The sequence below is a fragment of the Anser anser genome, assembly GCF_964211835.1.
Source record: "Anser anser genome assembly, chromosome: 10".
NCBI lineage: Eukaryota > Metazoa > Chordata > Aves > Anseriformes > Anatidae > Anser > Anser anser.
In genome coordinates, this window is record NC_139730.1 from 10,967,717 (window position 1) to 11,038,600 (window position 70,884).

The window sequence follows — 70,884 nt, forward strand, 5'->3', positions numbered from 1 at the left end:
AAAAGTCCAGACAAGTGAGGACTACAAAGGGAGAATCCCCAAATCCAACAAATTTGAAAAAGGGGAAGGAAAAAAGTAGGTGGGAGAATTCTGAAGATCAAGTACAGAAAATGACCAAAAAGATTATCCAGTTTATTCTGAATTCACAGAAATTAGGCACAACTTCATTAAACAAACTTTGCTCTTTCAGGTACAGGGTAAGCGAGCCAGCGATGGGCTGAAGAGTGGGAGAAAACATGTAACAGTGTAATTTAAACACTGTGGCTCAGCTTTGCTGCCAATAAACATCTAAGGAACCAAAGAAGCAATACCCTTTCCCAGTTCCTGTAGATCTTTGAGTCCCATCACTTCATCAAGGTGCTCTTCAGTTAACACCATCTGAAAGCTTTCTTAAACAGTTAATATTGTTGAACTCTTGTCTTGCTAAGTTTCATTAATTGTTACAACAATTTTTTGTTATATTTGATTCATATCAGAAATTGTCTTCAACCTACTGCTAAGCAGGAATACTTAGATGTCCTACTCCTCTGTCCACTGCATTGAAGTACCCAAGGTGCTTAGATAGTTTTGAAAGCTTAAAACTGAGCTTTATACTTACTATGCTTTAAAGGACCATCTCTATTCGTATTACATTACTGTCTACAAAAGTAATGCCATATTGCTTAGGGATCCCAGGCAGAGAGGAAGCGTTATATGGTTTTAATTTTTAGATGCTTTTATTAGTGCTAATTTTCTAGTGTAGGTGAACATATTTCCACTGGACCTAAAGGAACTCATGTTAGACAGATATATAGTAGGATTTTCCTTTGCTCCTCCGGAAACTTTCTTCTCTTTGTCAGGTATATGGAGCCAATATTTTAGGTTTCTTAATAAAGATCAAAATAAAATTTTATTATGCTGAAGTGTTGTATGGTTTTCACAGTGTCCTTACTTCTGAAAATTTGGTGGAAATTGATAAAATTCAACTGTCCTATCCAGTGACCACTGAGAACTAGGAAATCACCTACCACAAGATATATTTCCCTTAGATTAAAATTGTTTTTCTTGGGTTTTCCACAGGGTAAGAGAAATATTGCCTGGCACATTTAAAAGACTTCAGGAAGGCTAAGAAATTTGGCTTTGCTTTTAAATGAATTTTAATTATTCATGCCCTTTTAAATTAGTCAGGCTCAAAATTTTTGATTGTAACAAAAAGAAAAATAGTCAATATGAGAATAAGGAATGAAGGTACAGATCTCAGAAGGTGAGAAAACAGGATACTGACTTTCCACTTACCAGTACTGGGAAGGGGCCAACAGGAAATACTGTGGGTTGGTTTGACAGATAACCTAGAAGTTTGGTTAGCAGTCAAAAAAAACAAAAACAACAAAAAAAAAACCACTACACACACATGTCCCAGTTAACTTTTTTTCTCATAAGCTTCAAGCTGCTGCCTGCTTGAAGCAGGATCCTGTGGTTAAAATGAATGACTAAATCACACTATGGAAGAAAAATTGCCCCTTGTTTTGAAAAGCACATTAACCACTTCCTGAGGGGAAAGGGTACGCAACTGAGGTACTGCTGGCTCCAAAGCAGCAATGCAAAATCTGTTCAATCAATCGTGTTAGGTTCAGTCATTCACATATGCAGTCCTGTCCAGAAGATGTGACCTTTCTATGATGTCTCTAAGTCCTGCATATCTGTGGTTGGGTCCCGGAAGCACACACACAAGTGTGGAGAACAATATCAGTTATGTTTTTGTTTCCTAGGCATCCCAAGTAACAGAAGCACAAGTGAAGCCACATAGACTATAAACGTCCCTTGAAGCAGTCCCCCTTTTTTCCTAGTCAAGCAAGACACACTACACTTGTGCAGTATTCAGTGACTCAGCCACCCAACCAGATCAGGCTAGATTGTTTTCACAGCACCCAGTTTCTATTGTATTGCCTCCTTTCCTCTCTGGCTCCTGAGCAAGAGCTAATTTCCCTGTAGGTAGTGCCAAGCATTTGCACCCCCTTCCCTCCCCAAGCATGATGCTGTCCTCAGCAGCTCTTTAACATTCTCCAGCTAGTGAAGTAGCTCCAGGACCAGACTGGGCCATGTGGCACAGACCCTGCTAAAACAGAGAGCTACACTTCAGCATCCCTGAGCTGAAGAGCAGAGCTGAGCTGTAGAGCCTCCAGCAACTCTGTTCTGATAGCAGTAGGATCTTTGCATGGTGCAGATGTTATGTACCTCATCCCATAGACAGCTTCACCTCATGACTCTTTCTTACAAGGGTGAGCAGTGATCCTTCTTACTTCTGTGGGACAGCTGCACACTGACAGGGTTTAGGACTGACAGATGAAGCATCTGCCCAGAGATGTTGTCTTTAAGAGTGGCAGACAGGACTGCCAAAGGGACAATTCCTTACAAGCTTCCCTATGTTGGCATGGATTTGGCAAAAAAAGAAAATTCTTCTCTGGCAACGTAATGATGGACATGAGGATGCAACACAACAGATATACCCCTCCTCCTCCTGCCCGTCAGGAAAACAGATTGTAGGTAAAATGTTATGTGAGATGAGGAAATACTATCAGTGAGCAGGAAATTTCTGTTGAACCTATGAAGTGTAAGACTTTGTCTGTTTGTCCCAGCCTGCAAAGGTGCCTACACAGGGGATTCAGCTCAACCTTTGCACTGGCTTCTTTGCAAGAGCTTCAGAAATTGGTGCATACCATAGATACCAAACGTTAGAGCTCAGTGACAAATACCAATTTGCTTGCTTTCCTCTGTTTTTTCCCCAGCCTACACAAGCCAGAAATTCTGTAAGAAAAAGGAGGAACTGCAGGACAGTTTTGGGGATGGTCCTGGGAAAAGGGGTATGTCCTGTCCCTGTGAGGTGATCACTGTATTGGTTATACCCTGCTGAGCAGCTAAACTCCACCACAACTGCTCTCTCACTCCCCCTCCTTAGAAGCAGAGAGGGAGAAGAAAGTAGAAAGTATGCTGGAAAGAAAAAAAGGCTCAGAGGTTGAGATAAGGATAATTTAGGAAGAGAGAAAAAAACAAGCAAAGGCCATGTGGAAGCAGAGAGAGAGAGAGGAAAAAAGTTATTCCCTACTTCCCATCAAAAAGCGATGTTTGGCTATATCCTGGGGAGCGGGGCCTAAATATGCGTAGTGGTTGGTTGGGAGGACAGATTTCTTCATAATGAGAGCCACTCCCCTCCTTCTCCCTTCCCACCTTTTATTGCTGAGTGTGACACCATACAGTATGGAATATCCCTTTGATCAGTTTAGGTCAGCTGCCCTGGTGATGTCCCCTCCCCACTTCTTGCCCACTGCCTACCTACTGGCTCTGGGGGGCTTTGGAGACAGTTTTGATGCTGTGCCAGCACTGCTCAGCAATAGACAAAACACTGGTGTGATACCAGTGTTCTAGCTACAAGTGCAGAGCATAGCACTGTATGGGCCGCTGAAGGGAAAGATAACTCCATCCCAGCCAGACCCCGTACAATCACAGAATCAAAGAATATCCCAATTTGGAAGTGACCTACAAGGATCATAGAATCACAGAATCATAGAATCGGAGAATCATAGAATGGCTTTGAGACCACCTGGTGAAATTAAACAAATACAAGTCTATGGGTCCTGATAACATACACCCCAGGGTCCTGAGGGAACTGGCTGATGTGGTTGCCAAGTCTCTCTCCATCATATTTGAAAAGTCACAGCAGTCTGGTGAAGTCCCCAGTGACTGGAAAAAAGGAAACACGACTCCCATTTTAAAAAAGGGTAGAAAAGGAGGACCTGGGGAACTACAGACCAGTGAGCCTCACCTCTGTGCCTGGAAAGATCATGGAAAAGATCCTCCTGGAAGCAATGTCAAGACACATGCAAGACAAAGAGGTGATCTGAGACAGCCAGAATGGCTTCACCAAGGGTAAATCTTGTCTGACCAATCTGGTGGCTTTCTACGATGGAGTGACTGCATCAGTTGACAAAGGAAGACTGACCGATGTCATCTACCTGTACTTCTGCAAGGCCTTTGACACGGTCCCACATGACATCATGGGCTCCAAATTGGAGAGATATGGATTTGATGGGTGAACTATTCAGTGGATAAGGAGTTGACGTGAAGGTCGCACCCAGAGAGTGGTGGTCAATGGCTCAATGTCCAGGTGGAGGCTGGTGATGAGGGGTATCCCTCAGGGGTCTCTCTTGGGACCAGTACTGTTTAATAACTTTATCAACAACATAGACAGCGGGATTGAGTGCACCCTCAGCAAGTTTGCAACAGAAGGAAGGGATGCCATCTAAAGGGACCTGGACAAGCTTGAGAAGTGGCCCCACATGAACCTAATGAGGTTCAACAAGTCCAAGTGCAAAGTGCTTCATCTGGGCCAGGGAAATACTGGACATGAGGACAGACTGGGAGAAGAACTCAGTGAGAGCAGTGCAGCAGGGAAGGACTTGGGGGTTCTAGTGGATGAAAAGCTTAACAGGAGACAGCACCTGGCCGCTGCGATGGGTGCTCACTATGGTGAATTCTAAGTTATAAAAGGTAGAGTTCCCAGAGGAGAGGAGAGGAAGAGAAAGGCAGGTGTTAAAGGGAGGAGAGGATCCTCCCTGCGCTCCTCCCTGCCCCGCCGGAACTGCCCCACACAAACTGCCTGCCAGGAGCATTCACAGCTATATTCTTCTACTTCAAGAAGCTATCTTAGAATGAGAAGGATCTCTTTGGAGTTTTCCATAACCTTACATTGTTCACCAAATCTGGGATGAGTAAAATGAACTAAGTGACTGGGGATAAACACTGGTCAAAAGATCTTGCAGAAGTCTCATACAACAAGCTGTACATGACCCAGAAGTACTCCCTGACAGTAAAGACCAAAAGTACCTGGACTGTGTTAAAAGTAGCATAGCCAGTAGATTGAGGGAAGAGATTATCCCTCTCTATTTTTTCAGCACTTGTTAGGTCTCATATAGAAATGGCCTCCAGTTTTGAGCCTCACAGTAAAGGCAAGTTAATTATCCACAAAGTGGAGAAAATTCAGTGGAAGGCCACAGGATGTCCAAGTGGCTAGGGTACTTGCCCTGTGAGTGGAGGCTGAGGGAACTGAGTTTTATCAGTCTGTAGAAGAGAAGGTTTGGACAGGACCTCATTGCAGCCTTCCAATGAATCTCTTTTGTACTGTTAACTCTACTTGGAGGTGAAGAACTCAAGAGAAAAGTCTCTTTAAAGTTTCCCTCATCAGTAAGCTTGCCATTTCCAAAAAAATAAAAAAATGTTTGAAGAAATAAGAAAGTATGTTTTGATGCTTTACTCTTTCTAGATACCTTCTGACTGAAGAAAAAAAAAAAACATAAATAGGAAATAAGTTAGCAAAAAGTCTTTTTTGTTCCTTTTTTATTTATTTATTTTTCTTTTTAGTTTTCCCCTTTAACATTTTGAAGGCAATCAGAAATTATGAAGATGAGCCTTGAAAGCCCATAAGTGGTGAACAAGCAGCAAAACATATGTTTTGCCTAGAGAGCTTTCCCAAAGTGTCACTCAGAAGATGCAGTAGAAAGACACAACCTGGATGAAATGTGTTGTGAAAATGTCCCAGAGCAAAATCTTCAATTATTTTTATGTACTTCAAAATTATTTTCTTTTTCACAATAGAATTTCATTTTACAGTTATTTGAGCTGCTACATTTGAGCTTTTTTCAGAAAGCATGGTTTGGTTAGCTGAAACGTCTATAATGTTTCTGGTGAATTCTGGATGCACTTTTTACAAAGGGAGTTTTCCTCCTACTGACAGGCTGTAGATGTGTCATCAGCCTTGCAGTAGTAGCTAGGGTGCTCTACGGAGTGTCTCCACCCATGGCATTACTCCCTAGAGATGCTTAGTAAAGACTGAAATCAATGCTTGGTACAGTTCCACCTTTGTCTGTGTCTGCCTGTCTTCATAAAAGTCAAGACTGACCAAAAGGTAGTTGAATCTAGAAGGGTTTCTATCTAACGTGATGTTGTAGTCAATGTAGGAGATTGGTAATAAAACTCTAACTACAGAGTAAAGGACGACTAAATTCATCAGGTAATCGATTTTCCAGTACTGTCATTAAGTGTGCCTCAACCTGAAACATGTTAGTTACTGACGAATCCAATCTGAGAGAAGGACCTGAACACAAACTGAAACCTCATCAGTACCTAATGTGTTCGTAGTTTGGAAAAGGTCTGAGTAGAAACCGGGCACATATTCAATATTACGTGTAGTGGTTCATACGTAAGTGAGTAGATAAGTACTATATGAATCTGCTTTATTATGGGTATGGAAAATTGAGATTATTCTTATGAATTGCATTGTGTCTAATCAACTTGTAATAATAGTTTATTCACTATGGTTTCCATTCCTGAGGCAGGAATTTTATCTTTATGCACAGTATTTAACAAGAAATTATATTACCGCTGTTGAATCTGTGTGGAAGTTTGTATCCTGCCATAGCAAAGCATTCTGAAAGTGTTATGTGTTACCTTGATGTATTTGAACAGGACCATGTATATGAGTATTTTAAAATCATTATTTTTAAAAAAAAAATCACAAATGTAATAATTACTGTTGATTGTGTATATGAATTCTTTCAGTGAACAGTAGATCTTTGCTGTCTGAGTTCATATGTGTAAGTTTATGTACTGTTTTTTAGCATGCATTAGTATGAATGATATCTATTATATCTACTTATGCAATTTTTTATACATATCCTTATGAAAAGATACATATCTTTATGTGAAAGTGTGAAGAGTGGCTGTCTACATGACCATTTGCAATTCATTCTGTATCTGTCTGTGTGAAGTTCACGAAATACATGTTAAAAAATCTGTCTTGGGATGGATAGAGAACAGGATGTAAGGAAAGAAGGCAGAATGGAAGGTCAGATCAGTAGTGACTTTGATACTGCTCCAAAATGTTTATTTGAGAAACATAATCATTATAAAGAACAACTTCAGTACTTAAAATTATCACATTCTGATACTGATTACTTCCTTAACAGACAAACCCTGTATTTTTCCAAAAGATGGTAAATGACACAGCAGTACTGGAATTCAGGCTACTGGGTTTCAGCGGCAACCCACAGTACCAGATCCTGCTATTCATAGTGTTTTTGGTTATTTATATTCTCACCATTTTAGGAAACTTCATTATTATTTCAGTGGTGACACTGGAGCCACGACTTCATTTACCCATGTACAAATTTCTCAAGAACCTCTCTTTCCTAGAGGTCTGTTACATCAGCACAATTGTACCCAAGATGCTGGCCAATCTACTGGCAGAGAGGAAGAGCATCTCTTTCTCAGGGTGCATGGCACAGCTTTTCTACTTCGTTACCCTGGGAGCCACTGAGTGCTACCTCTTGGCAGCAATGGCATATGACCGATACCTTGCAGTCTGTGAACCCCTGCACTATATTGTGGCTATGACTGCTGAGTCTTATACTCGTCTGGCTGTGGGCTCCTGGATCACTGGTATCTTCACTGGTTTTCTCCCCTGTCTGATGGTCTCCAGATTGCATTTCTGCAGTTGCAACCTCATTGATCATTTCTTCTGTGATATCTCTCCACTGTTGAAGCTGTCATGCTCAGACACCACTGTAACAGAAGCTGTCATCTTCATCCTCTCTCTCCTGGTTCTTTCCAGCTGCTTTCTGTTGATTCTTGTCTCATACCTACTTATAATCCTCAGTATCCTAAAGATCCCCTCTACTTCTGGAAAAAGAATGACTTTCTCCACCTGTAGCTCACACCTCATGGTTGTGACTATATACTATGGTACAATGATTTCCATGTATGTCCGTCCCACCTACCGCCTATCCTCAGAGCTCAGCAAGGCTGTATCTGTGCTCTACACAGTGGTGACACCCCTTCTGAATCCAGTCATCTATGGCTTGAGAAACAAAGGATTCAAAGAGGCATTGCAAAAAATAGTCATCAGACACCATCGTCTTCATGCTTTGTAAGCTGGGGAGACTTCAACTCTGACTCTTGTTATCCAGGTTCTTTGTTATATTCTGATTGCAGTGCAGGTTATCTTAATAACATACTACAGTAACAGTTGTTTCTGTTTTTATAAAAAATAATTCAAGCCAGTTATTACTGTTAACCAGAATAATTCCTGGCATATTTCTCATGCTTCACTTTCCTCTTTTTCTTTTTCCTTTTTCCCTCTCTATTTACCCAGCATTTCATTTACTTTTTATTAATTTTATAATTACTATCTGAATTGCATTTTATATTCTTGTTACTGCACAGGCACAAATACATAAGTTTCATATGTGCTAATAAAGGTTAAAATTTCTGTATTATTTATGTGTTTCATTGCCTGTAGATGCTAGCTCATTTTTCTCTTGACCATTTTTGGTGTGTCTATTGATTCAGAATAAATGCCACTGCAGTTTTTCTGTGTTTCATGTGTGGTATGTGAAACAAATATATTGACATAAATAGAAACAGTGTAATTGCCTGTCATGAGGAAAAGGTATCTGAAAAGTACATTTTCTTTTGTTCTTTTACAATAATTTAATGCTATGAGTAGTTAATATGGTTTAACTGAAGGATACTATTCCTTTCTTTTCTCCTTAAAGGAACATTTCAGGTGTTGAGACATCAAATTATACTCTTATATTAGTAGGTGCGGACTACTTAAGGCATCTGCAGGAGATTATGAGTCATGTCACGGAAGCCATAGGAGAAGCCATCTTCCTACAGTAGCTGCTTTATTCCATTGAATCACCTATGGACCCTAAAATTCTTGGACCCATATGTTTATGCATCTGATTTGTCCCCTGAAACTCTACTTACAGAAATGAAAGCTTAGGTATCTACCCTGCATGTGGACGCCTGTGTGAGGACTCACAAGTTTAGAAGTCATAGAATCATAGAAGTCCTTAGTACATAGAGATAGGGACTGCAAAGAGTCAGAACAGCCTAAGAGATACAGCTGCCATGGTTCTGCTAAAGAAAGACACTACAGCAAGCACTCCATTGAGTTCTTGCTATTGTCTGCATCTGAAGCAATCAAATTGTCTGTACCCTGGCCTTCTCCACTTGCCCTGGCTGGAGCCCTATGTGCTTAGGTGCCAAGGACAGAATTGCACAAAAGTCTTGATAGCAAGACTACCACCATAGCCACAAGATATTCAATGCAAACAGCAGTGAGAGTAACCTTGCCTGACTTCAGCTACCTGAAGTTATGAGCATTACCTTAATCAAGTCAGGATAAATCACAGTTAATTGGGGATAGCAAATCAGGTGCATAAAAAGAAACCATTAGTAATATCTTTGTGACTTATTAGATGCTTCAGAATAAATCTTTTGGTTAGCAGACTCAACACTGGATCAGTCAGAGACTACCCCTTTTTAGAGTTACAGGTGGAGGCCATTCAGGGCACTGCAGGGCATTCACAATGACAATAAATGCCTGTTTTTAGGCAGCTAATTTTCTTCCCAGCTATACACTTCAGATAAGATGAATGGCACTCTATAAAGACTGATGATACTGACTAGGATTTCAATTTAGTTCCTGTCTAAGATGCCTTAAGATGATCAAGATATCCATCTGGGGCTGGTAGACAGAGAACAGGATAAAAAAGGAGCCTGCATTTATCTGAAGGTTGCTTTAATGGAGGTTTTCACAAAAAGCTCTCAAGGGTATGCATGCAAGTAGATGCCTTCGTTCTCTAATTCAAAACTATGGAATTAATTTTCTTTGCATTCCTTTCTGTTTGTCAGCCACCTATATGCAACACCTGAATGATTAACTACTCTGGTCTGACACAGAAATTAACAAATCATAGGTTCATAGGATAATTCAGATAGGCAGAGACCTTGGGCAGTCTCTAGTCCAACCTTTTGTCCAAAGTAGTCAGCTATGAAGTCAGAACAGGTTGTTCTAGGCTGGTTCTTATCAAGTGTTGACATGCTCAAGGGCAGAGAGTGCACAGTCTGTTCCAGTGCATGTTCAAGAGATCCCTTCCCAACTACATCATTCTGTGATTTTCCATACAATTTTCTTTTGCACAGTGACTCAGAATCATAGTACAACTACAAAAAAATGCAAATAAAGTAGATATTAGAGCAGTCATTTCATTATTTTCAGGCAGATTTGTCTAGAGTTCAGGAAGAAAAAGAGGGTTTAGGATCTTTGGAAGAAGGAGTGGGCCACTCAGGCAGACTACAAAGATGTCGTGAGGCTGTGCAGGGACAAAATTAGAAGGGACAAAGCCAAACTGGAGTTCAATCTGGTTATTGCTGTTAAAGACAATAAAAAATATGTTTATAAAGACATAACAAAGAAAAGGAGGACTAAGGAGAATTTCTATCCTTTATTGGATGTGGGGGAAAACACAGTGACAAGAGATGAGGCTGATGTACTTGATGACTTCTTTGTCTCAGTATCACACTAAGATATTCATAATGTTTTAATCAAGTAATAAGTATACTTCTGTCAAATTTTCCTTTTATAAAGTAATATATGCATTTGTTTGTTTGTCTACTTACCAATATTTTTTCCAACCACAATATATGTAAATATTTGTTTATTTTAATTCTTGAACAAACATTGACAAAGACTGTTGTCATTAACTCCCATCTCTAATCATCTTTCTGCTCATCTTAATGTACCCACATCTATCTGTCTGTGCACTTTGTCATCATTTGTCAATCTGTAGCTATGTGACCAGTGTTTGCTGTGTTGGTACATTTTCCAGTCACGTGAAAATAATTGAAAAGTCATCTTCAAAACACTATAAAATCCTTATAAATAAAATCATTTTCTAAATTATAGAAGTTCTGGCAACTACAAAGATCAATCATCCTGATTGCATGTCCAGTCAATTTCACAAGAAAAGCAGCAGAGGACACTGAAGCTCACACAGGAGTTGCAATGCAGTTTTACTTCTGCTGTGGGAAGGGTTGGTGAGAAGGAAGACGTTACAAGAGCCACTAACGAAAAAAAGTAACCAGAGACTGTCCACAAGATATTTGACCACAAAGACTGAAAGATGATGAGTTTTTGAAGTTAATTAATTTAACTTTGTTAGTCTTAAATATGAGAAACAAGAGAAGCCTAGTTACATTATTTGTTCATTGAAAATTGCAAAGTCTAGCAAAACACTTCCTCAAAGATGATTTCTCCTATTAGATACCTTCTGATTACTTAAAGAATCAGAAGTAAGAGTAAGCTTATACTGTCCTTACTCTACCAAGACCTTGTGAGAAAAATACTGTGTGAAGGTCAAACACAGGAGTAAAGTTTCGTGAAGTTTTAATGGGGCCTTCTGAGGCTGTTAGAGATAGAGCTGTTACAGGAGATCCAAATGGCCCTCCAGGGAGGAGCTGATTAGAGCAGAAAAACAGAGCATGGTTACAGGTGAAGAAAGGAAGGAAAAAATGCTTTCATGAAGCAGCCCCTGTGAGGTGTCCTGTCAAAGAAAGGAGCAAGGATGCTCAACCTTTGCAGCCCTTGCCTGCCTGAGGTTTCTTTCTGATCAGCATGGAGCATGAAGAGGAGATTGCACTCCCAGGATCCTCAGAGGGTGCAGAGGCAGCACAGTAAAGGTGTCTGAGCAAAGATCTCTTCCTGCTTGCCCTGCTGCTGCAGGAAAAAAGCAGCCAAGGGTCTGTGAAAGGGACAGACCTCCCTGTCACAGTATGGCCCAATGATGCTCCTCTTCAACTACAATCACTGTGACTCCTGTCCCATATCTCCTACACCCACACGGTATCCGTCTGGCCTACACATCACTGCTATCCCAGCTGTGGGACTACCCTCCTCCCCTGTGTTCCCCCGCCTCAAGCACTGCTGCTCAGTCGTAAAACAGAGCCCTCAGACTCAGTTTTCCCGATACACCTCTAGCCTAACCTGCAGGCCCCCAGCAGTCCAGCCTCACAGAGATGGTAGCCAGATTCTCCACACAGAGCTTTGCCTGCCCCAGGCCAATTTCCCACCCCATCAGACCCCATTATTTCAGTGGTGCTTTGTAGACTGCCCCTGCAACCCCTAAACTTCCACTTGCCACAGACCATTCCCTTAGCTTTCCAGAAATGGATGCGTGTTCTTCAGCCATGAAAACATAATCGGTGCCTCCATACATGGAACAGTCCCTCAGAATCTGAGCAGGATGGACAGAGATGGGTGCTGATCCACTACAAGGAAGACATTGATTTGCTGGAACGCATTCAGAGAAGGGCAATGAAGCTGATGAAGAAAACAAGAATTCTGTGGAACAGCTGAGGGCACTGGAGTTCTTTATGTAAGGGTATGTAGAACAAGAGTGTCTGCTTCTTTAAGGGTATTTGGTCAAGGGCCCTTTTTCCAAGGCAACAAGGGAAAAGAAAAAGGGAGGCAATGATGGGAATCAAGTCTGGTCAGTCACCCTGATTTATGAGAGCACATGACAATGTAGGAATGTTTGTTCCAGAATGGTTATCTGATAGAGAACTTCTAAGGTGGAAGACAATCATAAGAAAAAGACCCCTCAGTCACTAGTTGGTGAGCTAAGAAGCTACAGGTGCCATTTCCAGGAAGGATGAACCTTGCAATTGATAAGATCGTGAACCAAGGATACCCAAACTGAGAGAGTGCTGAAACTGCAGTGGTCTACAAACCTGGGGGGGAGGGGGGGGGGGGGGGGGTAGGGGAGGAGGAGTTCAGGGAAAAGGGGGATCAGGAGAACAAAAGGTGGGATAGGTAAAAAACAAATGGATATAAAATCTGGTTGTATGTAAAATGGGGTCTGTCAGTATGCTTTTCTGGCCAAGCACTGCACCTGATCACCACAGTCTATCTTCTTATATCTTCCTCTCATTAAATCTTTTCTTAATTATCTCTCTGTATATTTGCACTTTTTCTCCAAAATGTCCATGAGCTGTAAGGATTAAGCACCAGCTACTGCCAAGACCGGGATATGGGTGAGTGAACCTCAATGTCAGATATTGCAGTCAGGTTGGGGAAGGGCACCCCAGCCTGTGGTGCTGGGTATTGGAATGAATGCACGGGTCTCAGAAACAGTTACTGGTGGGACCTATGTGTGTGAAAGTGGAATTGGTGCCAGGTACTGGAGCGAGCGGGTGTCCTATTCAGGAATTGGAGGGGTCAGAGCTCTCTGGATCTGAAAGGGTCCTACAGACTTTGAGCCCAGAGTGCCAGCTGCTGGGGGTATTGGTGTGAGGGAACTGGCTGCCAGCAACTGGAGTCATCCCAGTGGCCTGTGGTGCTGGCACCCTTGGCCTGTGGTGCCAGCTGCTGGAGCAAGTGGGGGTCTCAGTGCCAGCTACTGGAGCAAGTGGAGTTCCCTACTCCAAGCCACTGGGGTGGGAGAAGTGTATGTTCCCAAACCAGGTACTGGGACTGGAATTGGTGTGACTGTAGGCATATATGTGTGTGTGTGTCTGATTTGAAAGGATAAGTGTCAGCTACTGAACGGGACAGTGTGAGTGAATTTAGTGCTTGCTATTCAAGTCAGTAAGCCAGTGATTGAGAACTTTAGTGTCAGCTTCTGGAATGAGTGAGGGTCCTAGTGTCAGTACTTGAAGGGTCCTCTACAGATCTATGGAGGGTCCCACAGACTCTGTCATCTACAAAGATACAAAGTATATTAAGATAAAAATAGTCTAGAATCTTTAAACTTGATCATATACAACTATCATTTTAAGGGTATTCATCCAGTTCAATGTACACTAGTCACCAATTTTTCTTCATAACTCCTGGAGATATATACAACATCACAAAAGCTAAAGCCTAATGCATCTCGTTTACAACAAGAATATTTATTTGGTAAGGAAAACTGGATATCTGAACTGTCCATTTTTGGCAACTGAACCTCAGTTGACTTGCTCAAATAGTGTTATATGATACAATATTAGGATGAAGCTAATCTAACATGTTCTTTTCTCAGTTACTTTTCTTTACACTGTACTTGAGATCTGCTCCAAGCAGCAATGCTTCGAGTGCATACTCAAATTCATAGCTTGTAATGTATCACCCCATGCTTATTGTTTAGATAGAAAAATAAGTGGAATAAAGGTATAGGGCTTTGATATATAATTTTGGAAGACTAAACCAAGATGGGAAAGACAGGGTGTGGTCCTACCCTTGTTAATCAAAATATCTCTGGAATTATGACACCAGTAAAATACATTTGAGTTTTATTCAGGAACATGCCAGAAGGGATCCATGAAGAGATTTAGCATTCATGCACTGATAAAATAAGGGGTGCAAGTAGCAGTAAAACAAGAAACAACAGAAAACATACATATATTGACTCTACTACTAGCTATTAGGAGTAAGACTATAATCAACAATAGGTATCTGAGACAGATGAAATGAGCTGTGCCTCAGATTTACCCCCCTTTTCTCCACTTGCAGTAATTTGAAAGATACCTCATGCATAAGAAAATTAACTCCATATCAGTCGAAGACCTGCTTATTAACTCAGCAGCCCAGTGAAGGTATGCGCAGTAAGAGAAGGAGATGCACTCATGTCAGCTGAAAATGTGTACTTCATCTTCATTCAGCCTTTGATACAGTCCCTCACTACATCCTTGTATCTGAATTAGAGACACAAGGATTAGATGGATGTGGATAAGGAATAGTCTGGATGGCCATTTCCAAGGAGTTGCAGTCAACAGTTCGATGTTCCCAGGCCCATTGTTCAATTGCGAATCTCCAACAACTGTCCTGTACTTTGGCCAGATGAACGAGATATGCTTGTTAATCAATTCACATTCCTGCATGTTAATTAAATCACATTCCTGCATGTTAATTAAACCACATTTCTGCTCAAACACAGTCTCAGCAATCCTCTGCTGATTTACAGTCACTGGGTATTTCAACGCCAACAAGCCTGGCAATATTCTACAACAAGAACAATCAAGTTCTTACCACAGAGCCTGGCTGTGCTGTCTCCACTCCACTCCACACTCCATACTGTTCCTCTTAGAGTCACACAAGTTCCCCCAGTGTGATCAATATCTGAGGTTGGAGGCCTAGAGAACTTCTGTGTAGAGCAGCTACACTTCACTCTGGAAGCTTCTTCAATGTTGTACTTTTTCTTTAAAATGTGAATATAAGTTTAATTTCTAAGTCACCTCAGGCAATTATTCCACAGGGGGAGAAGGGAGAGGAAGACATTTTCTGCTTCAGGCATTAGCCACCACATTCACAAAGGTATAGCAATAGCACTGCCTAGCTCCTTGGCTTTCCATATCCTCTGAGTCCATCTTTAGCTGCAGTGTCCTGTTTCCAGAGTCTGTAGTCTACCCAGAAGCCTTCAAAAGCAAGTATTTCAGTAGTTTCCCAAGTGTGCATGGCTCCTTCCAGCTGAGGGCATGATAGACTGTTTTGTGCCTGAGAAGAGACTGCAGAAACATAGACTTTGCTAGTAGGCCTAGGAAGGCAGGAGTACATCATTTTCCAGGGCAGATGTGAAGGCCACATTGTTTGGTATTGCCTCTCATTACCTTTTCCAGGTAATTCCTAGAATAAAAAATCCAGTGATTGATAGCCCTTCATCCTCTAATCTTAAATCTGTTTTCGGAGAGCCAGTTTTTCAAGCTATCCTACTGGATAGTATTTGGTGCATGCATGGTATTTGGTGTTGCAGTTCTTTCATCAAGTCTGCAAATGTGTTGCATGGCCAAGAATCAGCTAAGCTTTCTCCTGAACAAGGACTTGAATGCTCATATTTAGGGGCTGATACTTTCCCAGCTGATCAGCCCAGGCATTATAATACAGAAGACAGAGGTAAAGACCGTAGCTTTCCAAGCCTTTGAGGGAAAACATATAGCTGGAGGTTTATATAAAGGAAACTGACCTGGAGACAGACACTTCTGTTTATAGCCCAGAAAGGCAACCTACACAGTGATGGGGTTCATCAGTGCTGGTCATTTTTAATTCAGAGCACAGAAGCAGGCAATTCCAAAATACAGGGACAGAAGTCTGGCTTGGCTTGAGACAGGGAACAAAACAAAGGATGTTGATTCCATAGATCTTAGATAGCACAAAAGTGTTGTTTTTTAAATTTTTTTTTTTTTTTTTTTATTACTTAAGTGACTTTTTTAGGTGTGCTAAGTTATCCAAGAAGATCTTCATAGGTTAACAAACATGCCTTTATGTGTGTGTACATCTAAGTGTCAGACTATGGGAGGCAATGACTGCTGGAGACCCAGCTGCCAAAGAGACTGTAGAGTTTGGGGGTTTCTAGGGGTAGGAACTTTGTGTGTGCCTACACGACTGAAGTAGACTCAGGGGGAGACAGTGTTGTATAAGAGAGATTTTAAACACATTAAAGGAAAAAAATCATCTGCCATTTCCTTTTTACGTCTATCCACCTACATACATGAATATTCATCTACCCATCTACCTAGAAGTTATTCAGAATTCAATGAATTAATATTTAAGAATTTGATTTCAGATTTAGGAATAAAAAAATTTTCTGTTTAGTTAAGAAGTTTTAATTACAATACATTCTTTTAAACTATAGATTAATGAAAGCTTTGTGAAACAAGTTAAAATTGACAATAAAGAGAAAAGATATCTGGAGAATCTTCTTGATTTATTTGTCGTGTAGTAGTAGTATCACAGATTCTCCACAAAACCAGGAAATTTTGGAGGAAAGCATGGCTGAATAGGTGCTCATTGACATATCTTTTTTTTTTTCTATCCAGGGTTTCAATAATGCAAACTTTTATTCTGATACATGTGATGTTATAATCCATCCTTGCATCATGCTTAATAGGAAACAGAGACTACTGAAAAACACCACTTGTCCTGAAAGTCATTCCACCACAAACATGTTATCTCAGTTGCATAAATTGTGGTAAACCCATGGATGACTGTCTGACCACAGTTGCAAAGGTGCTAAAAGGGGATAAAAATCAATAACTGTTTTCTAGGGCACTCTAAGCAAAATATACACAATTACAGAAAGTCAAGCACAGGCTAAAAGTCTTTTTATAAAAAGCAGAAAGAGGATTTTTAGGGGAAAAAAAAGAAAAAAGAAAGGAAGCTATGTCACCTCTTTTTTACTGCTGAGGTATAGTATTTCTTTCAGATGGGATGCATCTGTTCCTACTTAGATATCCAGATTATGGGCACCAATACCTAAGCAACTTCTCTAGTTCTTCCAAATATGAAGTAAAAATGAATTACCGGGACATGATTCATTTCACTCTCAGCTAAACACCTGACATAAAGGTGAGCAATCACTGTGTATGATTACACATTCCTATATGAACTGTACATGGACATTAAGATACTGGAGCATTGAGTAGCTGTCTCATCTGTTTGTGTTGTAGGCACCAAAGATTATGAGAGTCCACCATTTATACAAGAGATCATCAATAAAAAGATCCACAATGTGAAGTTAGTTTCAGATTATTTGGGAGGGATGCTTGTAATCCTAATTATCACTGCTTTTAATTGACTTCTTTTTTTCAGCCAAAACATCCAACATATGATGATTTCTCTTGGTCTCAAAATTACTTACCAGGCAGTTTGTGTTTCCAGTATCACTAAATTAATTTTTCTGGTATCATACAGATACCACAGCAGTCTTCAAAACAGAATGTCTAATGAAAGGAATTATAATATGCAACACTGGGAATATAAAAAACTAACTAATAGCCTATTATTATTTTTCCTGTCTTGAAAAAAACTCATTAGCTCCTGGCCTGAAATATTAACAGTTTCATACACAAGAGATAATCTTCCCAGAGGAAGTCAGGAAATATTTAAGCTTCCCAAAGTAAGGCTAAGAATTCAGAGTCGAGCATATGAAAAAAGAGGAGCTATAAAAGAAGTGTATAACAGACTCTTCTACAGTACATAACCAGGAGCCAGGAGAAGCATTTATTTTCCTGTGGTAAACTGTATTGCATGTTTTTAAGTACAATGTTAGACTTAAAGACACAGAGATTGGGAGGGAGGATGAAGACTAGATAAGTAGATCAGAGACAAGAGAGAGAACTTCAAGATTTTTTATATTGTCTTTTTAGAAACATTATCTTATAATTTCTAACAGTTCTATTAATACAAGAAGTAGTAAAGAGGAAGGAACTGTATCAATTTAATGTATACTCTTTAGTTCAATCTCCACAGTTATGTGTGTCTCTGTCAATTTGTCTACTCATTTTTAATTTGTTCATGATTTCAATATTAGGGGTAGGTCAGTTCACTGTTATTTTTCTCTTTTCTATGGATTTAGGAATATACATGTATGGACATAATTTTATTATTATTCCATTATGGTATTTTGTACTAACCTACTCATTCTATACATTTTAGTATACTTTCCAGGGAGAGGATACAAGAATTTGAAACAGGTAAAGAAATCCTAAGAAAATAAGTTATTCCTTTGGTGTGTACATAAATCCCAAAAGAAATAATTCAGTAAAGGTGCAATTTTTTTTCCCAGTACCATGAGACAGTGGCAGGACAAAACAGCACATAATCATGTCCCTGCATGTGTATGTAAAAAAAAATAAAAAATAAAAAAATCTAGTGTAAGCCTGCTATGGCTCTGTACACTTAGCAAAGCTCTTTTCAGTTTAACTCTGCAGAAGTTTTGAATGACGATGCACACCATGCTTGTGATTCAAAGCAGCTCAGCATTCCACTACTGCTATTGCCATCAGTGAAAAATGAGTAAAAAACCAGCAGTTTATATTCATTCTTAAGAGGTTTTTATTTGTTTATGGATAGTTTCTTTAGATTTTTAGTTTCTTTACATTTAATGGACTGGTTTTGTTTGCCTTTTGTATGAAATAACAAAGTCAATCTATTAAAAATATAGTTAAAGAAAAAAAAATCCGAAACTTTTGCTAAAATTTAAAGGTAGATATGGAATCAATTTCATCTGACTTCAATTTTCCATTTGTCATCTGTTCATGTTCAGTATTTAGACTCTTTGTATAGCCAAAGAAATCAGCCTGCCCATTCCAGGAGTGACTCAGAATGTATGTCTGAGACAGGTAGAATGAATTTGCTATTAAAGGTGCTAGTGTCCACTGTCTTACCTACTTTCTGCTACAACTAATCTGCAGGATTTTTTAAAATTCACAAAGAAAAAGATAAATTGTCATGGTACTACGATTTTTGTTAAAGTCTTATATAGATGTGGGGGATAATATAAATGTAAAAGTAACGCTATTACATCCAATATAACCCAAATGAATAACACTACAAAATTTCTCCTAATGGGTTTCAAATGACAGTCTGCATGTGTTGACTAGTATTATCAATGTTGCAGAAGACTGAAAGGGTATAGACCTTTGATATCAAATTGCAAAATCAATTTTACTCTGCTGACCTAACTCTCTCACCGTACCATTCTGTTCGTTTTTTCATGATAGCTTTCAAAATAGGAATGGTTGAGCAAAATATAGTTTAATTTGACATTTTCTGGAATGCCTGACAGGTTTTTTAAACAAAAACAAACAAACAAAAAACATTGCTGTGTTGTAGAACATACATTATATACTGTGAAGCTCTTTGAGGTTTACATATTGTCATGATAGCCCTGGGATAAAGCTCACACTTTGATCTGATATCCCTGAGTGCCAAAAGTACGGCTTGATTCTGCCTGAACTCAGGAGTAATCCGTCTCTTTAGAGACAAACTAAAGCAAAGGACCGAGGTGGAAGAAGTGGGAACTCAGTCATAGTGTAGTTCTGCTTCTTCAGACGTTGAAGATGCAAAATGGATGAGGATACTTGGTTCTAAGAACTTGAGTCTGAACTCTACAAGTTACCAAAGAAAGGTATAAATACGGTCCATCTCAATCATTGGCAAAGATAGCTTTCTAGACTACCTCCTAAGCTGAAACCACCTCTAAAATGTAGTTGCATCATATATGAGTTCAGTTTGTAACATCTCTCTTCAGTTATGTGAACCATAACTGAAACAACCATCTCAGATGAGGAAAGATTGCATTTTGGATTACTGCTTTTCCTGCTTAATCTTCTCTCATGTATTAGATAGTGTAATAGCAAATTTTGTTTAGAAAAGTGTATTAGTATAGGAAATATTTGTTGGAAGTTCTCTGATAGAAAATACAGTTATCTGTTATTTGGTAAACCCCTCTGGCAGAAAGCAAGCATCAGAGTATGTAATTCTCCAAAATTCCACCTACATCTGGCTTGAAGAGGAGACCTTAAATATGTTAGTGTCCAGACCAGTGTTATGTCCAGAACACTGAGCCTGTGGCTTTTGCAGCCACGGTCTTTGGATATCTCAGATTTTGGCCCTGAGTCACACTAGAAACACACAAAACTCCCTCTGTACTTGGCTCTGGTGAGGCCACACCTCGAGTACTGTGTTCAGTTTTAGGCCCCTCACTACAAGAAAGACATGGAGGTGCTTGAGTGAGTCCAGAGAAGGGCAATGAGGCTGGTGAGGGGTCTGGAGAACAAGTCTTACGAGGAGCGGCTGAGGGAACTGGGGTTGTTTAGCCTGGAGGAGGCTCAGGGGCGACCTTATCGCTCTCTACAGTTACCTTAAAGGAGGCTGTAGAGAGGTGGGGGTTGGTCTATTCTCCCACGTGCCTGGTGATAGAATGAAGGGGAATGGGCTCAAGTTACACCAGGGGAGGTTTAGGTTGGATATTAGGAAAAACTTCTTTACCGAGAGGGTTGTTAGGCACTGGAATGGGCTACCCAGGGAAGTGGTTGAGTGACCATCCCTGGAGGTCTTTAAAAGATGTTTAGATGTAGAGCTTAGTGATGTGGTTTAGTGGAGGACTTGTTAGTGTTAGGTCAGAGGTTGGACTAGATGATCTTGGAGGTCTCTTCCAACCTAGATGATTCTGTGATTCTGTGAAAAAGAACTAAGAACTGAAACAACCTTGCATAAAGTATCTAGTTCAAAGTTAAGGTCATGAGTTGTGCAGAACAGACTGGTGCAACTGGTATTGCTGCTGTGTTTTGTCATGGGCAAATCTGGGATTTAAACCTGTTTGTCAAGAGGAAAACATACCTTAAAGAAGTGAGTGCATTGTAAGGACGTCCTCTTTCCCAGGTTTAGCTGTTAAGGCCTCCCCCTTGTGTGGAATTTGAAAGGCACTCTGAGCAGGAAACTCCTGTTGGACTCCGTGGGGAGGACAGCTTACATCAAAACCTGTCTGCATACCTCTGTTGGAAATCTCTCTTCTCAGCTAGGACTGAAAGTGACTGCACCCCACCCACTGCTAACACTCAAAACTGCACTGGGTTGTCTGTTTGCCTTTCTTTATTACCTGGGTGTCAATTAGTGTAACTTTAATCCTGATTCCACTTGCTGACATGATCATTTATTTCTGCTCTTACAGGCCACATACTGTGAATGGCAAACCAAACAAGTGCAAGTGAGTTTGTTCTATTGGGACTTACAAGTGACCCACGTCTTCAAAGCCTCCTCTTCTTTGTCTTTTCCATTATTTATTTTATTACTCTTTTTGGAAATATGTTGATCATGATTGTAATAAGTACTGATTCCCACCTTCACTGCCCTATGTACTTCTTCCTTTTTCACTTAGCCTTCATAGACATCTGTTATGCCACCACCACTGTTCCTAAGATGCTGGTGAATTTCCTAGTGAAGCAGAAAAGCATTGGATTTGGTGCCTGTATTACACAGATGTCCCTTATCCTTCTTTCAGCTGGTAGTGAAATTTTCATGCTCTCAGCAATGGCATATGACCGATTTGTTGCTGTCTGTAACCCACTGCACTACCAAGAGGCGATGAACAAACTTTTCTGTAGCCAGCTGGTGGGGAGTGCATGGGCAATGGGATTTTTACATTCCATTATAAACACACTGCCAATGTTAAATGTACAATTCTGCAACTACACAGAAATTAAGCATTTCAGCTGTGAGTTGCCCCCTCTCCTCTCTGCAGCATGCTGTAGAACCTTCCTCAATAAAATTGTTCTTTTGTCTTCTGCGGTGATCTTTGGGTCAAGCTCCTTCCTGCTCACCCTCACCTCCTATATCTATATCATCTCTACTGTCCTGAAGATACAGTCTGCAAAGGGAAGGCAGAAAGCATTCTCCACTTGCAGCTCCCACCTCATCATAGTGGTTTTGCTATACACAACTGCTCTGTTCCAGTACACAAAATCCAGCTCAAGTTCTTCACTCATTCTAGATCAACTGTTTTCCATCCAGTACAGCATTTTAACTCCCATGTTAAATCCCATAATCTACAGCCTGAAAAATAATGATATGAAAACAGCTTTGGGCAGAATGTTAGGGAAAATTAAAGTTTCACAATCACTGTAACTACTTTTAAGCTATATATTCCAAATAAATGCACTTTTTAAAATGGAGCTATAAAGAAACAATCTGTCCTATATGTTAAAAGATGGTAAGAGCAGCCTTTACCTTCCACAGCTTCAGACCCAAGACTCCTTCCAGCCCGGCTTCTGGAGCCCAGGCTGGTGACCTTTGGATGTGGGGTCTCTACTTAGAAGAAGGAACACAGCTGCTGCTTTCCCATTTGCAAGTGTAACTGGTAGCAAAGCTAGCCACTTATCCCAAAGAATATTAACACAGTCACACAGACTTCCACAGGCAATGTTTGCCTCTCAAGTTTGTTTCTCTGTATAATCTGTTTATGGTTTCCCTCTTTTCCTTCCTATTGCATTTGACAAGGTCCTCAATCAGACCATCTCACTGAAAGTAGCATTTCTACATTTCCACAAATCCTTATGAATTAGCATGACCTACGATGTCTGTTCTTGTCATTTATTCTTATCACTGATATCATTTGTTGGCCAGGTTTGTGTCTGTATGTTCTTATTTATTTCTGCTTCCTTTTTTTTTTTTATTATCCCTTTTTGAATTGAACAGTCCTACAACTGATACCCTTTTAAGGAGCAGGCACCCCCTTTCCACAATACCATTACACTGTAGAAATCAGTTGTGTCTGTAGTAGCAGATCACTTGTTTTTTCACTTCATGCTTTTATTCACATATTGCCTTTACTGCATTCCTACTCTGGCTACTGGAGTAGGCCAGTAGCAATCTGGCTACTGCTGTTAAAGATAACAGAAAATGTTTTTATAAATACATTAACACAAAAAGGAGGACTAAGGAGAATCTCCATCCTTTACTGGATGCAGGGGGAAACTTACTGACGAGAGACGAGGAAAAGGCTGAGGTGCTTAATACCTCCTTTGCCTTAGTCTTTACTGGCAAGACCAGTTGTTCTCTAGATACCCAGTACCCTGAGCTGGTGGAAGGGGACGGGGAGCAGGATGTGGCCCTCACTATCCACAAGGAAATGGTTGGCGACCTGCTACAGCACTTAGATGTACACAAGTCGATGGGGCCAGATGGGATCCACCCGAGGGTACTGAAAGAACTGGTGGAAAATCTGGCCAAGCCACTTTCCATCATTTATCAGCAGTCCTGGCTATCAGGGGAGGTCCCAGTCGACTGGTAGCTAGCAAGTGTGATGCCCATCTACAAGAAGGGCCAGAAGGTAGACCAGGGAAACTATATGCCTGTTAGCTTGACCTCAGTACCAGGGAAGCTCATGGAGCAGATTATCTTGAGTGTCATCACACGGCACTTGCAGGGTAACCAGGCGATCAGGCCCAGTCAGCATGGGTTTATAAAAGGCAGGTCCTGCTTGACTAACCTGATCTCCTTCTATGACAAAGTGACACGCTGGGTGGACAAGGGAAAGGCTGTGGACGTGGTCTACCTTGACTTCAGTAAGGCTTTTGACACCGTTTCCCACAACATTCTCCTCAAGAAACTGGCTGCTCATGGCTTGGACTGGCATACGCTTCGTTGGGTTAGAAACTGGCTGGGTAGCCAGGCCCAAAGAGTTGTGGTGAATGGAGTCAAATCCAGTTGGAGGCCTGTCACTAGTGGAGTCCCCCAGGGCTCAGTACTAGGGTCAGTTCTCTTTAATATCTTTATCGATGGTCTGGATGAGGGGATCGAGTGCACCCTCAGTAAATTTGCAGATGACACCAAGTTAGGTGCGTGTGTCGATCTGCTCGAGGGTAGAAAAGCTCTGCAGGAGGATCTGGATAGGCTGGACCAATGGGCTGAGGTTAACTGTATGAAGTTCAACAAGGCCAAGTGCACGGTCCTGCACCTGAGGCACAACAACCCCAAGCAGTGCTACAGGCTGGGAGGTGAGTGGTTAGAAAGCTGCCTGACAGAAAAAAACCTGGGAGCATTGGTTGATAGTCAGCTGAACATGAGCCAGCAGTGTGCTCAGGTGGCCAAGAAGGCCAACAGCATCCTGGCTTGTATAAGAAACAGTGTGGCCAGCAGGACTAGGGAAGTGATTGTCCCCCTGTACATGGCTCTGGCTCTGGTGAGGCCGCACCTGGAGTACAGTGTTCAGCTTTAGGCCCCTCGCTACAAGAAGGACATCGAGGTCCTCGAGTGTGTCCAGAGAAGGGCAACAAAGCTGGTGAGGGTTCTGGAGAACAAGTCTTAACGAGGAGTGGCTGAGGGAGCTGGGATTGTTCAGCCTGGAGAAGAGAAGTCTCAGGGGTAACCTTATCACACTCTATAGATAACTTAAAGAAAGCTGTAGCGAGGTGGGGGTTGGTCTATTCTCCCACGTGCCTGGTCACCAGACGAGGGGGTCTCATGTGTCTGGCTGCTGTGTGCCGGGGCGTGTAGACAGGCCAGGGAAGCAGCAGGCAGAGGCAGAAACATGCAGGCCTGAGCATGGCCACCTCGTCCCTCGTCCCCCATGGCAGGCTCTACCTACGCTTCAGGGCTGGGGCTGAGGGCTTTCCCTGTGTGCCTGGCAGGCCCCTGGCCGGTGGTGGGCACAGCCCTGTGTCTGCGAGGGAGCAGCGAGGGCTGGGCTGCGTCAGGCAGTCGGAGGAGCCATGCTCCGCAGGGGAGCGCAGCACAGGCAGGGGCAGGGCGCTGTGTGTCAGGGGGCGCAGTCCCCATCACGGGGCAGCGTGATTTGCGGGCATGGTGGCGGCCCTGGTGAGCTGTGTGGAGAGCAGGTTGTGGGCAGCCTACAAAGCAGGCAGGCAGGCGCCCCATTGCTGCGGGTTTGGCTCAGGGCGCACCACGCAGGGCTGGGTGAGGTGGGGGGAGAGGGGCTTGGGGGGGAGCAGAGTGGCGCAGCGGAAGCGTGCTGGGCCCATAACCCAGAGGTCGATGGATCGAAACCATCCTCTGCTACAGCCTTTAGTTGCAGGCTCCTGTCAAGCTTTTGTGCCACTGCGGCCCTTCCTCTCTCAGGACAGCCATGGCTTTGGCTGTTGCACTCCCTCTGCACTGTCTCTCTCGCTCTCCACCCTTCTCCTTTGCTTTCTTGCCAGTCAGCACTCCAAAAGGGCCCCTCAGCAGGGCAGGCTGCTGTGGAGCAGCAGACATACCTCAGCCCTCAACTCTGCCCAGGATACGCTGGCGGCTCTGCTAGCTATGCTGACACTGTCACGGTTGCACACCCCCACCTACACATGCAGAGCACGTGCACGGGCAGCCCGCGTCAGACCCGAAGGAGAGCAGCGCCAGCAGCAGCAGCCAGGGAGGCAGCAACGGGCGTTGCAGAAGACGGAGAAGACAGAGGTGTTTCTGGTAGCTGTGCCTCATCCCTGTCTTTGAGAATGAGACAGAATGGCAGGGGCCCCCCAGCAGGTTGAGGCAGGGTGTGGGCAGGTGGCTGGAAGGAGGAGCCCATTGAGTTGGTGAGCTGCCGGAGCCCCAGGGAGGCACGCAGACAGATGCGTTGGTGGTATAGTGGTGAGCATAGCTGCCTTCCAAGCAGTTGACCCGGGTTCGATTCCCGGCCAACGCACCCCAGCTTTTCTTCAGCCAGGCTGCAGAAGCAGTGTGTCGTGCTCCAAAACCACCCCGTTTCTGTCCTGACATTTGAATGCCATGTGCCCTGGGACATCGAACCTTCCTTGTGTCCCCAGAGCATGGTGCTGCCTGCTTTCTCTCCCAGGGACGAGCACCCCCATGACGAGGGTGCTGCAGAGAAATGCTGAAGCAGTTTGGTGCTGCAGCAGGTGGATGGCTGTCCTTTATGGCTCAAAGGCCTGTGTGGGTGTTCTGAAGTCACACCAGCTTGAATGAATTTACTCTCTTCTTCATCCTCTGTATTTGGCATCTCTGTGGAGCTGGCTGGTCAAAGGTGGGGTTGCTTCAAAGAGTATGCTGGTGTGTACAACACCAGTGTTCAGAGCACAGCGTTCTTTCCTCTGAGGTTGGGTTTGAAATACTCTTTTGCACAATCGTAGCCAGGACTGCACATGTCGGCATCCCTGTGTCCCCGGGCTGCGTGCAGAGCCACTGCCATACTATACTGAGACTCCGGCATTTTTTAGACCTTCCGAATATAACCGGAAGTGGATGCAACAATGTTCCTGGGAAGAAGGAAGTGAGATACACACTCCGCACTCAGGAGATACCACTCTGCCACCTTTCCAGGCATGTTTCTTTGCACTCTGAGCCCCAGCCTATTCCCGTCGTTCCCCTTCCACAGAAGTACAGCAAACAGCAGAAGCCATTTGTGCCTGCCAGCGGTACGAGGGCTCCAAGCTCACGTCCATCCTGTGATCACCAGGATGGAGACTCATTTCTCGAAGGCTTCCTGTCTTTCTGTTGTGCACCTGTTTATGGTAGTTGCTGTGGACTGAGGTCAGGGACGTCCGTATAGCCGTGGAAGTGCACCAAGCGTGGGGATTGACTCGCAGACACGGGAGAGGGCAGGTTTTGCCTGCTGTGTTTCCAGTGGAAAGAGTTAGGATGTCAGGAGAGAGGGCGCCTGAGTGCCATCAGAGAAAGAAGGCATTCAGCGTTGTACGATTCACAGGAAGGTGTGTTGTGTCATCCTGGCAGCTCTTCCTTTTGTTGAACCTCGTGCTATGCTCCATCACTTGCTCACAGCAGGGACACAGCAGGTGTCCAGAGGGTCCCATGGTGTAATGGTGAGCACTCTGGACTCTGAATCCAGCGATCTGAGTTCAAATCTCAGTGGGACCTCTGCAGCTTTTGGCACCCAGACTCCTTTCCTCACCGTGCTTTCATCTCAGGAGAACAGTGCCTTCCTAGGAGCTCTGTTGCATTCTTTCGCTTCAGTCTTCCTGCTTGCCTCTCCTCCTCCTCTGTGTTACCCTCCTGCCCTGTGCTCCACGCTCCCCACACCGCCCTGCCCGTGCCTCTTGCTTACTGAGCCCTGGCACCCGCTGGAGTAGAGGAGGCTTTGCAGATCCGTGGCATGTTGGTTATCTCCAAAGACGGGCACTCCACAACACCCATGAGCACCTGATTACCATCTTTGACCACCCTCCCTGCAGCAGTAGAGAGTTACTGTGTGTGGCATTTAGTGGGTTTAATCAGGTGTGCGCTGCGTTTTGCCGCCACGAGGGGACACCACTGAGAAGAGGCTGCCTCTCTCTCTTTTATCCCGCCTGCCCAGCCTACCCTCCCCAGGTATTTAGACACATGGATAAGATGCCCGCTGAGCCTTCTCTTCTGCAGGCTAAGCAGTCCCTGCTCTCGCAGCCTCCCCTTTCATCATTCACAACAGAATCACAGAGCGGTTGAGCTTGGCGGGGTCTCTGCAGGACATCTTGTCCGTCTCTTGCCTGGGGACATACTCGCTGCCCTGAGGGAAGGCAGGTTCTCCCTCCTCTCTTTCCAGCAGAAACAGGTAAGCTTTCCTTGCAATGCTTTCCTTGAGGCGTGAGGAGCTAATGGAGGCAGGAAGAGAACAGACCACCACGAGTCTCCAGCTATGCTGCACAAGGCCTTTAATGGGAAGGTAGAAAGGCAGTGGCACAGTACAGAGAGCAAGAAGAACGTCTGCAGGGTTCAGGGAGGCAGAGAGAATGGCCCGTCCATCTCAGGGATGTCTGCCCCAAATGGGATGATCCACGCGCTTCAGCAGTTGAAGCGGCAGAGTGGGGAAGGCAGACACAGCCCTGACCCCCCCAGACCAAGGGAGCCCCCAGAAGAGATGGGAACCCCCCCAGTGCTGAGGGAGCTGCCAACAGCAGCTGACAGAGAGGATCCCACGGCGGTGTTCTGAGGGAAAGAGGTGAGGATGGGGCCCGGCAGGGTCACCACGACCGGGGAGGCCTGGATGGCAACCGTCGAGTCGGCGCACCGGGCGACACACGGCTCACTGCAGCTGCTTGCAAGTGGGGTTGGGCCAGAGGCACCGCAGGGGGATGGGACACAGGGTCTGAAGCAAGACATCTCTCGTCGAGGGAGGCAAAGCTGAAACACAGAGTAGCAGGGAGGGAACACAGACCCCAAGATCAGCCTTTGTCATCTCCACAGCAGAAATCGCCGCATTGAAGATTGGACAGGATGCACAGGGCTGTTTGGTAAGAGTCCGTCTGTTTTCAGGTGCTAATTCTTGCAGAGAGACATCCCTGCAGCTGACCCCCATCAATCTCCCTCTGCTTGAGAGGTCCCCACAGTCCCCAGCTCTCCAAATCCACCCCTTCCAAAGGGAGAGAGGTCACAGGCCCGAAACATCTGTATTGCAGTGCCAATCTGAGGCAGCCCAAGTTCCAAACTGAGTCGCCAGCATGAAAGCAATGGGGCCCTCAGGGAGAGCTGGAGTGAACGCAGGCTTACCTCGTTCCTCAAGGAAAGGGAGAGAGAAGAGAAGTGGATGCAGAGCCTGCAGCAGCACGGTCTTTTATGCTGCATCCCAGAGCCCCATGGGAACAGAAACATTCCTTGCTCATGAAGCATCAGAACACCTCATAGTTGCTTCCTTCAGAGGCCTTGTTGGTGGTTAAGAGCTTGCTTCTTTCATCTGACAGCTTTTGTTCCTGCCTCATACCACCCGACATTGAACTGATGTATCTGTGTCCCAGGCTCCTAAGGCCAATTACGACAGAGGTCTTAGGCTCCCTGTGCGGGATTGTGTGATTCCATCATACAAACGTCCTCTGGAGTCTCATCCACTTTGTGGTGAGCATGGCCACCAGTCACGGTGACAGTCAGCCACAGAGGACTTGAGAGGTCACCGCACAAGGGCATTCAGTGCTGAGATTGGAGCTAATTCTGCGAGACGTTTCTCCCTGTGGTTCATCACAGACACGCAGGAGACTATGGAGTAAGGTCAGGTAGAAGATCAAGACAGGACACGTGGGGGAGACATGGCCCATGTTTCCAAGATGTTTCAGCAAGGATGGAGTGTTGTGAAGTAGAGGAAGTCTCCTGAAGGCAGAGGAGAGGACAACAAGGTCATTGCTGACACTCGTCATGCTCTGACAGAGCCCAAAGACAAAGTTCCGTGAAAGTTCTGAAGCAGTGAGACCTTCCTCTGTGCCTTCACAGAAATGCAGCAGGGCAAGGCATAGGAACGTGATCCAAGAGATGCCCGCGTCCTTCCCTGAAGCTGAACCAATGTCCAATTGACCTGGTTTGCTCAACACATTTGTCCCACTGGCCAGAGGTCTGGCTGGCCTGCTTTTGAGGCGAGGCTTGCGGCACGGAGCCAAAACCTGATTTCTTTTTTTCCTGGACCAGAGATGGTGGAGCCGCTTACATGAGTTCCAAGTACAAAGTGTCTTGGGATCTGCCTCCCAGCACACCTGACAGTCATCCTGATGTGGAAGAGCTGGGAAAATCCCTGAACTGCAGGCAAACATGAGTCACCCAGCTGCGGACTGCAGTGGACATGGTTTTTCGGCCTCAGGCATGGCAGGACTAGCAGAGCTCCTAGTCTCACTCCTCGCAACGTGCTGCTTTCCTCACCAAGGGAGTTTCCAAGTGGCTTTGTACCCTTCCTGAAACACCAGGTGCTTTTACACATTCTCGTGCTGCTGTCTCCGAAGGCATTACCTTTGTGTGGCTGGTCCGGGGCCCGTGTGATGTAGCGCACCCCGGATTACTGGGGCTCTGAAGGACCCTCTGGAGATCCTTTGGGCTGAGGTTGTGTTCTGAGCTGGCCAAATATCCCATTTAACTCCAGGGGTTCTGGGCCTTGTCTTGTTGCCTTCTGAACACTGGAACCCTCTGAGGTTGCAGGCTCTTGGCAGCTCTTCCAGGGCTACACCATGCCCAATGTGACTTGTTTTTTCCAAAGGACAGCTGGCGATTTCCTTGTGGCAGCTTGTGAGCGTTGCTTCTCTCTTTGCCCATGGTGATGTGACAGGGAGGGATCAGGATGTGAGAGGGAGGGATAGGAAAATCACCCAACTGGGGCTTAAGGCAGCTCACTTCAAGCACTTGCATATAGGCAAGGAAGTGCCTACAAGGCAGCATTACGAAGAAATCCCACATATCCTTTCCGGAAAGGATGGGGTGCTTCTTTTAAGGACCTGTATACTGATGCACGCAGGATGGGGAATAAGCAAGATGAGATAGAGATGTGTTTGTGTGTAAGGTGTCTGGCTGTGAAGGAGTTAACTTTCCCCACAGCAGCCCATATAGTGTTGCGCTCTGCACTTGTAGCTAGAACAGCACTGATATGGCACCAGTGTTTTGTCTATTGCTGAGCAGTGCTTACATGCCATCAGAACTCTCTCCAAGCCACCCTAAGGCCAGTAGGCAGGGGGTAGGCAAGAGCTGGGGATGCGACCTTGGCAGAGCAGCTGATCTGAAGCGACCAAAGGGATATTCCGTACCATATGATGTCACACTCAGCAAGAAAAGCTGGGCAAGAGGAAGGAGAAGGCGGTGCTCTCATTAGGAAAACATCTGTCCACCCGTGCGACCACTATGCATTTTGAGACCCCCACTTCCCAAGATGTGGCCGAACATAACTTCCCGATGGGAAGTAGTGTATAATTGGTTTCTCTCTCTTTGCTTCCGCACAGCATTTGCTTGTTTTGTCTTTCGGGGTATGTTCTTGGTTGTTGTTGTTGTGTTTTGTTTTGTTTTTTAAGCAGTGTGATCAAAGCGATGCCCACATTCTTCACTAAAGGTGACCCACAATCAAATTTACGTGTGTTGCTCAGCAACTTCATCCCATTGGCCAGAGGTCTGGCTGGCCTGCTTTTGAGGACAGGCTCATGGCATGAGGGCAAATCAGCGTCCCAGCGCACCTGGCGGTCATCCTGACATGGAAGAGCTGGGAAAATCCCTGAACTGCAGGCAAACATGAGTAACCAAGCTGCAGACAGCAGTGGACTTGGTGTCCTGGCCTCAGTCACTCCAGGATGGCACAGCTCCTACCCCATTCTGCCCAAAGTGCTTCTTTCTTCACCAAAGGCATTTCCAAGGGTCTTTGTACCATTCCTGAAACAATGGGTGCTTTTGCACATTCCTGAGCTCCTGACTTCCAAGGTATGACCTTTGTGCGGCTGGTCCATGGCCCATATGACTTGTGAGACTTAGACTTGAAAGGACCTTTGGATGTGAGCCACTCCAATCCCTCCAACCGCCTCCCCAGAGCATGGTGCTGCCTGCTTTCTCTCCCAGGGACGAGCACCCCCATGACGAGGGTGCTGCAGAGAAATGCTGAAGCAGTTTGGTGCTGCAGCAGGTGGATGGCTGTCCTTTATGGCTCAAAGGCCTGTCTGGGTGTTCTGAAGTCACACCAACTTGACTGAATTTGCTCTCTTCATCCTCCTCTGTATTTGGCATCTCTGTGGAGCTGGCTGGTCAAGGGTGGGGTTGCTTCAAAGAGTATGCTGGTGTGTACAACACCAGTGTTCAGAGCACAGCGTTCTTTCCTCTGAGGTTGGGTTTGAAACACTCTTTTGCACAATCGTAGCCAGGACTGCACATGTCGGCATCCCTGTGTCCCCGGGCTGCGTGCAGAGCCACTGCCATACTATACTGAGACTCCGGCATTTTTTAGACCTTCCGAATATAACCGGAAGTGGATGCAACAATGTTCCTGGGAAGAAGGAAGTGAGATACACACTCCGCACTCAGGAGATACCACTCTGCCACCTTTCCAGGCATGTTTCTTTGCACTCTGAGCCCCAGCCTATTCCCGTCGTTCCCCTTCCACAGAAGTACAGCAAACAGCAGAAGCCATTTGTGCCTGCCAGCGGTACGAGGGCTCCAAGCTCACGTCCATCCTGTGATCACCAGGATGGAGACTCATTTCTCGAAGGCTTCCTGTCTTTCTGTTGTGCACCTGTTTATGGTAGTTGCTGTGGACTGAGGTCAGGGACGTCCGTATAGCCGTGGAAGTGCACCAAGTGTGGGGAATGAGTCGCAGGCATGGGAGAGGGCAGGTTTTGCCTGCTGTGTTTCCAGTGGAAAGAGTTAGGATGTCAGGAGAGAGGGCGCCTGAGTGCCATCAGAGAAAGAAGGCATTCAGCGTTGTGCAATTCATAGGAAGGTGTGTTGTGTCATCCTGGCAGCTCTTCCTTTTGTTGAACCTCGTGCTATGCTCCATCACTTGCTCACAGCAGAAACACAGCAGGTGTCCAGAGGGTCCCATGGTGTAATGGTGAGCACTCTGGACTCTGAATCCAGCGATCTGAGTTCAAATCTCAGTGGGACCTCTGCAGCTTTTGGCACCCAGACTCCTTTCCTCACCGTGCTTTCATCTCAGGAGAACAGTGCCTTCCTAGGAGCTCTGTTGCATTCTTTCGCTTCAGTCTTCCTGCTTGCCTCTCCTCCTCCTCTGTGTTACCCTCCTGCCCTGTGCTCCACGCTCCCCACACCGCCCTGCCCGTGCCTCTTGCTTACTGAGCCCTGGCACCCGCTGGAGTAGAGGAGGCTTTGCAGATCCGTGGCATGTTGGTTATCTCCAAAGACGGGCACTCCACAACACCCATGAGCACCTGATTACCATCTTTGACCACCCTCCCTGCAGCAGTAGAGAGTTACTGTGTGTGGCATTTAGTGGGTTTAATCAGGTGTGCGCTGCGTTTTGCCGCCACGAGGGGACACCACTGAGAAGAGGCTGCCTCTCTCTCCTTTATCCCGCCTGCCCAGCCTACCCTCCCCAGGTATTTAGACACATGGATAAGATGCCCGCTGAGCCTTCTCTTCTGCAGGCTAAGCAGTCCCTGCTCTCGCAGCCTCCCCTTTCATCATTCACGACAGAATCACAGAGCGGTTGAGCTTGGCGGGGTCTCTGCAGGACATCTTGTCCGTCTCTTGCCTGGGGACATACTCGCTGCCCTGAGGGAAGGCAGGTTCTCCCTCCTCTCTTTCCAGCAGAAACAGGTAAGCTTTCCTTGCAATGCTTTCCTTGAGGCGTGAGGAGCTAATGGAGGCAGGAAGAGAACAGACCACCACGAGTCTCCAGCTATGCTGCACAAGGTCTTTAATGGGAAGGTAGAAAGGCAGTGGCACAGTACAGAGACCAAGAAGAACGTCTGCAGGGTTCAGGGAGGCAGAGAGAATGGCCCGTCCATCTCAGGGATGTCTGCCCCAAATGGGATGATCCACGCGCTTCAGCAGTTGAAGCGGCAGAGTGGGGAAGGCAGACACAGCCCTGACCCCCCCAGACCAAGGGAGCCCCCAGAAGAGATGGGAACCCCCCCAGTGCTGAGGGAGCTGCCAACAGCAGCTGACAGAGAGGATCCCACGGCGGTGTTCTGAGGGAAAGAGGTGAGGATGGGGCCCGGCAGGGTCACCACGACCGGGGAGGCCTGGATGGCAACCGTCGAGTCGGCGCACCGGGCGACACACGGCTCACTGCAGCTGCTTGCAAGTGGGGTTGGGCCAGAGGCACCGCAGGGGGATGGGACACAGGGTCTGAAGCAAGACATCTCTCGTCGAGGGAGGCAAAGCTGAAACACAGAGTAGCAGGGAGGGAACACAGACCCCAAGATCAGCCTTTGTCATCTCCACAGCAGAAATCGCCGCATTGAAGATTGGACAGGATGCACAGGGCTGTTTGGTAAGAGTCCGTCTGTTTTCAGGTGCTAATTCTTGCAGAGAGACATCCCTGCAGCTGACCCCCATCAATCTCCCTCTGCTTGAGAGGTCCCCACAGTCCCCAGCTCTCCAAATCCACCCCTTCCAAAGGGAGAGAGGTCACAGGCCCGAAACATCTGTATTGCAGTGCCAATCTGAGGCAGCCCAAGTTCCAAACTGAGTCGCCAACATGAAAGCAATGGGGCCCTCAGGGAGAGCTGGAGTGAACGCAGGCTTACCTCGTTCCTCAAGGAAAGGGAGAGAGAAGAGAAGTGGATGCAGAGCCTGCAGCAGCACGGTCTTTTATGCTGCATCCCAGAGCCCCATGGGAACAGAAACATTCCTTGCTCATGAAGCATCAGAACACCTCATAGTTGCTTCCTTCAGAGGCCTTGTTGGTGGTTAAGAGCTTGCTTCTTTCATCTGACAGCTTTTGTTCCTGCCTCATACCACCCGACATTGAACTGATGTATCTGTGTCCCAGGCTCCTAAGGCCAATTACGACAGAGGTCTTAGGCTCCCTGTGCGGGATTGTGTGATTCCATCATACAAACGTCCTCTGGAGTCTCATCCACTTTGTGGTGAGCATGGCCACCAGTCACGGTGACAGTCAGCCACAGAGGACTTGAGAGGTCACCGCACAAGGGCATTCAGTGCTGAGATTGGAGCTAATTCTGCGAGACGTTTCTCCCTGTGGTTCATCACAGACACGCAGGAGACTATGGAGTAAGGTCAGGTAGAAGATCAAGACAGGACACGTGGGGGAGACATGGCCCATGTTTCCAAGATGTTTCAGCAAGGATGGAGTGTTGTGAAGTAGAGGAAGTCTCCTGAAGGCAGAGGAGAGGACAACAAGGTCATTGCTGACACTCGTCATGCTCTGACAGAGCCCAAAGACAAAGTTCCGTGAAAGTTCTGAAGCAGTGAGACCTTCCTCTGTGCCTTCACAGAAATGCAGCAGGGCAAGGCATAGGAACGTGATCCAAGAGATGCCCGCGTCCTTCCCTGAAGCTGAACCAATGTCCAATTGACCTGGTTTGCTCAACACATTTGTCCCACTGGCCAGAGGTCTGGCTGGCCTGCTTTTGAGGCGAGGCTTGCGGCACGGAGCCAAAACCTGATTTCTTTTTTTCCTGGACCAGAGATGGTGGAGCCGCTTACATGAGTTCCAAGTACAAAGTGTCTTGGGATCTGCCTCCCAGCACACCTGACAGTCATCCTGATGTGGAAGAGCTGGGAAAATCCCTGAACTGCAGGCAAACATGAGTCACCCAGCTGCGGACTGCAGTGGACATGGTTTTTCGGCCTCAGGCATGGCAGGACTAGCAGAGCTCCTAGTCTCACTCCTCGCAACGTGCTGCTTTCCTCACCAAGGGAGTTTCCAAGTGGCTTTGTACCCTTCCTGAAACACCAGGTGCTTTTACACATTCTCGTGCTGCTGTCTCCGAAGGCATTACCTTTGTGTGGCTGGTCCGGGGCCCGTGTGATGTAGCGCACCCCGGATTACTGGGGCTCTGAAGGACCCTCTGGAGATCCTTTGGGCTGAGGTTGTGTTCTGAGCTGGCCAAATATCCCATTTAACTCCAGGGGTTCTGGGCCTTGTCTTGTTGCCTTCTGAACACTGGAACCCTCTGAGGTTGCAGGCTCTTGGCAGCTCTTCCAGGGCTACACCATGCCCAATGTGACTTGTTTTTTCCAAAGGACAGCTGGCGATTTCCTTGTGGCAGCTTGTGAGCGTTGCTTCTCTCTTTGCCCATGGTGATGTGACAGGGAGGGATCAGGATGTGAGAGGGAGGGATAGGAAAATCACCCAACTGGGGCTTAAGGCAGCTCACTTCAAGCACTTGCATATAGGCAAGGAAGTGCCTACAAGGCAGCATTACGAAGAAATCCCACATATCCTTTCCGGAAAGGATGGGGTGCTTCTTTTAAGGACCTGTATACTGATGCACGCAGGATGGGGAATAAGCAAGATGAGATAGAGATGTGTTTGTGTGTAAGGTGTCTGGCTGTGAAGGAGTTAACTTTCCCCACAGCAGCCCATATAGTGTTGCGCTCTGCACTTGTAGCTAGAACAGCACTGATATGGCACCAGTGTTTTGTCTATTGCTGAGCAGTGCTTACATGCCATCAGAACTCTCTCCAAGCCACCCTAAGGCCAGTAGGCAGGGGGTAGGCAAGAGCTGGGGATGCGACCTTGGCAGAGCAGCTGATCTGAAGCGACCAAAGGGATATTCCGTACCATATGATGTCACACTCAGCAAGAAAAGCTGGGCAAGAGGAAGGAGAAGGCGGTGCTCTCATTAGGAAAACATCTGTCCACCCGTGCGACCACTATGCATTTTGAGACCCCCACTTCCCAAGATGTGGCCGAACATAACTTCCCGATGGGAAGTAGTGTATAATTGGTTTCTCTCTCTTTGCTTCCGCACAGCATTTGCTTGTTTTGTCTTTCGGGGTATGTTCTTGGTTGTTGTTGTTGTGTTTTGTTTTGTTTTTTAAGCAGTGTGATCAAAGCGATGCCCACATTCTTCACTAAAGGTGACCCACAATCAAATTTACGTGTGTTGCTCAGCAACTTCATCCCATTGGCCAGAGGTCTGGCTGGCCTGCTTTTGAGGACAGGCTCATGGCATGAGGGCAAATCAGCGTCCCAGCGCACCTGGCGGTCATCCTGACGTGGAAGAGCTGGGAAAATCCCTGAACTGCAGGCAAACATGAGTAACCAAGCTGCAGACAGCAGTGGACTTGGTGTCCTGGCCTCAGTCACTCCAGGATGGGACAGCTCCTACCCCATTCTGCCCAAAGTGCTTCTTTCTTCACCAAAGGCATTTCCAAGGGTCTTTGTACCATTCCTGAAACAATGGGTGCTTTTGCACATTCCTGAGCTCCTGACTTCCAAGGTATGACCTTTGTGCGGCTGGTCCATGGCCCATATGACTTGTGAGACTTAGACTTGAAAGGACCTTTGGATGTGAGCCACTCCAATCCCTCCAACCGCCTCCCCAGAGCATGGTGCTGCCTGCTTTCTCTCCCAGGGACGAGCACCCCCATGATGAGGGTGCTGCAGAGAAATGCTGAAGCAGTTTGGTGCTGCAGCAGGTGGATGGCTGTCCTTTATGGCTCAAAGGCCTGTCTGGGTGTTCTGAAATCACACCAACTTGACTGAATTTGCTCTCTTCATCCTCCTCTGTATTTGGCATCTCTGTGGAGCTGGCTGGTCAAGGGTGGGGTTGCTTCAAAGAGTATGCTGGTGTGTACAACACCAGTGTTCAGAGCACAGCGTTCTTTCCTCTGAGGTTGGGTTTGAAACACTCTTTTGCACAATCGTAGCCAGGACTGCACATGTCGGCATCCCTGTGTCCCCGGGCTGCGTGCAGAGCCACTGCCATACTATACTGAGACTCCGGCATTTTTTAGACCTTCCGAATATAACCGGAAGTGGATGCAACAATGTTCCTGGGAAGAAGGAAGTGAGATACACACTCCGCACTCAGGAGATACCACTCTGCCACCTTTCCAGGCATGTTTCTTTGCACTCTGAGCCCCAGCCTATTCCCGTCGTTCCCCTTCCACAGAAGTACAGCAAACAGCAGAAGCCATTTGTGCCTGCCAGCGGTACGAGGGCTCCAAGCTCACGTCCATCCTGTGATCACCAGGATGGAGACTCATTTCTCGAAGGCTTCCTGTCTTTCTGTTGTGCACCTGTTTATGGTAGTTGCTGTGGACTGAGGTCAGGGACGTCCGTATAGCCGTGGAAGTGCACCAAGTGTGGGGAATGAGTCGCAGGCATGGGAGAGGGCAGGTTTTGCCTGCTGTGTTTCCAGTGGAAAGAGTTAGGATGTCAGGAGAGAGGGCGCCTGAGTGCCATCAGAGAAAGAAGGCATTCAGCGTTGTGCAATTCATAGGAAGGTGTGTTGTGTCATCCTGGCAGCTCTTCCTTTTGTTGAACCTCGTGCTATGCTCCATCACTTGCTCACAGCAGAAACACAGCAGGTGTCCAGAGGGTGTAATGGTGAGCACTCTGGACTCTGAATCCAGCGATCTGAGTTCAAATCTCAGTGGGACCTCTGCAGCTTTTGGCACCCAGACTCCTTTCCTCACCGTGCTTTCATCTCAGGAGAACAGTGCCTTCCTAGGAGCTCTGTTGCATTCTTTCGCTTCAGTCTTCCTGCTTGCCTCTCCTCCTCCTCTGTGTTACCCTCCTGCCCTGTGCTCCATGCTCCCCACACCGCCCCGCCCGTGCCTCTTGCTTACTGAGCCCTGGCACCCGCTGGAGTAGAGGAGGCTTTGCAGATCAGTGGCATGTTGGTTATCTCCAAAGACGGGCACTCCACAACACCCATGAGCACCTGATTACCATCTTTGACCACCCTCCCTGCAGCAGTAGAGAGTTACTGTGTGTGGCATTTAGTGGGTTTAATCAGGTGTGCGCTGCGTTTTGCCGCCACGAGGGGACACCACTGAGAAGAGGCTGCCTCTCTCTCCTTTATCCCGCCTGCCCAGCCTACCCTCCCCAGGTATTTAGACACATGGATAAGATGCCCGCTGAGCCTTCTCTTCTGCAGGCTAAGCAGTCCCTGCTCTCGCAGCCTCCCCTTTCATCATTCACGACAGAATCACAGAGCGGTTGAGCTTGGCGGGGTCTCTGCAGGACATCTTGTCCGTCTCTTGCCTGGGGACATACTCGCTGCCTTGAGGGAAGGCAGGTTCTCCCTCCTCTCTTTCCAGCAGAAACAGGTAAGCTTTCCTTGCAATGCTTTCCTTGAGGCGTGAGGAGCTAATGGAGGCAGGAAGAGAACAGACCACCACGAGTCTCCAGCTATGCTGCACAAGGCCTTTAATGGGAAGGTAGAAAGGCAGTGGCACAGTACAGAGACCAAGAAGAACGTCTGCAGGGTTCAGGGGGGCAGAGAGAATGGCTCGTCCATCTCATGGATGTCTGCCCCAAATGGGATGATCCACGCGCTTCAGCAGTTGAAGCGGCAGAGTGGGGAAGGCAGACACAGCCCTGACCCCCCCAGACCAAGGGAGCCCCCAGAAGAGATGGGAACCCCCCCAGTGCTGAGGGAGCTGCCAACAGCAGCTGACAGAGAGGATCCCACGGCGGTGTTCTGAGGGAAAGAGGTGAGGATGGGGCCCGGCAGGGTCACCACGACCGGGGAGGCCTGGATGGCAACCGTCGAGTCAGCGCACCGGGCGACACACGGCTCACTGCAGCTGCTTGCAAGTGGGGTTGGGCCAGAGGCACCGCAGGGGGATGGGACACAGGGTCTGAAGCAAGACATCTCTCGTCGAGGGAGGCAAAGCTGAAACACAGAGTAGCAGGGAGGGAACACAGACCCCAAGATCAGCCTTTGTCATCTCCACAACAGAAATCGCCGCATTGAAGATTGGACAGGATGCACAGGGCTGTTTGGTAAGAGTCCGTCTGTTTTCAGGTGCTAATTCTTGCAGAGAGACATCCCTGCAGCTGACCCCCATCAATCTCCCTCTGCTTGAGAGGTCCCCACAGTCCCCAGCTCTCCAAATCCACCCCTTCCAAAGGGAGAGAGGTCACAGGCCCGAAACATCTGTATTGCAGTGCCAATCTGAGGCAGCCCAAGTTCCAAACTGAGTCGCCAGCATGAAAGCAATGGGGCCCTCAGGGAGAGCTGGAGTGAACGCAGGCTTACCTCGTTCCTCAAGGAAAGGGAGAGAGAAGAGAAGTGGATGCAGAGCCTGCAGCAGCACGGTCTTTTATGCTGCATCCCAGAGCCCCATGGGAACAGAAACATTCCTTGCTCATGAAGCATCAGAACACCTCATAGTTGCTTCCTTCAGAGGCCTTGTTGGTGGTTAAGAGCTTGCTTCTTTCATCTGACAGCTTTTGTTCCTGCCTCATACCACCCGACATTGAACTGATGTATCTGTGTCCCAGGCTCCTAAGGCCAATTACGACAGAGGTCTTAGGCTCCCTGTGCGGGATTGTGTGATTCCATCATACAAACGTCCTCTGGAGTCTCATCCACTTTGTGGTGAGCATGGCCACCAGTCACGGTGACAGTCAGCCACAGAGGACTTGAGAGGTCACCGCACAAGGGCATTCAGTGCTGAGATTGGAGCTAATTCTGCGAGACGTTTCTCCCTGTGGTTCATCACAGACACGCAGGAGACTATGGAGTAAGGTCAGGTAGAAGATCAAGACAGGACACGTGGGGGAGACATGGCCCATGTTTCCAAGATGTTTCAGCAAGGATGGAGTGTTGTGAAGTAGAGGAAGTCTCCTGAAGGCAGAGGAGAGGACAACAAGGTCATTGCTGACACTCGTCATGCTCTGACAGAGCCCAAAGACAAAGTTCCGTGAAAGTTCTGAAGCAGTGAGACCTTCCTCTGTGCCTTCACAGAAATGCAGCAGGGCAAGGCATAGGAACGTGATCCAAGAGATGCCCGCGTCCTTCCCTGAAGCTGAACCAATGTCCAATTGACCTGGTTTGCTCAACACATTTGTCCCACTGGCCAGAGGTCTGGCTGGCCTGCTTTTGAGGTGAGGCTTGCGGCACGGAGCCAAAACCTGATTTCTTTTTTTCCTGGAGCAGAGATGGAGCAGCCGCTTACATGAGTTCCAAGTACAAAGTGTCTTGGGATCTGCCTCCCAGCACACCTGACAGTCATCCTGATGTGGAAGAGCTGGGAAAATCCCTGAACTGCAGGCAAACATGAGTCACCCAGCTGCGGACTGCAGTGGACATGGTTTTTCGGCCTCAGGCATGGCAGGACTAGCAGAGCTCCTAGTCTCACTCCTCGCAACGTGCTGCTTTCCTCACCAAGGGAGTTTCCAAGTGGCTTTGTACCCTTCCTGAAACACCAGGTGCTTTTACACATTCTCGTGCTGCTGCCTCCCAAGGCATTACCTTTGTGTGGCTGGTCCAGAGTCCACGTTACTCGTGTTGGACTGGAAAGGACCTTTGGAGGTGAGCCACTCCAACCTCCTGTGCACTGCAGGCTCACCTAGATGAGGTTTCTCAGGTGGGACTCCTCACCCTTCCTAGACCTTGCCCACCTCAAGGAGTTCTCAGGTGAGTCCTGGCCCTAGATGCACTTTATCAGTACTTTAGTTTCCCCTGCTGACTGGTTCAGCTGTTAGCTGCTTTTATAAGGTAAGAGTCACGAATCCACCAAAGAGGAACGCTTTCACCTGGGAAGGGGCTGGCATGCTGGACTTCACTGCCAGCCAGGGGCTCTCCCAGCTGACCTTCCCAGGCCCACAAGCAGGCCACCAGGAAGGAAGTGACAGAGAGGATGCCAGCAGTGTTGAGCAGATCTCAAGGCCTGGAGATGGAGGGGAAATAAATACCACAATTAAACATGAAGCCTCCCTCCAGGATTGGCAGGAAAGGGTGTGCTGGGACACACTTCCCCTTGTCCTTCCAGCACTTCTGCCCAGGAGAGCTTTCTGGTCTCTGGTACACAAGGATAACCAGGGCAGGTGGTGTTCAGTGCACGTACCCAGCCCTCATGTTCTCTGTGGTGCCAATTAGCACGCTCAGACCCCTTGGCTCATGGAGATCAAACGTAGAATTAGCTGTGGGCTTTCACACCCGGATGAAAGAACAGGGCTCAGAAAAGCTCTTCAAACAACAGCCCTGTCTCCTGTGAATAACCGTCACCACCCATAAAAAAAAAAATTAAAAGAGAAAAAACAAGGACAACATTTGATCCCATACCTTAATTAGGAATTTTCACAGGCAATGAAAGGCGTGAGGGCATTTTCTGAGATGAGCTCCTACCCCAGGAGGTGGGACACCTCAGGTGCGGAAGCCCAAGAGCACAGCCCTCAGAGGAGCACGTACAGGAGGAAAGGCTTGACCTGAGCATACTCCCCTGGAGTTGGGCAAAAGGCAGGAGAAAGAAGCTGCTCAGGAGTCGGAATGGAACCCATGCCTCCCAGGGAGACTGCATCCTGAATGTTTGGCCCTGCTTCCTGTCCACAGCCCTGCTCCCGTCCCTGAACCTTCCCAGAGCCAGCCTGCCTCCTTCAGCCTCCACCAGGCAGGGTTGCAGGGTGCACACTTGCCCTCCGTGCAACATGGGCTGCTGCCAGGCCACTGCAGCACCTTTGTGTATGTGGGAGCATAGGGAGGAAGAGTCCCTGGCACAGGGGCAGCACACTGCTAACGCTTCTCCCTAAGGCCAAGGCAATCCTTCACGGCAGCAACCAAAGGAGGTGCCAGCAAGCGTTGGCTCTGCACATTCAACATCCTGCCAAGGGGCTCAAGGCACAAGCGTACTCTTCCCCTGACTCCCTCCTTCCCTCCAGAGCCTGTGGAAATGCAAAACCAACCACTTGGCTGACAGGGCTGTTTCATAGCCTATTTGTGGGGGAGCAAGGGTGCTTCCTTCTGCCCTATGTGGGCCCCAGCCGGCTGGCTACAGAGGGCTCTACGACATAGAGCCCTAGGGGGAAGCCTGAGACAGTCTCACGGTGTCAGTGCACAGGAAAACGCTTGGAGAGTCAACGAGAAATGACAGGATATGGGCCGAGTGCTGAGCAATGACTGAGATCCAGTGTCACAGGGATGAGGCTTATTTGCAGCCCTTGGAGCAGAAGAGGGGGAGCACAACTCTGTCTTAGACTTGCGACTTCAAAGCTTCTCTGGAATGTCGGGTTGACTCCAGATGCTGTGACGCTATGTTGGACTGACTCCTAAACTGTGTGACAGTTCATGGCAGAGAAACACCACCACCTCTACACTGACAATCCAACACCATCTTCCCACCATTGCTGCTGCATAGCCGGTTTTAGGCATCTCAGAAAGGGACCCACCACTCTCCAAAGCTGAGCCAATGAGCGATGTTGGTTGTGCTTCTGTGATAGCATACTTAAGAAAGGGGGAAAAAAAAAACCCACGCTGTGCAACAGCATCTGGGAGAGAGGAATGAGGAAAAGTAGAGAGAAGCAACCCTGCAGACACCAAGTACAATGAAGAAGGATGGGAAGGAGATGCTCCAGGTCTGGAGAAGAAGTTGTCCTGTGGCCTGCGTCGAGGACAGTGGAGGAGCAAGCTGTCCCCCTGCAGCCCATGTAAAAGACCATGGTGGAACAGGTGGATATGGCCCGAAGGACATTACAGACCACTGTTAGCCATCAGAGGAGCAGACTCTGGGCCAGAACTGCAATCCAAGGAGAGGAGCTCATGGTGGAGCAGGGTGTCTGGTGGGAGCTGCAGCGTGTGGGGGACGCAGTCTGGAGGAGTCTGTTCCTGAAGGACTGCATCCTGTTGTAAGGACCATGTTGGAGTGGTTCTTGAAGAACCGCATTGTGTTGGAAGCCCACATTGGATCAGTTTGGGAGAGACTGCATCCCATGACTAATATCCCATCCCACAGCTTCCGCTGTCAGTGGTTGTCTCTACATAGGTTGTCTCCACACTTTTTCCATGGAAGCAGCAAAGATGGCAGGTGAGCAGAAATGATTCAGTGTGTAGATACGATTCCATATGCCGTACGGCAGTGTGAGGCCAAGGTGCTGGGAGGTGCATCGTTATCCCTGGGGTTCCACCAGTGAAGGGGCCAGGAAGCCTGTCAGCAGGTGCCATTTTGGGCTGATGTTGCAGGTCCTCTGTGCACCGTCTTTGGGTGCAGCCTGTCCTTGAGAGTGCCAGGGAGCTGGTCATCATTGCACAGGGCACTTGATGATCCCAGCAGAGCTGTCTGGAGCAGGTAGTTGTGGCCGAGTGGTGAAGGCGATGGACTAGAAATCCATTGGGGTTTCCCCGCGCAGGTTCGAATCCTGCCAACTACGGCATGCAGTCCCCTTTTGGTCTGCCTGCAGTGACCGTGCAGCTGCCATGGGATGCAGGCCCCCAGGCACAGTCGTGTTCCTCCAGCTGCACAGGGCCTTGCCAGAGAACACAGCAACTCCCCCTTGCTCACTGCGAGTCCTTGTCCTCGCCTCCACCCCAACACTGCCTGAATGGGCAAGTAATCCTGATCCCATTTACCAGTCAGGCAAGAAGTGGACACAGAAAAGGCCACTGATGTCCAGGGGCTGTAGAAGAAGTCCTTCTGTGAACAGTGGCGTCATCCTAAAGGGAAGACACTTCCTAGCTCTGAGAGCAGTGGATCCTCGTGGATCTTGCCTGAAGGCCACGGGGTTCTAACGGCTGACCCCTCTCCCTCCCCAGCCCTTGCACACATAGGGACAACCTTTCCCAGGGGTCTTTCCTAAATTTGGCGTAAAGCTGAGATGCTGAGGGGTGCACCGGTCTATCCTGTCTGCTTCTCCTCTGAGGAAGAAGAGCAAGTGCAAAAGGACGTGTGGTGGGGACTGTGGCATCCATCAGACTACTCCCTGCTGTCTCAGGTGCTGACCCGTGTGCTAGAAAAGAGCAGGAGGCTTCAGAGAGGCCTTCTTTTGGTCCCATGGCCAGCTGCTCCGGCAGCAAAGGCCCTGGGAGGAAGAGGGGCTGATGCTGGTAGCCTGGCCTTGTTTGCTGAAGTGGGAAGGGATAGGACAAGGGCTAATACCCTGAGGTATTATGGCAAGGAGAGAGCCCCGAGAAGGAGAATGTGTGTAAGGCCCATACCGGTACCTGGCTTGTCCCCTGCAGTTGTCCCACTGACGGTCACAGAGCCGCAAAGGACTAAGGGGCAGCTCAAAGGCTCTGCCCTGAGCTATCCCCACTGCGGAAGGCAGGCAGTCTCCAGCAGCGCTCCTTCTATGCCCAGCCCTGTGTGTTGTGTTTGAGCTTTATCTCGTGTGTCTGGCTGCTGTGTGCCGGGGCGTGTAGACAGGCCAGGGAAGCAGCAGGCAGAGGCAGAAACATGCAGGCCTGAGCATGGCCACCTCGTCCCTCGTCCCCCATGGCAGGCTCTACCTGCGCTTCAGGGCTGGGGCTGAGGGCTTTCCCTGTGTGCCTGGCAGGCCCCTGGCCGGTGGTGGGCACAGCCCTGTGTCTGCGAGGGAGCAGCGAGGGCTGGGCTGCGTCAGGCAGTCGGAGGAGCCATGCTCCGCAGGGGAGCGCAGCACAGGCAGGGGCAGGGCGCTGTGTGTCAGGGGGCGCAGTCCCCATCACGGGGCAGCGTGATTTGCGGGCATGGTGGCGGCCCTGGTGAGCTGTGTGGAGAGCAGGTTGTGGGCAGCCTACAAAGCAGGCAGGCAGGCGCCCCATTGCTGCGGGTTTGGCTCAGGGCGCACCACGCAGGGCTGGGTGAGGTGGGGGGAGAGGGGCTTGGGGGGGAGCAGAGTGGCGCAGCGGAAGCGTGCTGGGCCCATAACCCAGAGGTCGATGGATCGAAACCATCCTCTGCTACAGCCTTTAGTTGCAGGCTCCTGTCAAGCTTTTGTGCCACTGCGGCCCTTCCTCTCTCAGGACAGCCATGGCTTTGGCTGTTGCACTCCCTCTGCACTGTCTCTCTCGCTCTCCACCCTTCTCCTTTGCTTTCTTGCCAGTCAGCACTCCAAAAGGGCCCCTCAGCAGGGCAGGCTGCTGTGGAGCAGCAGACATGCCTCAGCCCTCAACTCTGCCCAGGATACGCTGGCGGCTCTGCTAGCTATGCTGACACTGTCACGGTTGCACACCCCCACCTACACATGCAGAGCACGTGCATGGGCAGCCCGCGTCAGACCCGAAGGAGAGCAGCGCCAGCAGCAGCAGCCAGGGAGGCAGCAACGGGCGTTGCAGAAGACGGAGAAGACAGAGGTGTTTCTGGTAGCTGTGCCTCATCCCTGTCTTCGAGAATGAGACAGAATGGCAGGGGCCCCCCAGCAGGTTGAGGCAGGGTGTGGGCAGGTGGCTGGAAGGAGGAGCCCATTGAGTTGGTGAGCTGCCGGAGCCCCAGGGAGGCACGCAGACAGATGCGTTGGTGGTATAGTGGTGAGCATAGCTGCCTTCCAAGCAGTTGACCCGGGTTCGATTCCCGGCCAACGCACCCCAGCTTTTCTTCAGCCAGGCTGCAGAAGCAGTGTGTCGTGCTCCAAAACCACCCCGTTTCTGTCCTGACATTTGAATGCCATGTGCCCTGGGGCATCGAGCCTTCCTTGCGTCCCCAGAGCATGGTGCTGCCTGCTTTCTCTCCCAGGGACGAGCACCCCCATGACGAGGGTGCTGCAGAGAAATGCTGAAGCAGTTTGGTGCTGCAGCAGGTGGATGGCTGTCCTTTATGGCTCAGAGGCCTGTCTGGGTGTTCTGAAATCACACCAACTTGACTGAATTTACTCTCTTCTTCATCCTCTGTATTTGGCATCTCTGTGGAGCTGGCTGGTCAAAGGTGGGGTTTCTTGACCTCCGCAGAGAATGCTGGTGTGTACAATGCCCATTGTCAGAGCAGGGTGATCTTTCCTGTCAGGTTGGGTTTGAAATACTCTTTTACACAATCGTAGCCAGGACTGCACATGTCGGCATCCCTGTGTCCCCAGGCTGCGTGCAGAGCCACTGCCATACTATACTGAGACTCCGGCATTTTTTAGACCTTCCGAATATAACCGGAAGTGGATGCAACAATGTTCCTGGGAAGAAGGAAGTGAGATACACACTCCGCACTCAGGAGATACCACTCTGCCACCTTTCCAGGCATGTTTCTTTGCACTCTGAGCCCCAGCCTATTCCCGTCGTTCCCCTTCCACAGAAGTACAGCAAAGAGCAGAAGCCATTTGTGCCTGCCAGCGGTACGAGGGCTCCAAGCTCACGTCCATCCTGTGATCACCAGGATGGAGACTCATTTCTCGAAGGCTTCCTGTCTTTCTGTTGTGCACCTGTTTATGGTAGTTGCTGTGGACTGAGGTCAGGGACGTCCGTATAGCCGTGGAAGTGCACCAAGTGTGGGGAATGAGTCGCAGGCATGGGAGAGGGCAGGTTTTGCCTGCTGTGTTTCCAGTGGAAAGTGTTAGGATGTCAGGAGAGAGGGCGCCTGAGTGCCATCAGAGAAAGAAGGCATTCAGCGTTGTGCAATTCATAGGAAGGTGTGTTGTGTCATCCTGGCAACTCTTCCTTTTGTTGAACCTCGTGCTATGCTCCATCACTTGCTCACAGCAGGGACACAGCAGGTGTCCAGAGGGTCCCATGGTGTAATGGTGAGCACTCTGGACTCTGAATCCAGCGATCTGAGTTCAAATCTCAGTGGGACCTTTGCAACTTTTGGCTCCCAGACTCCTTTCCTCACTGTTTTTTCACCTTATCAGACCAATGTCTTCCTGTTGGAAGGAAGCTAATGGAGGGAGGAAGAGAACAGACCACCACGAGTCTCCAGCTATGCTGCACAAGGCCTTTAATGGGAAGGTAGAAAGGCAGTGGCACAGTACAGAGACCAAGAAGAACGTCTGCAGGGTTCAGGGAGGCAGAGAGAATGGCCCGTCCATCTCAGGGATGTCTGCCCCAAATGGGATGATCCACGCGCTTCAGCAGTTGAAGCGGCAGAGTGGGGAAGGCAGACACAGCCCTGACCCCCCCAGACCAAGGGAGCCCCCAGAAGAGATGGGAACCCCCCCAGTGCTGAGGGAGCTGCCAACAGCAGCTGACAGAGAGGATCCCACGGCGGTGTTCTGAGGGAAAGAGGTGAGGATGGGGCCCGGCAGGGTCACCACGACCGGGGAGGCCTGGATGGCAACCGTCGAGTCAGCGCACCGGGCGACACACGGCTCACTGCAGCTGCTTGCAAGTGGGGTTGGGCCAGAGGCACCGCAGGGGGATGGGACACAGGGTCTGAAGCAAGACATCTCTCGTCGAGGGAGGCAAAGCTGAAACACAGAGTAGCAGGGAGGGAACACAGACCCCAAGATCAGCCTTTGTCATCTCCACAACAGAAATCGCCGCATTGAAGATTGGACAGGATGCACAGGGCTATTTGGTAAGAGTCCGTCTGTTTTCAGGTGCTAATTCTTGCAGAGAGACATCCCTGCAGCTGACCCCCATCAATCTCCCTCTGCTTGAGAGGTCCCCACAGTCTCCAGCTCTCCAAATCCACCCCTTCCAAAGGGAGAGAGGTCACAGGCCCGAAACATCTGTATTGCAGTGCCAATCTGAGGCAGCCCAAGTTCCAAACTGAGTCGCCAGCATGAAAGCAATGGGGCCCTCAGGGAGAGCTGGAGTGAACGCAGGCTTACCTCGTTCCTCAAGGAAAGGGAGAGAGAAGAGAAGTGGATGCAGAGCCTGCAGCAGCACGGTCTTTTATGCTGCATCCCAGAGCCCCATGGGAACAGAAACATTCCTTGCTCATGAAGCATCAGAACACCTCATAGTTGCTTCCTTCAGAGGCCTTGTTGGTGGTTAAGAGCTTGCTTCTTTCATCTGACAGCTTTTGTTCCTGCCTCATACCACCCGACATTGAACTGATGTATCTGTGTCCCAGGCTCCTAAGGCCAATTACGACAGAGGTCTTAGGCTCCCTGTGCGGGATTGTGTGATTCCATCATACAAACGTCCTCTGGAGTCTCATCCACTTTGTGGTGAGCATGGCCACCAGTCACGGTGACAGTCAGCCACAGAGGACTTGAGAGGTCACCGCACAAGGGCATTCAGTGCTGAGATTGGAGCTAATTCTGCGAGACGTTTCTCCCTGTGGTTCATCACAGACACGCAGGAGGTTGTGGAGTAAGGTCAGGTAGAAGATCAAGACAGGACACGTGGAGGAGATATGGCCCATGTTTCCAAGATGTTTCAGCAAGGATGGAGTGTTGTGAAGTAGAGGAAGTCTCCTGAAGGCAGAGGAGAGGACAACAAGGTCATTGCTGACACTCGTCATGCTCTGACAGAGCCCAAAGACAAAGTTCCATGAAAGTTCTGAAGCAGTGAGACCTTCCTCTGTGCCTTCACAGAAATGCAGCAGGGCAAGGCATAGGAACGTGATCCAAGAGATGCCCGCGTCCTTCCCTGAAGCTGAACCAATGTCCAATTGACCTGGTTTGCTCAACACATTTGTCCCACTGGCCAGAGGTCTGGCTGGCCTGCTTTTGAGGTGAGGCTTGCGGCACCGAGCCAAAACCTGATTTCTTTTTTTTCCTGGACCAGAGATGGAGCAGCCGCTTACATGAGTTCCAAGTACAAAGTGACTTGGGATCTGCCTCCCAGCACACCTGACAGTCATCCTGATGTGGAAGAGCTGGGAAAATCCCTGAACTGCAGGCAAACATGAGTCACCCATCTCCGGACAGCAGTGGACATGGTTTTTCGGCCTCAGGCATGGCAGGAATAGCAGAGCTCCTAGTCTCACTCCTCGCAATGTGCTGCTTTCCTCACCAAGGGAGTTTCCAAGCGGCTTTGTACCCTTCCTGAAACACCAGGTGCTTTTACGCATTCTCGTGCTGCTGCCTCCCAAGGCATTACCTTTGTGTGGCTGGTCCAGAGTCCACGTTACTCGTGTTGGACTGGAAAGGACCTTTGGAGGTGAGCCACTCCAACCTCCTGTGCACTGCAGGCTCACCTAGATGAGGTTTCTCAGGTGGGACTCCTCACCCTTCCTAGACCTTGCCCACCTCAAGGAGTTCTCAGGTGAGTCCTGGCCCTAGATGCACTTTATCAGTACTTTAGTTTCCCCTGCTGACTGGTTCAGCTGTTAGCTGCTTTTATAAGGTAAGAGTCACGAATCCACCAAAGAGGAACGCTTTCACCTGGGAAGGGGCTGGCATGCTGGACTTCACTGCCAGCCAGGGGCTCTCCCAGCTGACCTTCCCAGGCCCACAAGCAGGCCACCAGGAAGGAAGTGACAGAGAGGATGCCAGCAGTGTTGAGCAGATCTCAAGGCCTGGAGATGGAGGGGAAATAAATACCACAATTAAACATGAAGCCTCCCTCCAGGATTGGCAGGAAAGGGTGTGCTGGGACACACTTCCCCTTGTCCTTCCAGCACTTCTGCCCAGGAGAGCTTTCTGGTCTCTGGTACACAAGGATAACCAGGGCAGGTGGTGTTCAGTGCACGTACCCAGCCCTCATGTTCTCTGTGGTGCCAATTAGCACGCTCAGACCCCTTGGCTCATGGAGATCAAACGTAGAATTAGCTGTGGGCTTTCACACCCGGATGAAAGAACAGGGCTCAGAAAAGCTCTTCAAACAACAGCCCTGTCTCCTGTGAATAACCGTCACCACCCATAAAAAAAACAACAAACACAAGGACAATATTTGATCCATGGACCTAATTAGGAATTTTCACAGGCAATGAAAGGCGTGAGGGCATTTTCTGAGATGAGCTCCTACCCCAGGAGGTGGGACACCTCAGGTGCGGAAGCCCAAGAGCACAGCCCTCAGAGGAGCACGTACAGGAGGAAAGGCTTGACCTGAGCATACTCCCCTGGAGTTGGGCAAAAGGCAGGAGAAAGAAGCTGCTCAGGAGTCGGAATGGAACCCATGCCTCCCAGGGAGACTGCATCCTGAATGTTTGGCCCTGCTTCCTGTCCACAGCCCTGCTCCCGTCCCTGAACCTTCCCAGAGCCAGCCTGCCTCCTTCAGCCTCCACCAGGCAGGGTTGCAGGGTGCACACTTGCCCTCCGTGCAACATGGGCTGCTGCCAGGCCACTGCAGCACCTTTGTGTATGTGGGAGCATAGGGAGGAAGAGTCCCTGGCACAGGGGCAGCACACTGCTAACGCTTCTCCCTAAGGCCAAGGCAATCCTTCACGGCAGCAACCAAAGGAGGTGCCAGCAAGCGTTGGCTCTGCACATTCAACATCCTGCCAAGGGGCTCAAGGCACAAGCGTACTCTTCCCCTGACTCCCTCCTTCCCTCCAGAGCCTGTGGAAATGCAAAACCAACCACTTGGCTGACAGGGCTGTTTCATAGCCTATTTGTGGGGGAGCAAGGGTGCTTCCTTCTGCCCTATGTGGGCCCCAGCCGGCTGGCTACAGAGGGCTCTACGACATAGAGCCCTAGGGGGAAGCCTGAGACAGTCTCACGGTGTCAGTGCACAGGAAAACGCTTGGAGAGTCAACGAGAAATGACAGGATATGGGCCGAGTGCTGAGCAATGACTGAGATCCAGTGTCACAGGGATGAGGCTTATTTGCAGCCCTTGGAGCAGAAGAGGGGGAGCACAACTCTGTCTTAGACTTGCGACTTCAAAGCTTCTCTGGAATGTCGGGTTGACTCCGGATGCTGTGACGCTATGTTGGACTGACTCCTAAACTGTGTGACAGTTCATGGCAGAGAAACACCACCACCTCTACACTGACAATCCAACACCATCTTCCCACCATTGCTGCTGCATAGCCGGTTTTAGGCATCTCAGAAAGGGACCCACCACTCTCCAAAGCTGAGCCAATGAGCGATGTTGGTTGTGCTTCTGTGATAGCATACTTAAGAAAGGGGGAAAAAAAAAACCCACGCTGTGCAACAGCATCTGGGAGAGAGGAATGAGGAAAAGTAGAGAGAAGCAACCCTGCAGACACCAAGTACAATGAAGAAGGATGGGAAGGAGATGCTCCAGGTCTGGAGAAGAAGTTGTCCTGTGGCCTGCGTCGAGGACAGTGGAGGAGCAAGCTGTCCCCCTGCAGCCCATGTAAAAGACCATGGTGGAACAGGTGGATATGGCCCGAAGGACGTTACAGACCACTGTTAGCCATCAGAGGAGCAGACTCTGGGCCAGAACTGCAATCCAAGGAGAGGAGCTCATGGTGGAGCAGGGTGTCTGGTGGGAGCTGCAGCGTGTGGGGGACGCAGTCTGGAGGAGTCTGTTCCTGAAGGACTGCATCCTGTTGTAAGGACCATGTTGGAGTGGTTCTTGAAGAACCGCATTGTGTTGGAAGCCCACATTGGATCAGTTTGGGAGAGACTGCATCCCATGACTAATATCCCATCCCACAGCTTCCGCTGTCAGTGGTTGTCTCTACATAGGTTGTCTCCACACTTTTTCCATGGAAGCAGCAAAGATGGCAGGTGAGCAGAAATGATTCAGTGTGTAGATACGATTCCATATGCCGTACGGCAGTGTGAGGCCAAGGTGCTGGGAGGTGCATCGTTATCCCTGGGGTTCCACCAGTGAAGGGGCCAGGAAGCCTGTCAGCAGGTGCCATTTTGGGCTGATGTTGCAGGTCCTCTGTGCACCGTCTTTGGGTGCAGCCTGTCCTTGAGAGTGCCAGGGAGCTGGTCATCATTGCACAGGGCACTTGATGATCCCAGCAGAGCTGTCTGGAGCAGGTAGTTGTGGCCGAGTGGTGAAGGCGATGGACTAGAAATCCATTGGGGTTTCCCCGCGCAGGTTCGAATCCTGCCAACTACGGCATGCAGTCCCCTTTTGGTCTGCCTGCAGTGACCGTGCAGCTGCCATGGGATGCAGGCCCCCAGGCACAGTCGTGTTCCTCCAGCTGCACAGGGCCTTGCCAGAGAACACAGCAACTCCCCCTTGCTCACTGCGAGTCCTTGTCCTCGCCTCCACCCCAACACTGCCTGAATGGGCAAGTAATCCTGATCCCATTTACCAGTCAGGCAAGAAGTGGACACAGAAAAGGCCACTGATGTCCAGGGGCTGTAGAAGAAGTCCTTCTGTGAACAGTGGCGTCATCCTAAAGGGAAGACACTTCCTAGCTCTGAGAGCAGTGGATCCTCGTGGATCTTGCCTGAAGGCCACGGGGTTCTAACGGCTGACCCCTCTCCGTCCCCAGCCCTTGCACACATAGGGACAACCTTTCCCAGGGGTCTTTCCTAAATTTGGCGTAAAGCTGAGATGCTGAGGGGTGCACCGGTCTATCCTGTCTGCTTCTCCTCTGAGGAAGAAGAGCAAGTGCAAAAGGACGTGTGGTGGGGACTGTGGCATCCATCAGACTACTCCCTGCTGTCTCAGGTGCTGACCCGTGTGCTAGAAAAGAGCAGGAGGCTTCAGAGAGGCCTTCTTTTGGTCCCATGGCCAGCTGCTCCGGCAGCAAAGGCCCTGGGAGGAAGAGGGGCTGATGCTGGTAGCCTGGCCTTGTTTGCTGAAGTGGGAAGGGATAGGACAAGGGCTAATACCCTGAGGTATTATGGCAAGGAGAGAGCCCCGAGAAGGAGAATGTGTGTAAGGCCCATACCGGTACCTGGCTTGTCCCCTGCAGTTGTCCCACTGACGGTCACAGAGCCGCAAAGGACTAAGGGGCAGCTCAAAGGCTCTGCCCTGAGCTATCCCCACTGCGGAAGGCAGGCAGTCTCCAGCAGCGCTCCTTCTATGCCCAGCCCTGTGTGTTGTGTTTGAGCTTTATCTCGTGTGTCTGGCTGCTGTGTGCCGGGGCGTGTAGACAGGCCAGGGAAGCAGCAGGCAGAGGCAGAAACATGCAGGCCTGAGCATGGCCACCTCGTCCCTCGTCCCCCATGGCAGGCTCTACCTGCGCTTCAGGGCTGGGGCTGAGGGCTTTCCCTGTGTGCCTGGCAGGCCCCTGGCCGGTGGTGGGCACAGCCCTGTGTCTGTGAGGGAGCAGCGAGGGCTGGGCTGCGTCAGGCAGTCGGAGGAGCCATGCTCCGCAGGGGAGCGCAGCACAGGCAGGGGCAGGGCGCTGTGTGTCAGGGGGCGCAGTCCCCATCACGGGGCAGCGTGATTTGCGGGCATGGTGGCGGCCCTGGTGAGCTGTGTGGAGAGCAGGTTGTGGGCAGCCTACAAAGCAGGCAGGCAGGCGCCCCATTGCTGCGGGTTTGGCTCAGGGCGCACCACGCAGGGCTGGGTGAGGTGGGGGGAGAGGGGCTTGGGGGGGAGCAGAGTGGCGCAGCGGAAGCGTGCTGGGCCCATAACCCAGAGGTCGATGGATCGAAACCATCCTCTGCTACAGCCTTTAGTTGCAGGCTCCTGTCAAGCTTTTGTGCCACTGCGGCCCTTCCTCTCTCAGGACAGCCATGGCTTTGGCTGTTGCACTCCCTCTGCACTGTCTCTCTCGCTCTCCACCCTTCTCCTTTGCTTTCTTGCCAGTCAGCACTCCAAAAGGGCCCCTCAGCAGGGCAGGCTGCTGTGGAGCAGCAGACATGCCTCAGCCCTCAACTCTGCCCAGGATACGCTGGCGGCTCTGCTAGCTATGCTGACACTGTCACGGTTGCACACCCCCACCTACACATGCAGAGCACGTGCATGGGCAGCCCGCGTCAGACCCGAAGGAGAGCAGCGCCAGCAGCAGCAGCCAGGGAGGCAGCAACGGGCGTTGCAGAAGACGGAGAAGACAGAGGTGTTTCTGGTAGCTGTGCCTCATCCCTGTCTTCGAGAATGAGACAGAATGGCAGGGGCCCCCCAGCAGGTTGAGGCAGGGTGTGGGCAGGTGGCTGGAAGGAGGAGCCCATTGAGTTGGTGAGCTGCCGGAGCCCCAGGGAGGCATGCAGACAGATGCGTTGGTGGTATAGTGGTGAGCATAGCTGCCTTCCAAGCAGTTGACCCGGGTTCGATTCCCGGCCAACGCACCCCAGCTTTTCTTCAGCCAGGCTGCAGAAGCAGTGTGTCGTGCTCCAAAACCACCCCGTTTCTGTCCTGACATTTGAATGCCATGTGCCCTGGGGCATCGAGCCTTCCTTGCGTCCCCAGAGCATGGTGCTGCCTGCTTTCTCTCCCAGGGACGAGCACCCCCATGACGAGGGTGCTGCAGAGAAATGCTGAAGCAGTTTGGTGCTGCAGCAGGTGGATGGCTGTCCTTTATGGCTCAGAGGCCTGTCTGGGTGTTCTGAAATCACACCAACTTGAATGAATTTACTCTCTTCTTCATCCTCTGTATTTGGCATCTCTGTGGAGCTGGCTGGTCAAAGGTGGGGTTGCTTCAAAGAGTATGCTGGTGTGTACAACACCAGTGTTCAGAGCACAGCGTTCTTTCCTCTGAGGTTGGGTTTGAAATACTCTTTTGCACAATCGTAGCCAGGACTGCACATGTCGGCATCCCTGTGTCCCCAGGCTGCGTGCAGAGCCACTGCCATACTATACTGAGACTCCGGCATTTTTTAGACCTTCCGAATATAACCGGAAGTGGATGCAACAATGTTCCTGGGAAGAAGGAAGTGAGATACACACTCCGCACTCAGGAGATACCACTCTGCCACCTTTCCAGGCATGTTTCTTTGCACTCTGAGCCCCAGCCTATTCCCGTCGTTCCCCTTCCACAGAAGTACAGCAAACAGCAGAAGCCATTTGTGCCTGCCAGCGGTACGAGGGCTCCAAGCTCACGTCCATCCTGTGATCACCAGGATGGAGACTCATTTCTCGAAGGCTTCCTGTCTTTCTGTTGTGCACCTGTTTATGGTAGTTGCTGTGGACTGAGGTCAGGGACGTCCGTATAGCCGTGGAAGTGCACCAAGCGTGGGGATTGACTCGCAGACACGGGAGAGGGCAGGTTTTGCCTGCTGTGTTTCCAGTGGAAAGAGTTAGGATGTCAGGAGAGAGGGCGCCTGAGTGCCATCAGAGAAAGAAGGCATTCAGCGTTGTGCAATTCATAGGAAGGTGTGTTGTGTCATCCTGGCAACTCTTCCTTTTGTTGAACCTCGTGCTATGCTCCATCACTTGCTCACAGCAGGGACACAGCAGGTGTCCAGAGGGTCCCATGGTGTAATGGTGAGCACTCTGGACTCTGAATCCAGCGATCTGAGTTCAAATCTCAGTGGGACCTTTGCAACTTTTGGCTCCCAGACTCCTTTCCTCACTGTTTTTTCACCTTATCAGACCAATGTCTTCCTGTTGGAAGGAAGCTAATGGAGGGAGGAAGAGAACAGACCACCACGAGTCTCCAGCTATGCTGCACAAGGCCTTTAATGGGAAGGTAGAAAGGCAGTGGCACAGTACAGAGACCAAGAAGAACGTTTGCAGGGTTCAGGGAGGCAGAGAGAATGGTCCGTCCATCTCAGGGATGTCTGCCCCAAATGGGATGATCCACGCGCTTCAGCAGTTGAAGCGGCAGAGTGGGGAAGGCAGACACAGCCCTGACCCCCCCAGACCAAGGGAGCCCCCAGAAGAGATGGGAACCCCCCCAGTGCTGAGGGAGCTGCCAACAGCAGCTGACAGAGAGGATCCCACGGCGGTGTTCTGAGGGAAAGAGGTGAGGATGGGGCCCGGCAGGGTCACCACGACCGGGGAGGCCTGGATGGCAACCGTCGAGTCAGCGCACCGGGCGACACACGGCTCACTGCAGCTGCTTGCAAGTGGGGTTGGGCCAGAGGCACCGCAGGGGGATGGGACACAGGGTCTGAAGCAAGACATCTCTCGTCGAGGGAGGCAAAGCTGAAACACAGAGTAGCAGGGAGGGAACACAGACCCCAAGATCAGCCTTTGTCATCTCCACAGCAGAAATCGCCGCATTGAAGATTGGACAGGATGCACAGGGCTATTTGGTAAGAGTCCGTCTGTTTTCAGGTGCTAATTCTTGCAGAGAGACATCCCTGCAGCTGACCCCCATCAATCTCCCTCTGCTTGAGAGGTCCCCACAGTCCCCAGCTCTCCAAATCCACCCCTTCCAAAGGGAGAGAGGTCACAGGCCCGAAACATCTGTATTGCAGTGCCAATCTGAGGCAGCCCAAGTTCCAAACTGAGTCGCCAGCATGAAAGCAATGGGGCCCTCAGGGAGAGCTGGAGTGAACGCAGGCTTACCTCGTTCCTCAAGGAAAGGGAGAGAGAAGAGAAGTGGATGCAGAGCCTGCAGCAGCACGGTCTTTTATGCTGCATCCCAGAGCCCCATGGGAACAGAAACACTCCTTGCTCATGAAGCATCAGAACACCTCATAGCTGCTTCCTTCAGAGGCCTTGTTGGTGGTTAAGAGCTTGCTTCTTTCATCTGACAGCTTTTGTTCCTGCCTCATACCACCCGACATTGAACTGATGTATCTGTGTCCCAGGCTCCTAAGGCCAATTACGACAGAGGTCTTAGGCTCCCTGTGCGGGATTGTGTGATTCCATCATACAAACGTCCTCTGGAGTCTCATCCACTTTGTGGTGAGCATGGCCACCAGTCACGGTGACAGTCAGCCACAGAGGACTTGAGAGGTCACCGCACAAGGGCATTCAGTGCTGAGATTGGAGCTAATTCTGCGAGACGTTTCTCCCTGTGGTTCATCACAGACACGCAGGAGGTTGTGGAGTAAGGTCAGGTAGAAGATCAAGACAGGACACGTGGAGGAGATATGGCCCATGTTTCCAAGATGTTTCAGCAAGGATGGAGTGTTGTGAAGTAGAGGAAGTCTCCTGAAGGCAGAGGAGAGGACAACAAGGTCATTGCTGACACTCGTCATGCTCTGACAGAGCCCAAAGACAAAGTTCCATGAAAGTTCTGAAGCAGTGAGACCTTCCTCTGTGCCTTCACAGAAATGCAGCAGGGCAAGGCATAGGAACGTGATCCAAGAGATGCCCGCGTCCTTCCCTGAAGCTGAACCAATGTCCAATTGACCTGGTTTGCTCAACACATTTGTCCCACTGGCCAGAGGTCTGGCTGGCCTGCTTTTGAGGTGAGGCTTGCGGCACCGAGCCAAAACCTGATTTCTTTTTTTTCCTGGAGCAGAGATGGAGCAGCCGCTTACATGAGTTCCAAGTACAAAGTGTCTTGGGATCTGCCTCCCAGCACACCTGACAGTCATCCTGATGTGGAAGAGCTGGGAAAATCCCTGAACTGCAGGCAAACATGAGTCACCCATCTCCGGACAGCAGCGGACATGGTTTTTCGGCCTCAGGCATGGCAGGAATAGCAGAGCTCCTAGTCTCACTCCTCGCAACGTGCTGCTTTCCTCACCAAGGGAGTTTCCAAGCGGCTTTGTACCCTTCCTGAAACACCAGGTGCTTTTACGCATTCTCGTGCTGCTGCCTCCCAAGGCATTACCTTTGTGTGGCTGGTCCGGGGCCCGTGTGATGTAGCGCACCCCGGATTACTGGGGCTCTGAAGGACCCTCTGGAGATCCTTTGGGCTGAGGTTCTGTTCTGAGCTGGCCAAATATCCCATTTAACTCCAGGGGTTCTGGGCCTTGTCTTGTTGCCTTCTGAACACTGGAACCCTCTGAGGTCGCAGGCTCTTGGCAGCTCTTCCAGGGCTACACCATGCCCAATGTGACTTGTTTTTTCCAAAGGACAGCTGGCGATTTCCTTGTGGCAGCTTGTGAGCGTTGCTTCTCTCTTTGCCCATGGTGATGTGACAGGGAGGGATCAGGATGTGAGAGGGAGGGATAGGAAAATCACCCAACTGGGGCTTAAGGCAGCTCACTTCAAGCACTTGCATATAGGCAAGGAAGTGCCTACAAGGCAGCATTATGAAGAAATCCCACATATCCTTTCCGGAAAGGATGGGGTGCTTCTTTTAAGGACCTGTATACTGATGCACGCAGGATGGGGAATAAGCAAGATGAGATAGAGATGTGTTTGTGTGTAAGGTGTCTGGCTGTGAAGGAGTTAACTTTCCCCACAGCAGCCCATATAGTGTTGCGCTCTGCACTTGTAGCTAGAACAGCACTGATATGGCACCAGTGTTTTGTCTATTGCTGAGCAGTGCTTACATGCCATCAGAACTCTCTCCAAGCCACCCTAAGGCCAGTAGGCAGGGGGTAGGCAAGAGCTGGGGATGCGACCTTGGCAGAGCAGCTGATCTGAAGCGACCAAAGGGATATTCCGTACCATATGATGTCACACTCAGCAAGAAAAGCTGGGCAAGAGGAAGGAGAAGGCGGTGCTCTCATTAGGAAAACATCTGTCCACCCGTGCGACCACTATGCATTTTGAGACCCCCACTTCCCAAGATGTGGCCGAACATAACTTCCCGATGGGAAGTAGTGTATAATTGGTTTCTCTCTCTTTGCTTCCGCACAGCATTTGCTTGTTTTGTCTTTCGGGGTATGTTCTTGGTTGTTGTTGTTGTGTTTTGTTTTGTTTTTTAAGCAGTGTGATCAAAGCGATGCCCACATTCTTCACTAAAGGTGACCCACAATCAAATTTACGTGTGTTGCTCAGCAACTTCATCCCATTGGCCAGAGGTCTGGCTGGCCTGCTTTTGAGGACAGGCTCATGGCATGAGGGCAAATCAGCGTCCCAGCGCACCTGGCGGTCATCCTGACATGGAAGAGCTGGGAAAATCCCTGAACTGCAGGCAAACATGAGTAACCAAGCTGCAGACAGCAGTGGACTTGGTGTCCTGGCCTCAGTCACTCCAGGATGGCACAGCTCCTACCCCATTCTGCCCAAAGTGCTTCTTTCTTCACCAAAGGCATTTCCAAGGGTCTTTGTACCATTCCTGAAACAATGGGTGCTTTTGCACATTCCTGAGCTCCTGACTTCCAAGGTATGACCTTTGTGCGGCTGGTCCATGGCCCATATGACTTGTGAGACTTAGACTTGAAAGGACCTTTGGATGTGAGCCACTCCAATCCCTCCAACCGCCTCCCCAGAGCATGGTGCTGCCTGCTTTCTCTCCCAGGACACCCCCATGACGAGGGTGCTGCAGAGAAATGCTGAAGCAGTTTGGTGCTGCAGCAGGTGGATGGCTGTCCTTTATGGCTCAAAGGCCTGTCTGGGTGTTCTGAAGTCACACCAACTTGACTGAATTTGCTCTCTTCATCCTCCTCTGTATTTGGCATCTCTGTGGAGCTGGCTGGTCAAAGGTGGGGTTGCTTCAAAGAGTATGCTGGTGTGTACAACACCAGTGTTCAGAGCACAGCGTTCTTTCCTCTGAGGTTGGGTTTGAAATACTCTTTTGCACAATCGTAGCCAGGACTGCACATGTCGGCATCCCTGTGTCCCCGGGCTGCGTGCAGAGCCACTGCCATACTATACTGAGACTCCGGCATTTTTTAGACCTTCCGAATATAACCGGAAGTGGATGCAACAATGTTCCTGGGAAGAAGGAAGTGAGATACACACTCCGCACTCAGGAGATACCACTCTGCCACCTTTCCAGGCATGTTTCTTTGCACTCTGAGCCCCAGCCTATTCCCGTCGTTCCCCTTCCACAGAAGTACAGCAAACAGCAGAAGCCATTTGTGCCTGCCAGCGGTACGAGGGCTCCAAGCTCACGTCCATCCTGTGATCACCAGGATGGAGACTCATTTCTCGAAGGCTTCCTGTCTTTCTGTTGTGCACCTGTTTATGGTAGTTGCTGTGGACTGAGGTCAGGGACGTCCGTATAGCCGTGGAAGTGCACCAAGCGTGGGGATTGACTCGCAGACACGGGGGAGGGCAGGTTTTGCCTGCTGTGTTTCCAGTGGAAAGAGTTAGGATGTCAGGAGAGAGGGTGCCTGAGTGCCATCAGAGAAAGAAGGAATTCAACATTGTGCAATTCATAGGAAGGTGTGTTGTGTCACCCTGGCAGCTCTTCCTTTTGTTGAACCTCGTGCTATGCTCCATCACTTGCTCACAGCAGGGACACAGCAGGTGTCCAGAGGGTGTAATGGTGAGCACTCTGGACTCTGAATCCAGCGATCTGAGTTCAAATCTCAGTGGGACCTCTGCAGCTTTTGGCACCCAGACTCCTTTCCTCACCGTGCTTTCATCTCAGGAGAACAGTGCCTTCCTAGGAGCTCTGTTGCATTCTTTCGCTTCAGTCTTCCTGCTTGCCTCTCCTCCTCCTCTGTGTTACCCTCCTGCCCTGTGCTCCACGCTCCCCACACCGCCCCGCCCGTGCCTCTTGCTTACTGAGCCCTGGCACCCGCTGGAGTAGAGGAGGCTTTGCAGATCCGTGGCCAGTGGCATGTTGGTTATCTCCAAAGACGGGCACTCCACAACACCCATGAGCACCTGATTACCATCTTTGACCACCCTCCCTGCAGCAGTAGAGAGTTACTGTGTGTGGCATTTAGTGGGTTTAATCAGGTGTGCGCTGCGTTTTGCCGCCACGAGGGGACACCACTGAGAAGAGGCTGCCTCTCTCTCCTTTATCCCGCCTGCCCAGCCTACCCTCCCCAGGTATTTAGACACATGGATAAGATGCCCGCTGAGCCTTCTCTTCTGCAGGCTAAGCAGTCCCTGCTCTCGCAGCCTCCCCTTTCATCATTCACGACAGAATCACAGAGCGGTTGAGCTTGGCGGGGTCTCTGCAGGACATCTTGTCCGTCTCTTGCCTGGGGACATACTCGCTGCCTTGAGGGAAGGCAGGTTCTCCCTCCTCTCTTTCCAGCAGAAACAGGTAAGCTTTCCTTGCAATGCTTTCCTTGAGGCGTGAGGAGCTAATGGAGGCAGGAAGAGAACAGACCACCACGAGTCTCCAGCTATGCTGCACAAGGCCTTTAATGGGAAGGTAGAAAGGCAGTGGCACAGTACAGAGACCAAGAAGAACGTCTGCAGGGTTCAGGGGGGCAGAGAGAATGGCTCGTCCATCTCATGGATGTCTGCCCCAAATGGGATGATCCACGCGCTTCAGCAGTTGAAGCGGCAGAGTGGGGAAGGCAGACACAGCCCTGACCCCCCCAGACCAAGGGAGCCCCCAGAAGAGATGGGAACCCCCCCAGTGCTGAGGGAGCTGCCAACAGCAGCTGACAGAGAGGATCCCACGGCGGTGTTCTGAGGGAAAGAGGTGAGGATGGGGCCCGGCAGGGTCACCACGACCGGGGAGGCCTGGATGGCAACCGTCGAGTCAGCGCACCGGGCGACACACGGCTCACTGCAGCTGCTTGCAAGTGGGGTTGGGCCAGAGGCACCGCAGGGGGATGGGACACAGGGTCTGAAGCAAGACATCTCTCGTCGAGGGAGGCAAAGCTGAAACACAGAGTAGCAGGGAGGGAACACAGACCCCAAGATCAGCCTTTGTCATCTCCACAACAGAAATCGCCGCATTGAAGATTGGACAGGATGCACAGGGCTATTTGGTAAGAGTCCGTCTGTTTTCAGGTGCTAATTCTTGCAGAGAGACATCCCTGCAGCTGACCCCCATCAATCTCCCTCTGCTTGAGAGGTCCCCACAGTCCCCAGCTCTCCAAATCCACCCCTTCCAAAGGGAGAGAGGTCACAGGCCCGAAACATCTGTATTGCAGTGCCAATCTGAGGCAGCCCAAGTTCCAAACTGAGTCGCCAGCATGAAAGCAATGGGGCCCTCAGGGAGAGCTGGAGTGAACGCAGGCTTACCTCGTTCCTCAAGGAAAGGGAGAGAGAAGAGAAGTGGATGCAGAGCCTGCAGCAGCACGGTCTTTTATGCTGCATCCCAGAGCCCCATGGGAACAGAAACATTCCTTGCTCATGAAGCATCAGAACACCTCATAGCTGCTTCCTTCAGAGGCCTTGTTGGTGGTTAAGAGCTTGCTTCTTTCATCTGACAGCTTTTGTTCCTGCCTCATACCACCCGACATTGAACTGATGTATCTGTGTCCCAGGCTCCTAAGGCCAATTACGACAGAGGTCTTAGGCTCCCTGTGCGGGATTGTGTGATTCCATCATACAAACGTCCTTTGGAGTCTCATCCACTTTGTGGTGAGCATGGCCACCAGTCACGGTGACAGTCAGCCACAGAGGACTTGAGAGGTCACCGCACAAGGGCATTCAGTGCTGAGATTGGAGCTAATTCTGCGAGACGTTTCTCCCTGTGGTTCATCACAGACACGCAGGAGGTTGTGGAGTAAGGTCAGGTAGAAGATCAAGACAGGACACGTGGAGGAGATATGGCCCATGTTTCCAAGATGTTTCAGCAAGGATGGAGTGTTGTGAAGTAGAGGAAGTCTCCTGAAGGCAGAGGAGAGGACAACAAGGTCATTGCTGACACTCGTCATGCTCTGACAGAGCCCAAAGACAAAGTTCCATGAAAGTTCTGAAGCAGTGAGACCTTCCTCTGTGCCTTCACAGAAATGCAGCAGGGCAAGGCATAGGAACGTGATCCAAGAGATGCCCGCGTCCTTCCCTGAAGCTGAACCAATGTCCAATTGACCTGGTTTGCTCAACACATTTGTCCCACTGGCCAGAGGTCTGGATGGCCTGCTTTTGAGGTGAGGCTTGCGGCACCGAGCCAAAACCTGATTTCTTTTTTTTCCTGGACCAGAGATGGAGCAGCCGCTTACATGAGTTCCAAGTACAAAGTGTCTTGGGATCTGCCTCCCAGCACACCTGACAGTCATCCTGATGTGGAAGAGCTGGGAAAATCCCTGAACTGCAGGCAAACATGAGTCACCCAGCTGCGGACTGCAGTGGACATGGTTTTTCGGCCTCAGGCATGGCAGGACTAGCAGAGCTCCTAGTCTCACTCCTCGCAACGTGCTGCTTTCCTCACCAAGGGAGTTTCCAAGTGGCTTTGTACCCTTCCTGAAACACCAGGTGCTTTTACACATTCTCGTGCTGCTGCCTCCCAAGGCATTACCTTTGTGTGGCTGGTCCGGGGCCCGTGTGATGTAGCGCACCCCGGATTACTGGGGCTCTGAAGGACCCTCTGGAGATCCTTTGGGCTGAGGTTCTGTTCTGAGCTGGCCAAATATCCCATTTAACTCCAGGGGTTCTGGGCCTTGTCTTGTTGCCTTCTGAACACTGGAACCCTCTGAGGTCGCAGGCTCTTGGCAGCTCTTCCAGGGCTCCACCATGCCCAATGTGACTTGTTTTTTCCAAAGGACAGCTGGCGATTTCCTTGTGGCAGCTTGTGAGCGTTGCTTCTCTCTTTGCCCATGGTGATGTGACAGGGAGGGATCAGGATGTGAGAGGGAGGGATAGGAAAATCACCCAACTGGGGCTTAAGGCAGCTCACTTCAAGCACTTGCATATAGGCAAGGAAGTGCCTACAAGGCAGCATTACGAAGAAATCCCACATATCCTTTCCGGAAAGGATGGGGTGCTTCTTTTAAGGACCTGTATACTGATGCACGCAGGATGGGGAATAAGCAAGATGAGATAGAGATGTGTTTGTGTGTAAGGTGTCTGGCTGTGAAGGAGTTAACTTTCCCCACAGCAGCCCATATAGTGTTGCGCTCTGCACTTGTAGCTAGAACAGCACTGATATGGCACCAGTGTTTTGTCTATTGCTGAGCAGTGCTTACATGCCATCAGAACTCTCTCCAAGCCACCCTAAGGCCAGTAGGCAGGGGGTAGGCAAGAGCTGGGGATGCGACCTTGGCAGAGCAGCTGATCTGAAGCGACCAAAGGGATATTCCGTACCATATGATGTCACACTCAGCAAGAAAAGCTGGGCAAGAGGAAGGAGAAGGCGGTGCTCTCATTAGGAAAACATCTGTCCACCCGTGCGACCACTATGCATTTTGAGACCCCCACTTCCCAAGATGTGGCCGAACATAACTTCCCGATGGGAAGTAGTGTATAATTGGTTTCTCTCTCTTTGCTTCCGCACAGCATTTGCTTGTTTTGTCTTTCGGGGTATGTTCTTGGTTGTTGTTGTTGTGTTTTGTTTTGTTTTTTAAGCAGTGTGATCAAAGCGATGCCCACATTCTTCACTAAAGGTGACCCACAATCAAATTTACGTGTGTTGCTCAGCAACTTCATCCCATTGGCCAGAGGTCTGGCTGGCCTGCTTTTGAGGACAGGCTCATGGCATGAGGGCAAATCAGCGTCCCAGCGCACCTGGCGGTCATCCTGACGTGGAAGAGCTGGGAAAATCCCTGAACTGCAGGCAAACATGAGTAACCAAGCTGCAGACAGCAGTGGACTTGGTGTCCTGGCCTCAGTCACTCCAGGATGGGACAGCTCCTACCCCATTCTGCCCAAAGTGCTTCTTTCTTCACCAAAGGCATTTCCAAGGGTCTTTGTACCATTCCTGAAACAATGGGTGCTTTTGCACATTCCTGAGCTCCTGACTTCCAAGGTATGACCTTTGTGCGGCTGGTCCATGGCCCATATGACTTGTGAGACTTAGACTTGAAAGGACCTTTGGATGTGAGCCACTCCAATCCCTCCAACCGCCTCCCCAGAGCATGGTGCTGCCTGCTTTCTCTCCCAGGACACCCCCATGATGAGGGTGCTGCAGAGAAATGCTGAAGCAGTTTGGTGCTGCAGCAGGTGGATGGCTGTCCTTTATGGCTCAAAGGCCTGTCTGGGTGTTCTGAAGTCACACCAACTTGACTGAATTTGCTCTCTTCATCCTCCTCTGTATTTGGCATCTCTGTGGAGCTGGCTGGTCAAAGGTGGGGTTGCTTCAAAGAGTATGCTGGTGTGTACAACACCAGTGTTCAGAGCACAGCGTTCTTTCCTCTGAGGTTGGGTTTGAAATACTCTTTTGCACAATCGTAGCCAGGACTGCACATGTCGGCATCCCTGTGTCCCCAGGCTGCGTGCAGAGCCACTGCCATACTATACTGAGACTCCGGCATTTTTTAGACCTTCCGAATATAACCGGAAGTGGATGCAACAATGTTCCTGGGAAGAAGGAAGTGAGATACACACTCCGCACTCAGGAGATACCACTCTGCCACCTTTCCAGGCATGTTTCTTTGCACTCTGAGCCCCAGCCTATTCCCGTCGTTCCCCTTCCACAGAAGTACAGCAAACAGCAGAAGCCATTTGTGCCTGCCAGCGGTACGAGGGCTCCAAGCTCACGTCCATCCTGTGATCACCAGGATGGAGACTCATTTCTCGAAGGCTTCCTGTCTTTCTGTTGTGCACCTGTTTATGGTAGTTGCTGTGGACTGAGGTCAGGGACGTCCGTATAGCCGTGGAAGTGCACCAAGCGTGGGGATTGACTCGCAGACACGGGAGAGGGCAGGTTTTGCCTGCTGTGTTTCCAGTGGAAAGAGTTAGGATGTCAGGAGAGAGGGCGCCTGAGTGCCATCAGAGAAAGAAGGCATTCAGCGTTGTGCAATTCATAGGAAGGTGTGTTGTGTCATCCTGGCAACTCTTCCTTTTGTTGAACCTCGTGCTATGCTCCATCACTTGCTCACAGCAGGGACACAGCAGGTGTCCAGAGGGTCCCATGGTGTAATGGTGAGCACTCTGGACTCTGAATCCAGCGATCTGAGTTCAAATCTCAGTGGGACCTTTGCAACTTTTGGCTCCCAGACTCCTTTCCTCACTGTTTTTTCACCTTATCAGACCAATGTCTTCCTGTTGGAAGGAAGCTAATGGAGGGAGGAAGAGAACAGACCACCACGAGTCTCCAGCTATGCTGCACAAGGCCTTTAATGGGAAGGTAGAAAGGCAGTGGCACAGTACAGAGACCAAGAAGAACGTTTGCAGGGTTCAGGGAGGCAGAGAGAATGGTCCGTCCATCTCAGGGATGTCTGCCCCAAATGGGATGATCCACGCGCTTCAGCAGTTGAAGCGGCAGAGTGGGGAAGGCAGACACAGCCCTGACCCCCCCAGACCAAGGGAGCCCCCAGAAGAGATGGGAACCCCCCCAGTGCTGAGGGAGCTGCCAACAGCAGCTGACAGAGAGGATCCCACGGCGGTGTTCTGAGGGAAAGAGGTGAGGATGGGGCCCGGCAGGGTCACCACGACCGGGGAGGCCTGGATGGCAACCGTCGAGTCGGCGCACCGGGCGACACACGGCTCACTGCAGCTGCTTGCAAGTGGGGTTGGGCCAGAGGCACCGCAGGGGGATGGGACACAGGGTCTGAAGCAAGACATCTCTCGTCGAGGGAGGCAAAGCTGAAACACAGAGTAGCAGGGAGGGAACACAGACCCCAAGATCAGCCTTTGTCATCTCCACAACAGAAATCGCCGCATTGAAGATTGGACAGGATGCACAGGGCTATTTGGTAAGAGTCCGTCTGTTTTCAGGTGCTAATTCTTGCAGAGAGACATCCCTGCAGCTGACCCCCATCAATCTCCCTCTGCTTGAGAGGTCCCCACAGTCCCCAGCTCTCCAAATCCACCCCTTCCAAAGGGAGAGAGGTCACAGGCCCGAAACATCTGTATTGCAGTGCCAATCTGAGGCAGCCCAAGTTCCAAACTGAGTCGCCAGCATGAAAGCAATGGGGCCCTCAGGGAGAGCTGGAGTGAACGCAGGCTTACCTCGTTCCTCAAGGAAAGGGAGAGAGAAGAGAAGTGGATGCAGAGCCTGCAGCAGCACGGTCTTTTATGCTGCATCCCAGAGCCCCATGGGAACAGAAACATTCCTTGCTCATGAAGCATCAGAACACCTCATAGCTGCTTCCTTCAGAGGCCTTGTTGGTGGTTAAGAGCTTGCTTCTTTCATCTGACAGCTTTTGTTCCTGCCTCATACCACCCGACATTGAACTGATGTATCTGTGTCCCAGGCTCCTAAGGCCAATTACGACAGAGGTCTTAGGCTCCCTGTGCGGGATTGTGTGATTCCATCATACAAACGTCCTCTGGAGTCTCATCCACTTTGTGGTGAGCATGGCCACCAGTCACGGTGACAGTCAGCCACAGAGGACTTGAGAGGTCACCGCACAAGGGCATTCAGTGCTGAGATTGGAGCTAATTCTGCGAGACGTTTCTCCCTGTGGTTCATCACAGACACGCAGGAGGTTGTGGAGTAAGGTCAGGTAGAAGATCAAGACAGGACACGTGGAGGAGATATGGCCCATGTTTCCAAGATGTTTCAGCAAGGATGGAGTGTTGTGAAGTAGAGGAAGTCTCCTGAAGGCAGAGGAGAGGACAACAAGGTCATTGCTGACACTCGTCATGCTCTGACAGAGCCCAAAGACAAAGTTCCATGAAAGTTCTGAAGCAGTGAGACCTTCCTCTGTGCCTTCACAGAAATGCAGCAGGGCAAGGCATAGGAACGTGATCCAAGAGATGCCCGCGTCCTTCCCTGAAGCTGAACCAATGTCCAATTGACCTGGTTTGCTCAACACATTTGTCCCACTGGCCAGAGGTCTGGCTGGCCTGCTTTTGAGGTGAGGCTTGCGGCACCGAGCCAAAACCTGATTTCTTTTTTTTCCTGGAGCAGAGATGGAGCAGCCGCTTACATGAGTTCCAAGTACAAAGTGTCTTGGGATCTGCCTCCCAGCACACCTGACAGTCATCCTGATGTGGAAGAGCTGGGAAAATCCCTGAACTGCAGGCAAACATGAGTCACCCATCTCCGGACAGCAGCGGACATGGTTTTTCGGCCTCAGGCATGGCAGGAATAGCAGAGCTCCTAGTCTCACTCCTCGCAATGTGCTGCTTTCCTCACCAAGGGAGTTTCCAAGCGGCTTTGTACCCTTCCTGAAACACCAGGTGCTTTTACGCATTCTCGTGCTGCTGCCTCCCAAGGCATTACCTTTGTGTGGCTGGTCCGGGGCCCGTGTGATGTAGCGCACCCCGGATTACTGGGGCTCTGAAGGACCCTCTGGAGATCCTTTGGGCTGAGGTTCTGTTCTGAGCTGGCCAAATATCCCATTTAACTCCAGGGGTTCTGGGCCTTGTCTTGTTGCCTTCTGAACACTGGAACCCTCTGAGGTCGCAGGCTCTTGGCAGCTCTTCCAGGGCTACACCATGCCCAATGTGACTTGTTTTTTCCAAAGGACAGCTGGCGATTTCCTTGTGGCAGCTTGTGAGCGTTGCTTCTCTCTTTGCCCATGGTGATGTGACAGGGAGGGATCAGGATGTGAGAGGGAGGGATAGGAAAATCACCCAACTGGGGCTTAAGGCAGCTCACTTCAAGCACTTGCATATAGGCAAGGAAGTGCCTACAAGGCAGCATTATGAAGAAATCCCACATATCCTTTCCGGAAAGGATGGGGTGCTTCTTTTAAGGACCTGTATACTGATGCACGCAGGATGGGGAATAAGCAAGATGAGATAGAGATGTGTTTGTGTGTAAGGTGTCTGGCTGTGAAGGAGTTAACTTTCCCCACAGCAGCCCATATAGTGTTGCGCTCTGCACTTGTAGCTAGAACAGCACTGATATGGCACCAGTGTTTTGTCTATTGCTGAGCAGTGCTTACATGCCATCAGAACTCTCTCCAAGCCACCCTAAGGCCAGTAGGCAGGGGGTAGGCAAGAGCTGGGGATGCGACCTTGGCAGAGCAGCTGATCTGAAGCGACCAAAGGGATATTCCGTACCATATGATGTCACACTCAGCAAGAAAAGCTGGGCAAGAGGAAGGAGAAGGCGGTGCTCTCATTAGGAAAACATCTGTCCACCCGTGCGACCACTATGCATTTTGAGACCCCCACTTCCCAAGATGTGGCCGAACATAACTTCCCGATGGGAAGTAGTGTATAATTGGTTTCTCTCTCTTTGCTTCCGCACAGCATTTGCTTGTTTTGTCTTTCGGGGTATGTTCTTGGTTGTTGTTGTTGTGTTTTGTTTTGTTTTTTAAGCAGTGTGATCAAAGCGATGCCCACATTCTTCACTAAAGGTGACCCACAATCAAATTTACGTGTGTTGCTCAGCAACTTCATCCCATTGGCCAGAGGTCTGGCTGGCCTGCTTTTGAGGACAGGCTCATGGCATGAGGGCAAATCAGCGTCCCAGCGCACCTGGCGGTCATCCTGACATGGAAGAGCTGGGAAAATCCCTGAACTGCAGGCAAACATGAGTAACCAAGCTGCAGACAGCAGTGGACTTGGTGTCCTGGCCTCAGTCACTCCAGGATGGCACAGCTCCTACCCCATTCTGCCCAAAGTGCTTCTTTCTTCACCAAAGGCATTTCCAAGGGTCTTTGTACCATTCCTGAAACAATGGGTGCTTTTGCACATTCCTGAGCTCCTGACTTCCAAGGTATGACCTTTGTGCGGCTGGTCCATGGCCCATATGACTTGTGAGACTTAGACTTGAAAGGACCTTTGGATGTGAGCCACTCCAATCCCTCCAACCGCCTCCCCAGAGCATGGTGCTGCCTGCTTTCTCTCCCAGGACACCCCCATGACGAGGGTGCTGCAGAGAAATGCTGAAGCAGTTTGGTGCTGCAGCAGGTGGATGGCTGTCCTTTATGGCTCAAAGGCCTGTCTGGGTGTTCTGAAGTCACACCAACTTGACTGAATTTGCTCTCTTCATCCTCCTCTGTATTTGGCATCTCTGTGGAGCTGGCTGGTCAAAGGTGGGGTTGCTTCAAAGAGTATGCTGGTGTGTACAACACCAGTGTTCAGAGCACAGCGTTCTTTCCTCTGAGGTTGGGTTTGAAATACTCTTTTGCACAATCGTAGCCAGGACTGCACATGTCGGCATCCCTGTGTCCCCGGGCTGCGTGCAGAGCCACTGCCATACTATACTGAGACTCCGGCATTTTTTAGACCTTCCGAATATAACCGGAAGTGGATGCAACAATGTTCCTGGGAAGAAGGAAGTGAGATACACACTCCGCACTCAGGAGATACCACTCTGCCACCTTTCCAGGCATGTTTCTTTGCACTCTGAGCCCCAGCCTATTCCCGTCGTTCCCCTTCCACAGAAGTACAGCAAACAGCAGAAGCCATTTGTGCCTGCCAGCGGTACGAGGGCTCCAAGCTCACGTCCATCCTGTGATCACCAGGATGGAGACTCATTTCTCGAAGGCTTCCTGTCTTTCTGTTGTGCACCTGTTTATGGTAGTTGCTGTGGAATGAGGTCAGGGACGTCCGTATAGCCGTGGAAGTGCACCAAGCGTGGGGATTGACTCGCAGACACGGGGGAGGGCAGGTTTTGCCTGCTGTGTTTCCAGTGGAAAGAGTTAGGATGTCAGGAGAGAGGGTGCCTGAGTGCCATCAGAGAAAGAAGGAATTCAACATTGTGCAATTCATAGGAAGGTGTGTTGTGTCACCCTGGCAGCTCTTCCTTTTGTTGAACCTCGTGCTATGCTCCATCACTTGCTCACAGCAGGGACACAGCAGGTGTCCAGAGGGTGTAATGGTGAGCACTCTGGACTCTGAATCCAGCGATCTGAGTTCAAATCTCAGTGGGACCTCTGCAGCTTTTGGCACCCAGACTCCTTTCCTCACCGTGCTTTCATCTCAGGAGAACAGTGCCTTCCTAGGAGCTCTGTTGCATTCTTTCGCTTCAGTCTTCCTGCTTGCCTCTCCTCCTCCTCTGTGTTACCCTCCTGCCCTGTGCTCCACGCTCCCCACACCGCCCCGCCCGTGCCTCTTGCTTACTGAGCCCTGGCACCCGCTGGAGTAGAGGAGGCTTTGCAGATCCGTGGCCAGTGGCATGTTGGTTATCTCCAAAGACGGGCACTCCACAACACCCATGAGCACCTGATTACCATCTTTGACCACCCTCCCTGCAGCAGTAGAGAGTTACTGTGTGTGGCATTTAGTGGGTTTAATCAGGTGTGCGCTGCGTTTTGCCGCCACGAGGGGACACCACTGAGAAGAGGCTGCCTCTCTCTCCTTTATCCCGCCTGCCCAGCCTACCCTCCCCAGGTATTTAGACACATGGATAAGATGCCCGCTGAGCCTTCTCTTCTGCAGGCTAAGCAGTCCCTGCTCTCGCAGCCTCCCCTTTCATCATTCACGACAGAATCACAGA

The 70,884-nt window shown here is 49.7% G+C and overlaps 2 protein-coding genes, 1 long non-coding RNA gene and 1 pseudogene across 4 annotated transcripts in view; 3 read left to right on the forward strand and 1 right to left on the reverse strand.

Moving 5' to 3' along the window:
• The window catches only part of LOC310904997, a 23,474-nt pseudogene extending 22,579 nt beyond the window's left edge, over positions 1-895 (forward strand). Inside the window, exon 7 of the transcript XR_014589228.1 lies at positions 1-895. This exon is cut by the window's left edge and continues 70 nt beyond it. The product of XR_014589228.1 is annotated as an uncharacterized misc_RNA (transcript).
• A 6,127-nt stretch (positions 896-7,022) lies between these two features.
• On the forward strand, positions 7,023-8,242 carry LOC310904774 (olfactory receptor 11L1-like; the record flags this gene model as incomplete). Its single annotated transcript, XM_083849946.1, has 1 exon — positions 7,023-8,242. One exon carries the CDS (start codon positions 7,023-7,025, stop codon positions 7,959-7,961), a length of 939 nt encoding a protein of 312 aa, XP_083706072.1. The 3' UTR covers positions 7,962-8,242.
• Positions 8,243-21,260: 13,018 nt separating this feature from the next.
• LOC310904775 (olfactory receptor 5V1-like) lies at positions 21,261-22,258 on the forward strand (the record flags this gene model as incomplete). Its single annotated transcript, XM_083849947.1, has 1 exon — positions 21,261-22,258. Exon 1 carries the CDS (start codon positions 21,320-21,322, stop codon positions 22,256-22,258), a length of 939 nt encoding a protein of 312 aa, XP_083706073.1. The 5' UTR covers positions 21,261-21,319.
• A 24,742-nt stretch (positions 22,259-47,000) lies between these two features.
• On the reverse strand, positions 47,001-48,675 carry LOC310904685. The gene is made up of 2 exons (XR_014588532.1): positions 47,853-48,675; positions 47,001-47,486 (listed from the first exon to the last, which is right to left on the reverse strand). It is a non-coding gene; the product is annotated as an uncharacterized lncRNA (long non-coding RNA).
• Positions 48,676-70,884: the final 22,209 nt, after the last annotated feature.